The sequence below is a fragment of the Ursus americanus genome, chromosome 7, assembly GCF_024610735.1.
Source record: "Ursus americanus isolate L20-20 chromosome 7, mUrsAme1.1.p, whole genome shotgun sequence".
Lineage (NCBI taxonomy): Eukaryota > Metazoa > Chordata > Mammalia > Carnivora > Ursidae > Ursus > Ursus americanus.
In genome coordinates, this window is record NC_142133.1 from 72333449 (window position 1) to 72405537 (window position 72089).

At 39.5% G+C, this 72089-nt stretch overlaps 1 protein-coding gene and 1 non-coding gene across 8 annotated transcripts; both read left to right on the forward strand.

The window, feature by feature from the left end:
- Positions 1-21926: 21926 nt before the first annotated feature.
- Positions 21927-48687, forward strand: LOC123798631 (retinol dehydrogenase 14). Of its 7 annotated transcripts, XM_045807123.2 has the most exons (11): positions 21927-21959; positions 23940-24029; position 24287; positions 24389-24519; positions 25127-25264; positions 27115-27582; positions 27886-28053; positions 29203-29332; positions 32220-32342; positions 32765-32949; positions 40567-40899. In XM_045807123.2, exons 1-11 carry the CDS (start codon positions 21927-21929, stop codon positions 40897-40899), a joined length of 1800 nt encoding a protein of 599 aa, XP_045663079.1. The 7 variants fall into 7 exon arrangements, with proteins under 7 accessions (XP_045663079.1, XP_045663076.1, XP_045663077.1 ...); XM_045807120.2 differs by lacking the exon at position 24287 and having other exon boundaries at positions 24337-24570; XM_045807121.2 differs by lacking the exon at position 24287 and having other exon boundaries at positions 24337-24519; positions 25127-25268; positions 27113-27582.
- LOC123798641 (U6 spliceosomal RNA) lies at positions 28715-28817 on the forward strand. Its single transcript, XR_006781386.1, has one exon. It is a non-coding gene; the product is annotated as a U6 spliceosomal RNA (small nuclear RNA).
- Positions 48688-72089: the final 23402 nt, after the last annotated feature.

Sequence of the window (72089 nt, forward strand, 5' to 3'; positions counted from 1 at the left end):
TTCACTGGAAAATAGTTTAAAAGCCTATATATTGGCTCTAAAATTATTTTTAACAAGAACTAAGGGACTCTTTTTCCCAGCAACTGAATTCCCCAACTCATCCAAACCAGACCTTTGTAAAATCAGATCAAGGCGACACACAGGACCATACAACTTGCGTTCACCAGAGCTGGCCTGGCCCATTCTGGTGAATAATCCCAGCTGCACAATATGCAGCATGCCAAATGCCGGACTTAGAGGCCCCGCACTGCCAGACCTATGCAAAGGAAGCTGTACTGCCGTACATCAAGGCTACTGGGATGCAAAATCTCATTCTCCTCATGCTATTTTGCATTCTAAATGCCAGTCCCTCTAACTATGGCTCCATTATCCCTGGCAATGAGTTTTAACTTGTGAATAATTACAGCTCACTCCTCAGTTTCAGTTTCGGGACTAGTTGAGTGTCAAACATGGCTGTCAGAGCGATGAGGACCAAACACCAGATGTATTACTGAAAATAACTAGATAGGAGGAGGTGAATGAGATAGATCATCACAGTGAACTATCTAATATTTCCTCCAAACTTCAATTTACCCATAAGCAGAGTGGACAATTGTACACATGCCCAGCCAACCAAGTTGCCCTGGTAATCTGACCACACAGCAGAGATACTCTCTTTGCAGCTGGACACATCTGAAAGAAATTGAATCTAGGAGCAGTCACACCAAACTGCCTGCTTCCAAACTCACCCATTAGATAAACCATGTCTATTCCTATGGGAAGAAGTGAGTGGAGACAGGAGGGCAAAAAAAGCCCAGGAGGGTCCCTTTGGCCAGAACAATGGACACAGGGACTGGAGGCTTCCATCCTATGATATGGGCAACAAATATCTCCTGTCTAAAAAAATGTTTTGATCTTTATATCAAGCAACTCAGTGTTCAAAAATATATCAAAAGAAGATAATCAGTGATACAAAGAGTTATGTACCAATATCCTCATTTTAACATTAGAGCAGGACAAAAGTCAAAACAATAAGGAAAAAGAATAGTATGTCTCTATTAAAATGTTTTCTAAATGTTTTTAATAAAATGAAAGACATTCATGTTGTAATGGTGAATTTTTTTAAAGGCAACAAAAGCATACTGCAACATAATATCAAAACTTTTTTCAAAGTGTTTCCACAAAAAATGTAAAATGGATAAGAAACATTACATAGGTGTATTTTTCTTATATTATTACATATTTTTCAAATGTTCTACAAAGAGTAAATATTATTAGTATAATCAGAACAAGATTATTTTTTCAATGTGCCTAATATAGCCAATCCATGATGTTCACTATGTACATGAATTTCATAAAATAAAAAGGAATTTCATATTTAAGTATCACTCTTCAGTCATGGATTATAAAAAAAAGAAACCTAAACCTGTATAGCATATTACTATATAGACAACAAATATCAACAAAAAGGAAAAAAACACAACAAAACAACAAACAAAAAAACAAAAAAAATAGCACCTTACCATAAAGATATCAAATATTCATATCTGTATGGATATCCCCATATTTCTATAATATAAAATGGAAAACATATATTTTATCCTACTGTTATAATCTACCTAAAAAGATGAGGATAAATATCTAATATACTATTGACTCTAGCAAAACTAATCAATGATCAAATAAATTACTGTCTGCGAGCCAAAGCAGTATCAACATTTTTTTAAGGATTTTCTTTTCTTTTCTTTTCTTTATTTAGGGAGAGAGAGTGTGAATAGGAGGGGTAAAGAGAGAGGGAGGGAGAGAACCTCCAGCAGACTCTAGGCTGAGTGCAGCCTGATGTTGGGCTCAATCCCACAACCCCGAGATCATGACCTGAGCCTAAATCAAGAGTCAGATGCTCAACTGACTGAGCCACCCAGGTGCCCCTCAACATTTATTTATTTATTTATTTATTTATTTATTTATTTATTTATTTATTTAATTTACATTCAATTAATTGATATATAATGTATAATTAGTTTCAGAGGTAGCGTTCAGTGATTCATCAGTCTTATATAACACCTGGTGCTCATTACATCACATGCCCTCCTTAATGTCCATCACACAGTAACTCCATCCCCTTACACCCCTCCCCTCCAGCAACCCTCAGTTTATTTCCTATGATTAAGAGTCTCTTATGGTTTGTCTCCCTCTCTGATTTCGTCTTGTTTTATTTTTCCCTCAACATTTAATTATACACTATTAGGGTTGCCAGATAAAATAAAGTCAGTTCAATCAAATTTGAATTTCAAATAAATAACTTTTTTATTATAAGTATGTCCTTTGCAATATTTGAGAGTCCATGCAATATTTGGAACATACTTACACTAAGAAATTATTCATTATTTATCTAGAATAACAATTTAATTGGCCACCCTGAATTTTTATTTGCTCAATCTGGCAAAGCTGTTCATGAAGTCATTTCAGAAAGCCATGTTCCCTCCCCTAAATATCCATTACTCCAGTTCCAGCAGGGGCTAGAACAATTGAATTAACCAGAAAGCACTCATCAAATGAAAACTAGAGCTTCCTAATTCAGAGGGAAACACTCCCAGGAAGGACACCTGAACAGATCCCATGCTTGTAAAACTTGCTGTGTACACTGCACTATAACTGCCTTTGCAAACTTCTCCCTATCCTGATTCCTGTTGCAAGTCCCAGGTCAAACAAGAACAGCAGGGAATCCAAGAGCCCTCATTTCCCAGCTAAATACTAAATGGAATACGTAGGAGCCAACAATCCTCCCCCCACCTCAGAGCCACCCCGCTGCACTGCTGTACCATGCAACAGCTTCAGGAGGGTGGTCTGCACCAGCAGTGGTTCCTCTGCAAAGCATAGATGTCAGAGAAGCCAGGAATGGCTAGAGCGCTGTCATCACTGGAAGAAACAAGGAAGACGTTGTCTGGCTTCCTTCTTATTCCAGAGATGGTTATCACATATTGCGATCAGAGTAAAATGGAGGCTGAACAAGGGCAGGAAGGGCACTTGGACAAGTGATGTATTATTATCCTCTGGCTCTTATTCCATTGTATGAACAATAAATACAGATACAGAACAAAAGATGCAGCTATTCAAATCCTCTCTATCTCACATATACATAAGAACTCAATCTCCAAGAAGACTTTGGTAGCCAGGTGGCTCTCTGGATCCTTATCAAGTGCTGACCACAAACTCCAAAATATTTCTACCCATTGTTTGGTGCATTAGTTCCAGGAAAGTTGTTTTAAAGGAAGATCAGCAACAATACTGAACTCTGAGAACCGTAACAGCAGGAGTAGGAAGGAATCCAGCAGAGGACACGTTCTGCTGTCTGAGCTTTTAACCAGATGACCCACCATGCCAACAGGGACTCACAAGGGCAGCTGCAGGTTCCTCCCTGGGTAATCTGCCCTCTCCTCAATTCTCTGAGACCTGCCCCATCCCAGCAAGGAGGTTTTATAGCCTAGTGTAGAAAGTGACAAAGTAGACAAGTAGACAGCAGCATGGTTAACTCCTGCTATTCAATCACAAAAATGGCCTAAGACTCAAGCCAATAAATTATACATTTATCACCCCGCAATTATACATTTATTCATCCTGCAACTGCCCTGTTCACCTACAATTGTCCAGTACACACAAAGTGAGGATAACACCAATGTCCAACAGTTTGAAATCTATACTATTAGCCCAATGCTGATTGGATGCAAAACAAGAAAAAAAAAATCATGCTTTTTGTATTCTAATTCTTGTAACTTAAATATCATTTGCTTTCAAAACTATTTGTGTATATGCGTGTGAATTTTGCATTTTGCTGCAAAGCTAACGTTATCCTCATGTGTGCGTAGCATATTTTCTTTTAGCTCTTTCCTCTGTAATACTACATACTTTACTTATATGTCATTTGCCTTAAGACCCTGTGACAACCCTGTTTCCAGTCCTCTTCACCCAATCTGGCTTCTCAGTTGAAATAGTCTTACCTATCGAAGCTGATTGTCTCCAAATGTCCTGTGGCTGGAAGCTTCCATTCAGCCAGCCCAATAGCATACCCAAAAAAGCAGAATGCTGAAAGAAATCATTCTGTGCCATTAAGAATAAGTTCTATTCCCATCTCTCTGATCTATTTTTACTGACACTGATGAAGAAGAGGCATTATTCCAGCAGGCTTTGAAAATCCTTAAGACATTGAAAGGACATTGACATTGAAGACATTGACATAAGACACTGAAGTGTTCTCAACAGAACACTTTAATAAACATTTGCAAATCAGACCTGCTCTTAGAGAACCTAAATGTCTAAGCTTTCTATTGACACAGGCACCCACCAGATTGCTTCTTCTTCCCTGACTCCATGTGAGTATGAGGTGGCAAATACTCTTTAATTCATCTTGGTTATCACTCTGTAATATGAATGGACAGCATCTAAATGAAAATGACTCTTTCAGCCTGCTTTCCCTTCACAGAAATGAAAGTGGGGTTAATCTACTATATATTTGTATCAGGAAAATAAAACTCTATTGATGTGCATCGTGAAAGGAGTGAAAGGACCACCTCCCTCTTTCGGTACAGTGTTGGGGTGGGAAGCGGTCAAGAGAGAGAAAGGCTGGTTGAGTCCCTGGCTTCTACTTGCCAGAAGAACTGAAAGGGAATTTGCCTAGTGTGCGTGTCAGCTTTCTCATCTACGACACAGGAATGAAACCCTGCCTACCTCCTAGGCCCATTGTAGGAAATGAGTGAGATCATGTGAGCAAAAATATTCTACAAACTGTAATGACCCCAATAGCTGCAAGTTCACAACATTTGAGCTCTAGCTACAGAGGAGAGTCAGTCTCTAAAGATTCGCCTCGAAGCAAGGGCGGAAATGGTGACTTGAAAATAATGCTTTTATTTTAATCTGAGTGTGTTAAACAATGTATATCTGCACCAAGCAGATATGTTACTCTGGGGGAAAAAAATAGCTTGCTGGTATTTCAGTTTGTTTATTTTATGCCAATCCTACAGAATAACACAGCCCTTCTCTCCATAAAAGCCCTTCCCGATCAATAATGTGTTTAATCTCAACGTTAAAGAGGTATTTAAATTAGCACATGATTCTCAAGTTCCTTCTCCCAGAGAAGTTCCACAGAGTAACCTTCTAAATATTGCTTTTGTCTGGGCCAAATCAACTTGAGATGCCAGAAGTACATTACTACAAAGCTGCTTATAAGACAGTGCCATCATAACAAAATGGTGAAAACCAGAGCAGTTTTTATTAATAACAGCAGAACCTAATTTCATGGGTTTTAATTTACCATTTTTACATTTTACTATGACATTATCCAGATATAAATTGTTATGATGAGAAGCTATTCACTAGGGACAAAAAAAATTACAACTCTGCTTTCAAAAAAAGATTTTGCATATATCAGTGAAGGACACGCTAATAAAGATTGGTCTGGAACATTTCTCTTTATGACGATTGACTTATCAGCAATAGTTACTGCCGCAGAGTTGGAAATTACATAATTGCGAGAAACTGTAGATATTTGACTTGGCAAGAACCCTAGGTTTATCTGATTTATTTTTGTAAGAATTGGGCCCCGTGGATATTTAGAAATGTTTAATGAAAGAACAGTAGAATATAAATGAAACAAGCAAAAATCCTCTTTTCAAAGGCTTCATTTAACTCCATCGTCACTGTTGTGATAACACAAATAAACCAAAGACAAACCTCTGGTGATAGCATTGGGGAAAAGCACTGCTCTAAATTAAAACATTATGAGCTACTAACATCTGGACAGTTTCTCCCTCTTCGCAATCATTCTCGTCCATTCTCTGCCTACTATTTATCAGTGGGCACTGCATAACGTGACATTGAGCTTTGGAACACATCCACAGTAATGAGCACAAAACACGATGGGGCCATGTTCATGTGCAGGCATGTTCTGACCTCTGTACTCGGTAAAGAGGCCATCCCTTGGAGAGAGAGAGAGAGAGAGAGAGAGAAACTAAGAGACAGAGACAGACATGGAGAGACAAAGGCAAGTGTTTTGTTAAGCCCAGGCTGTTCTCCTGCCTTTGGATCTCCAGTGCCTGGTCAATGCTCGTTACAAAGCTAATTCTCACAGAGTGCTTTGTTGTAGAATTGAAGCAAACGGTTACATGGACTGACTAGCTGGATATAATAAGAAAAATCAGAACACAAAGACCTGAGTTTTTCTCTGGCTGTGTCATCAACACTGTGACTTTAGTTAAGTCATTTCTTCTTTCTAGGCCTTGGTTTCCTCATCCGTAAAATGAGTTCCTTTTGCTTGATGGTATCTGAAATATCTCAAATATCATCTACTCTATTAACCCAATTTTTTAGAAGCTTACTGTCCCACCAGAAATGTCATACTCCCTCCCCAATACAACAAATTGTTTACTGTATTTACTCATTCAATTGACTTATTTTGTCAATGCCCCCCAACAGAACTTCATCAGTAGCTAATTTTTCCGTTATGTTCTTCTTGATTTCCCCACCTAGCATAGTTCTGATAGTATCCAAGCAGTGGTGGGCAGAATCACATAGCCAAAAAAAAAAAAAAATTCACATTTTGGAGTCAGGCCAATAAGAGTTTAGATTTTGGTCCCTTCATTTTTCTCAGAAAGTTACTTAGCTCCCATGACACTTGAACCTACAAAGCGAGATTCCTACTTCCTTCATCACAGAGTTGTTGTAAGGCTAAAATAAGATAAACACATAAAGCAGTAATTTGGACCTAGCAGTTTCTCAATATTGTGTTTTTGCTTATAATCCACCTGCATCTTGCAGATCCATTTTAGAAATTTAGGTATGTCCCCTCTTTCCCATCCCACAGATTCACATTGTGAGATCAGGCCCAGAAGTGAATGGGTTAAGCAGACCCTAAAGGAAGGGAAACCTACCTATTTCAGAAATTAGTCATTTATCCTTCATTCCTTCGGAAACATTTATTGAGGACCATGATGAAGCACGATGGTATCATGAATCAGAATACAAAATATAATCAAAGTGTTGTAGGAAGACAACATATAAATGACAATTAAAATGTCATGTAATATGTTTGATAACAGAGGGATGTACATGAAGATATAGGAGCATCAAGGAGCATCTGAATCTGGTTACAGTTGCCACTGGCTTGGTAGTTTCAAAATTCTCTTGTTTCCATTAGTAAAAGGGGAAGATAGTGCTGGGTTAAATACTCTCCCCCTTGAGGACCTTTTTTTTAAAGCAGAGTACAAAATGATAGGAATGATAGGAATTGACTCCCTCCATAGGAATATAAGTAATGGGATTTTAGTTGAATACTTATTTCACAGATATCTATGAATGTAAAAGGATTATTAAGTAAGATCAATTTGTACATTAAAACATAACAAGCTTGTGGTTTTCTCATCACCATAAAAATGTTCATGCACACAAATACTTCAAATGTCTATAACAGCTTTATATACTCAAAGTCATAAGAGTAGCAAAGTTCCTCATTTTAGAATGTTATTCAGATTTAATAATGAATAACTATCATATAGAACAAGTCTTTTCAATGATCCAGTTGCTAACTGACTGGCAAAATGAGTAGAACTCTAATCTAATACTTACATAAACACAGTAAGTGTTGACTCTGTTTTCAAATTTTTTTTCAATAAAAATGACCCAAGTTCTTTTTAGATCCTTTGTATTCTATCTTTCATTGTCTCTTGAGCAGTAAAACAATGGTTGTAGCATGTCAAATATTTAAAATTTGGTCTGGAAGCTATGTGGAGGTAAGAAATTGGGGCAAGAAACACTACAGGCAGGGATACAAGGAAGAAGACTTTTAATTTATTTAACGAAACCATATTTACACAGTGTTATGAGTTAGCAATTCTAAAACTAAAAAACTCTAAACTCTAAAGTTGAGGAATAAATTATGCTGGGGGGAACTGAAAGAAGGAAGTTACAAATATGAAAGGAAGGTTAGAATGAACCCTGTAAAGCTGGATTGTGATTGGAGATCTCAGCATCAATTTATGGTTTTTAATATCATAGATAGGTAGGCAGACAAACAGATGTATAAATAAACATAGGTGTGCGCATGTGCCTGTGTGTGTGCGTGAGTGTACCACGTAGCCCATCCACAGGAAGGGCCTAGCAGCAATGACACACTAGAAGCAACAAGCCACTTAATGCCTTCATACTGGTTTCTATATACTATCGTTCACTAAAAGGAACTAGAACTCTAGAGAAATAGCTGATTCCAGGGATGGAAGAGAAAAAGTATAAGGTAAATGTAGAGAATTCTGTTATTCTCAAAAGTAAGAAAGTGCTGAAGAATCACGGAGACATTTCAAAGGTATAAAGGAAGCCACTTGGAAGGGTTCCAACTAGCCAAATCTGGGACAATATGAGCACCTAAAAAATATGATAACAATGAATACATCCATTGAATAAAATACAAATATGAGTCTACACATACAGAAATGAGTAAATGCATGAAAAGAAAAGGTACTTTATTAAAGTAGAATGCCATCTAATAAGTAAAGAAGGAATGGAGCTAGAAAATCATCAGTAAAGCTAAAACTAGAGGTGAAAGTTGGTGAGGATGGGATATTTGCACAGTCTCTCAATGTAGCTCCTCGCAATTATGCATTACACACAAAGGGGCAATCAACAACTTCATTATGGAGAAACCTGGAAGACACAAATTCAACCAAATCTTCAAATTAAAATCACCAATATTGGGACAAACTGAAATTGTGATCCTCCTGATGAGATGCACTGAGAAGGGCACAGTATCGCTTCAGGGGCATTATTCCAAAAATACCTGAATCTAATGAAAAGGAACAGACAGAAAAACCCAAACTGAGGAGCATTTTAAAGAATATTTTGCTAATAATTCTCAAAATGCAAGGTCAAAAACAAAACAAAAGGAAAGGCTGAAGAATTTTACCAGAGATAGAAGATTAAAAAGACATAAAAACTAATGTAACTTGTGATTCTGGATTAGATCCTGAATAAGAAAACCAATAACTATAAGAAATATTATATTGCGACAGTTGCCAGATGGGAATAGAAACTCAGGATGAGATAATAATATTAGATCAATGTTAACTTTCCTGATTTTAATAAGTACATTGTAGTTATGAAAGAGAACCTCCTATCTTAGTAAATGCACACTGAAGTATTTAAGGGCATAAGGGGCACAGTTTCTCCAACTCTCAAATTGTCAAAAAAAATTATCTATCTATCTATCTATCTATCTATCTAGAAAGAAAGAAAGAATGAGGAAGAAAGGCAGAAAGAATTAAATGGAATAAAATATAAACCATCGGTGAATCTGAATAAAGGGAATGCAACAGTTCCTTTTACTATTTACTTGTCTAAAAATTTTTAATTACATTGAAATCAACTAAATCATGCATTTATTCAATAAGCATAATTCTGGCTCTCAATCAGTTCACAGTATAGTAGGGAGAATTTAAACTACTACGTGAGACACCTTGTGCTGGTAAAGATATTTACTGGCACAGTGGTAACCCAAAATAAGAAGTGGTCGCCTCAGCTCGGGGAAATCAGTGAACCGAGTTCGGACGTTCCTATCAGAAGTGATGAGGTTTGCACCCAGAGGAGGGGGTCAAGAGTATTTAAGAGATGTCATGGGGGGCACCTGGGGGGCGCAGTCGTTGAGCGTCTGCCTTCGGCTCCGGGCATGATCCCAGTGATCTGGGATCGAGCCCCACATCAGGCTTCTCCTCTAGGCTTGGGAGAAGCCTGCTTCTTCCTCTCCCACTCCCCCTGCTTGTGTACCCTCTCTCGCTATCAAATAAATAAAAATCTTAAAAAAAAAAAAAAAAAAGAGAGAGAGATGTCATGGAGGTGGAATCAGTAGAACTCAGGGACCAGATGAATGGCAGGATGGCAGAGCGAGGAGAAGCTTTGCATGCCTCTTGTGTTCCTACTCAGGTAACAGAGCTCATGGGATAAGAAAAACAGAATGAAGAAAATATATTAGAGGGAGAGAATAAATCCAATTTTGGACATATTGAATCATCATCAGGCATGATCATCAGGCAGCAATGTCACCTCTATTTACTTAAAATAGTCTTTGTCAGATATCAAGTAGACTAATTAATCACTGAGGACACTTGGCCGAGAGTTGGAAAACCCCAAATAAGTACAATGTCATTCAAACCTCCCATTGGTGGAAATACAATCGGGGTCTAATTTTAGGGTCATAGAAAGCACCTCCTCAAACCCTAGTCTGGCCTCTGATACAGAAAGTCTTTCCAAGGGACACAATATCTTTACACTTGTTTTTTTTTTTTTTTTTTTTTTTTGTAATTCATCCAGGAAACATTTACTTCAAACACTGACAAGGCACTGGAGATACAGAGATGATTAATTCATAGGCCCTGTCCCCCAAGGCTTATCACAGACTAGTTGAAAAGAAAAATAATTATAAATTGGTGTGCTTAGGATAGAGGCTGCACAGGATGGTGTGGAAGGGACCAGAGTATGACAGTGAACATGGGATTAGGGGTGTGGCTCGTTTTGAAGATATTAAGGAAGTCAGGCTAAAAGATGCTAAGAAGTGACCTCACTAAATGTGACAGGGAGGAAAAGGGATCTAAGACAAATTCAGGATGGATTCTACCTGAGCTACCTGAAGGCCTTCCACAGGAATAAGAACACAGGAGTAGAAGGAAGCTTTTTTGTTTTAATGGGGAAGAGGAAGCAGCCGGCAGAGGGGACTCACTAGAAAAGAAAGGAGAGGCTATCAATCTCAAAGCCAAACTCCAAAAAAACGAAAAATGTCACGAACGCCAATTTTGTCCATATGCATTAGCAAAAATACCGAATGCAAGCTGCACTGGACTTGGGACTCTGCTCTGGGTTACGCAGCATAGACACATTCATCTCTGACCTTTATTTTGCAATAATAGCGAGGGGAAGCACCTCTGAAAACAAGCTGCTTGCTCCTTAAATAGCAAACACACATATTTTCTCACCAGGAAATCACACAGACCCCAAATCTAAAACAAGCCAAAGGAAAACAAAGAGAGAAGCCTACTAGTCTCCTGTTCATGGGGCCCTGAAGTTCAGGGCAAGGCCCTCTCTAGGTGGTCATGGGGTCCTGATAAAATCCTCCCAGAGCCCCTGAAATTTGTTTATGCAGGTGAATCAGGAGGCAGGGGCCCTGGGAAGAGGGTGGTTACTGAGTGTCTGCTCTGTGCCAGGCACTGAGCTTCACCCTTCATGTTCCTTGTTTCCTGTCTCTCCAGGAGGTCAGTATTATTATCATTCCTATTTCACAAATGAGGAAACAGGCTGTGAGGTTAAGCAACTTGCAGAGGCCCCTGGGGAGTGGCAACACTAATGTTCAAAGCTAAGGCTGCAGATGACAAAGCTGTTTCTTTTCTCAGCAGTGTGCTGCCTGTCTCAAGGAGGTAAGCGCGCTTGCTGGGCGCTCCTCTTGGCTGGAAGGGAAGCACCTAGAACTGCCACCTCTGATGTGGGAAACAAATGCAGAAGGAAATGGAGGTAACATTAAATGTCCTTACAACCTGCAGCCCGTTGACAAACACTTGAGGCAGGCAGAGTATAACGTTCCTCCAGAAATCTCCCAACTGTCTCAATTTTAATGCCTTGCTAGAGGGTAAAATATCCTTGGTTTGAGAACAGCAAGGTCTTCAGTATCCTGTGAGTCTTCTTTAGCTGTGAAAATCCTTTTGGAACTTCTCTTACCTTTACTTCCCCCAACCCCAAAGTTGCTCCTCACAATCTCCGGGCAGCGGCTCTTTCTGCCCATGGGTCCTATACCCATGCTTCAATAAAACCACCTTTTTGCACCAAAGATGTCTCAAGAATTCTTTCTTGATGGTCGGCTCTGGACCCCAACAGCACTACTCCAAAAACTACCTCACCTCCACACAGGAAATAACCCGAGGACAATGCAGGGGCAGTATGATTAACGTGTGTATGGGCAGGTGTCTCAACCATCCCTTTTTTGTCGTTTTCCTTTCCTTTCCTTTCCTTTCCTTTCCTTTCCTTTCCTTTATTTATTTATTTATTTATTTATTTATTTATTTATTTAAGATAACCTAATAGAGAAAGCCCCTTAGTCCCTATAGTTCCTCTCAGATTATGGGCTGTCTGAGCAAGCTGGTAATGTCTTGAAGGTCTAAGGCCAGGAGGCATTTCAAAACTTGCTCTGGAAAACAGAAGCATCAGAACATCACACGGAACCAGAGAGCTCAGAAGGCTGCTGTGAAACCCAGGACACGTCCTCCTTCCCACACGGCAGTTCCAGGTGCAGCGGTTATTATGTGCCATGAACATGAGGAGGGCACATACTGAAGTCCCATTTAGCACTTGGTTCATCTGACCGGCATGCAGCAGGAAACTGGATAATTTTTTTTTTTCCTCTTGGATGAGGCATAGCAAGCTGATTAATGATGTGAGGGAGAGTGGGCTAAGGAGGGGAGTTCTACAAATGTTTCCTTTCCGAGAGCCATAGCAGGCATGGGGAAAGAAAGGTGTGCATTGTAAGGGGGTGGCAGGCAGTATTGGGCTAATTAGGGTTTGGTTAATGCTGGTGAGTGTCGAACATTCCTGCTAATGGCTGTTACTAATGGGAGAAATGGGATCATTTGTTAACTTTACTTAGGAAAGTGAGTGTTGAAGGCAGGATGGAGAAAAAAGGTGAGCATGGCCCATTCTACCTAAGCCAAATGAAAAGTGGAAAAAACTCCTCATGATTTTCTTTAAAAAAGCAAGACCCCGATTTCACACGGTTACCAAGCTCCCTCGCCTTTGTAAGAAAGTGATCACCAATTTCTACCTCGCCTGCCTGTTTTTCAGGACCTTTGGCCATCTTCCAGTTGACCTTTTCTCCCTGTTCAACATGCAGATTTTTAAATGGAAGTTGTCTCGAAGGCATGTGTTATTAAGAACTTACTGTGAACTGTGCTCTGTGCTTTGACTTGCATGATTTCATGCAAGTTTTACAACACAATTGTGAGATGTATATATGCATCTAATTCCTATTTTACAGATGCAAAGATTAAAGCCCAAAGCCCTAATCTACACAACCAGGTGGCACTTTCATTCTTCAAGGCCTTATGTTTTGTAGAGCATCTTTACCTTTAAGACTCCCCAGGATAATCTTTACAACTTATTTTCTAAAGCACAAGAGTTTTCCTTTTCTTTTAATTCTTTCCCAATCCATCTGACACATTCCATTCCAGTGTCCCACAGAAAGAGTTCTCTGGCCCTTTGAATTCATAGTAACCCCTGAGTCATGTGGGTAACCAAGATGGACTGACCCAAGAAATATGAACTTGAAAAACAGCTTATTCTTCGCTAGTGAATTCTGAATGGCATACTCTCCTCTCTGGATAGCCTTCCCAGAACTTGTACATTGCAGACGTGACCTACATAGGTGGAAGGCTGACATAAAAGTCATCTGGGCAGGGCCTAGTGTATGTGCCCATTGGCCTTCAGTCAATATTTTGAACAAAGAAGTTCCACTTATCAGCTTTCAGCAAGAGTGCTCTGCATAGGCACTATGCACAGGGTCGATATGATGACCCCTCCTTAATCATGTTCCCAGACCTGTAAAGACATGGTCTCATCCAATAGGGTTTATATTTAGAAATATGAAGACTCATTCTTTAGACTTTTGAATTAACTGCACAGGGTTTCAGATTGACCTGTTGTTAACCTGGGTATTGGAGAAGTTCCCTCAAGAGGAAGTACAATTAAGCAGTCATTGAAGCTTTAAAAGCAGGTAGGACTGAGAATCTTGATTCTACCAATTGTCAGTTTTGTGACTTTGGACAAGTTACTTCACTCTGCTTGGTAGTTGAAAAGTAGTAAATAGTATAAAATGTGTAAAGTGTCTTTTAATTCCTAAAGATTTCAAACCATCCCTAGGGAGCGGCATCCAAAAAGGGGAAAGAAAAATTAGTCGCTGAAAACCTGTGAAGATCTGAACACTTACACAATGTTACTTCCCCAGAATTATACAAGATAAAGCAAGTCATGGGCAGGCCTGAATTCAAGGGGTGGGAAATAAACTCTGCTTCCTGTTGGGAATGGCTGCAAAATAATGTGCATGACTCAGTCAGCCACAGAACCAGGTACTCTGAGCCGAACATACTGCAGGTATTGCCCATGTAGTTCTCCCTTAAAAACTCTCAAAGTAGGCATTACACACCCATTTTATAGACATGAAAAACAAGGCTTAGAGACATTAAGAACTTATCTGAGATTAACCAAATAGTTACTAGCACATCTCGATTTTAACAGGTTTTACTCCAAAACCGACACTGATAACTTAGATACATACATTAAAGGCCAATCTCATGAGCAATGCCTCCATTTCTATAGGAAGGAGCTAAGAGAAATATATTACTTTATCTTTACATTTATTTTTTTAGGACTATTCCAAAGAAAACATCTTGAGTTTATACACTCTCTATTAGGTGTCAAGGTGCTTCCAGGTCTGTTCAATGCCAGCCTCAACAATCTATTGAGAGAGAAGTGTCAACCACTCCTCCAAAAATGTCCAAAGACACAAATCCAAGGAACTTAGAAAGAGGCTCAAACAACTCTTCATATATTACTTTTCCCAGCCCATACTCTCAAAAAATAGGAAATGTCTTTAAATCAAGTGCTAAGAGCAGCCCTAGTTAGCTCATGTTCCCAGAGATAGATGATGTCCGTTAAATGAGTGTTGTAAGCAAATTTTTAAGATGACTCCTCCACAAAAAAACACTCCCCTTTGAATAGCTCCCTCCCCTGTGAATACAATGGGACATTACTTCCATGATTATGTTATTGTACATGGCAAAAGGGATTTTGTAGCTATAGTTAAGGTTACTCATCAGTTGACTCTAAGTTAACTGAAAAGGAGATTATCCAGGTAAACTTCACCTAATAATGTGAGTTCTTTAAAAACAAAGAGTTTTCTCTGTCTGGTAACAGCAGAGAAAGGGAGTGAGATTCAAAACATGAGAGGAATTCAACCAAGGCAGGTTCTCCATTAATGAGATGAAGAATGTAGGGCAAGAATCTGAGAATGGCCTCCTCACGCTGAGAGTAACCCTTGACCAACATCCAACAATTTGGACTTCAGTCCTACAGTCACAAGATACTAGATTCTGCCAACAACATGAATGGGCTTGGAAGCAGATTTTTCCCCAGAGCTTCCAGATAGGAGCCCAGCCTGGCTGACACCTTGATTTCAGCCTTAGGAGACCTTGAGCAGAGAACCCAGATGAGCCTATCTAGATTTCTGTTTTACAGAACAGTGAGACAATAAACTGACATTGTTGTAAGCTGCTAAATGAGTGAGGATTTATCATACAGCAGTAGAAAATGAAAACAGCAAACTGATCCAAGTGGCAGATGGAGGCAATAGGACAACCTGAGTCTTTCCCTTTCTCCAGAACCCTCCTCTATCATCTCAGGCAAGGCATACCTGTTGACTAATCTTAGGCCTGATATTCCCCAAACTATTTACTCTGTGATATGGGCAGTGTCCATGGCTTACTATATTAAATTTTCTATGATAGTCTTGATTTGAAATATATCATTAGACCACATGTTTTCATTTTCAATACCTCGCCTTATTTAGGTAGTAAAGCATTAGTCATAGGATCACGGCAATGCTTTATGCAATATTCTGTTCACTCACCAAAACAAAATAATTAACACCCATTATTGCTAGGCACCTTATTATACTAACAGTCATCTTCACAACCTCTCTGACAGGTAGATATTATTCCAATTTGGAGGTCAACAGAACTAAAGTTTGAATGGAGTAAGTGGTCCAGAGATACTGACCAGCAGCAGTTGGATTTGAACCCAGCTCAGTCTTACTCCAAAGTTCAGAACACTATTGGAGAGTGATGCATAGATCTGTAAAATGGGCTGTGAAGAAAGCATATTAGTGACTACCTCATGCTGGAAAAGGGGCAGATGGGGGATGATATCTCAAGGGTGCTAGTTTATTTTTGAAATGATGACAATATTCTAACATCGATTGTAGTAATGGTTGTAAAACTCTGTGAATACACTAAAAACCAATGAATTACACAGTGTAAATGGATGAATTGTATAGTGTATTAATTATACCTCAATAAAGCAGTTTTCTAAGAAGAAAACTGAGAAGGATCTTGTAGAAGAAGTTGAGGTATATGAGGCAAGGGAAGCAGGTGAGGAATGGGTGTGGGCTAAGTTATGGAAAGCCTTGCATATCAGGCCAATCTGACTAAAATCTGTTCCTTCAAAAATAATGGGTCCCTACAAAGGGTTTTAAATAAGGGAGTGAAAAAATCCTATTAGTGTTTTAGAAAGATACCTCCAGTGGCTCTGCAAATGAATTTAAGAAGAGGGATGCAATACTGTAGACCTGGAGGTTGATAAAGAGACCCTTGCTTAACTCACTGAGAAGATGGACTTGACCTAAAGCTAATAGAATGGAAGAAGGCCTAGTGTTTGAGAATCAATGCAGACAGAAAAGAGATGTAACTTTTTGAAAGCCTGAGATAAGGAAGAAGGAGAAGCAAAAGAAAACTGGACTTTCTAGTCTGAGAGGCCAGCTTTGTAAGGACAATGCTGCCTGGCATTTTATAGAGCCTGGGGGAACTGGACCCATGGCAATTCTGGGCGGTGGAGGGAGAGGGAGTTGGGTACCTGTAAATTCTACTCAGATCCAAGGGCTCAGCCCTCTAGCCAAATATAAATGATACTGATATGTGGGTCCTATACCCAGAGATTCCGATTAAGCCTGCCTGTGATTATGGACTGGGCAGTGGAATTTTTAAGAGCTCCTAAGTCATTCTAACATGCAGCCAAGCATGTGAACCTCTGGCTTGGATGTTCCTTTCCAGCTGAGGCTGGCAGAAGAGGGCACAGCTATTCCTTGCCAAATGCGTATAGCCTAGCCAATAAAACATGGCTCTGCTGAACAGAGGTGTAGCCCCATCATCAGTTACTTGGGGTCTGACGGGACCATCCAAGAGGCAGTTCCACTGATGGTGGGTTTTACTAAAACAGATAAAATTTAAGGTAAGGAGAAGACTATTTGAACTGGTTAACATGGAATCAGTGGGCTAGCTAGAGCTGTACTGTAGAGTAAGAATTCCTAACTACTCTAGTGCAGTGATTCTCAAAGTGTGGTTCTCAGACCAGCAACATCAACTTCATCTAGGTACTCATTAGAAATTCAGATTCTTGGGCTCTAATCCCAACTTAATGATCACAAACCTTGGAAATGAGGCCCAACAATCTGCGTGTATTTTTTAAAGTAAGCTTCTTAAAAATTTTGAAATAATTATAGATTCATAGGCAATTGTAAGAAATAATACCAGGGGTGCCTGGGTGGCTCAGTTGTTAAGCACCTGCCTTTGGCTCAGGGTGTGATCCCAGAGTCCTGGGATCGAGCCCCACATCAGTCTCCTCCGCTGGAAGCCTGCTTCTTCCTCTCCCACTCCCCCTGCCTGTGCTCCCTCTCTCGCTGGCTGTCTCTCTCTCTGTCAAATAAATAAATAAAATATTAAAAGAAATAATACCAAACAATCCCATCACCCTTTGCCCAATATATCCCGATGGCATCTTGCCAAACTGTAATACAGTATCACAGCCAGGATATCAACATTGATACAAACAGGTTAAAAATATAGAATTCTTCCACCATCATAAGGTATCTCTCATGTTGCCCTTTTATAACCATATCTAATTTCTTCTTGCCCTCACCTACTTCTTAAACCCTGGCCACTATTTTCCCCATTTCTATAATTTTATCATTCAACGATGTTATATAAGTGGAATCAAACAGAATATAACGTTTGGGGATTGGCTTTTTTCACTCAGTATAATTCTCTGGAGAGTCATCCAGGTTATTGTGTGAATCGAGGGTTTGTTTCTTTGTATTGCCGAGTAGTGCGATGTTTGTGTAACCATTCACCTATGGCAATCTTGTTTCAACAAGCCGTCCAGGCAATTCTGATGCATGTTTGTTTTTGAGAACCACTGATCTCTAGACAAAGAACTTAAAAAGATAGGGAAGAAAAAAGGCATTTTTCTACTTCGACTTCCTACTCACTAAACTTACAGGTCTTCTCAGAGAGATGGGAAACCACTCCTTTTCATCTTCACCACTACTGTTAACACAGTACTCTGTATCCTGCTTATGGCTGCTATGCATTTCTTAAGGGATTGATGTATTTATTTAAGAAATATTTATTGCGGTGCCTCCTAGTAACTGTTTCAGGCACCAGGAAGACAGCAGTGGAAAAGGTATACCGGTCCCTGCTCATGAATAACTTTCAAGACAGTGAGGCCAGAGGAGACAATAAACAAATATAGTCAGGTCGAAATAAATGCCGTCAGCTTACAGCCCAACCAACCCGAGGTGGCCCTCTTGAACACAACTCCAACATGAGCACTTGGATTCTGATAGGCCCATCCAGCTACATGTTTGAATCTACTGGTCACTGTGGAAAGATTTTGTACGAGGAACTTTACTTTAGCTGAGAAAGAAGGTACTCAGGAAAATATTATTCATAAGAGCAAAATCTTGGATATACTCCAAATATTCAATAGTAGGGAAATACTTATGCAAATTGTAGCAGACCCACTCTAGAGCATATGGAGTCATTAAATTGATGGTTACTCGGAGCAGGTAATAGCATGAAAATACCTGTGTTTAATCTTATATAGAAAAAAATCAAGATACTGTGTTATGAATCCTATATAATTCTAATAATATTTTACAAAGGAAGAAAGATTAAATTTCAAACAAATGGATGAAAAAAACTTTGGAAGAATATAATTGTGATTATGACTATCAGGATACTGAGTTCACAGACGCTTTCTTTTTTTGAACTCTCTAATTTTCACTAAATTTTATTATCTTTGAACCTATCTATCTACATACATATAAACATTTTAAAATACTAATAAATGTTGACATTCTGACATGTTAGTGACTTTTGTGTCTTTACACTCAGAGAAGAAAAGCTATGAAAGCAACAGAGCCACTTTCCACAATATTAATTTCAATAGATCAGGGTGGACATGGTGAAGAAAAAGATTCTTCAGGTCTTTGCAGTATATTAGTGCCTAGTTGTATTACTCAATATGTATCCTATGTTATGAAAATCTCCTGGCTAAAGGAGAGTTTACTAGTGTCCTCAGAAATTTTGCATAATATCACAACCTCATAAGAAAATAAGAAATAGCAGGATAGCCAAGTAGGAGTCATGTCCCACAAATGACTCTGCAATGCTCTCTTAGCTCTGTCAAGGGAATGGGTATATTCCTCTCAGAAACCATGGCAAGAATCAAAACACATTTGCCAAAAATAGATGGAGAATGCCTATTTAGACATGTTTGTGGTATTCCACAATGTCTTTTAAGCCTTTTATTGAGCTCTTTTTTTAAAACAAAAACTAGAACTGACAATGAAAATTTCATTATAAAAACCAACTTTGGGTGATCTGGAAAGGGTGCATGACAATGTCAGAACATTGCAGCATCTTGGCTTTATTATTAAGGTTGAACTCACGGAGAAGCAAATCCAAGACAAACAGAAGATATGTTGCTGTGATGGTTTTTTTTTATGTAACAACTGGACTGGGCTAAGGGACGCTCAGATAGCTAGTTAAACATTATTTGGTGTGCGTACATGATTGTAATCTGGAAGAGATTAGATCTGAATCAGTAGACTGGGTAAAGAAGATCCACCCTTACCAATGTGGACAGATTTCATCCAACTCACTGAGGGTTCAAACAGAACAAAAAAAGGTGGAGGAAGGGTGAATTCTCTCTCTCTTCTTGAGGTAAAACATCCATCTTCTCCTCCTGCCCTCAGACATCAGAGCTCCTGATACTCAGACCTTCAGACCCTGGGGCTTAAACCAGTGGTCCCTTGGGTTTTCAGGCCTTTGACCGTGGATTGGGAGTTCACCATTGCCTCCCCTGGTCATTCAAACTGACGCATATCACTGGTTTTCCTGGTTCTCCAGCCAGCTGATGGCATACTGTGTGACTTCCCAGCCTTCACAGTCATATGAATCAGTTTCCATAGTAAACGACTTCTTATATATCTATGTATCTCCTATTGATTCTGTTTCTCTAGAGAGCCCTGACTAACACAGCTGCCTACACATATGTGTAGTTTTCAGTGCTCCACAATAAAGTTAATCATCAAAAGATAATAAAGAAAAACAAATCAGGAAATTTGAAAAAATACAAATAATTATTTAATATCAACCTCAGCACTCGGAACAAAATGATATATTTAAATCTCAGTACATAAAATAATTCAAAACATTCATGAGGCTCATATTCTATCCTAAGCTGTGTGTTATGGGAAAAGACCAATAATCAAGGAACTTATTGAATATATGGATGCTGATTTACATGGAAGAGTCATGGAAAGGACCAGAAGGAAAAGCCTATCTTGGCTGTAGACTAGAAGGACCAGACAGAAACCAGAGACTCTTTCATTCCCTCATCTCTGAAAAATCTTCCTCCTGTGTCTCAGAGCTCCCCAGCTTTTGTTCCTAATTGCTACTCTAACTGCCCCCTCCACCAGTAGGGCTAGAGAGTTTAGGGTATGGGAAGAATCACCAAACTGACATTCGATTGATTATACATGTATATGAACAACGAGTATTTAAACTTCTGTTCCTACAACCAGATTGCATTGGAGACCAGAGATTTCTATTTGAATTCTCTAGTATAGCTACAGCAGAATTATAAATAAAACAGTAATAGCTAACAATTTTTAATCACTTATAAATACCAGGCACTGTCTTAAGTACTTCATACTAGTTCAACCATCACAACTACCATTTGATGTTGATCATTTTCTCCATGTTATAAATATGGAAATTGAGATTTAGGAAGGTTAAACCACTTGTTCAGGGTCACCCCAAGATCCTGGCAGGGGCTGGGTTGCAGGAGGACAGTGGAGAAAGAATTCAAACCCAGATCCTCTAAACTTGAGCCTGCATGTTTCACTTCCTGGAACACCCCTTAGAGACCTTCGCTCAAAGTCAAAAACTTCTGATTTTGAAACAAAGTTATCAACTCCAATTACAAGAGGTGGAAATCTGCCTTTGTTCATGATGGTTCCACCAACTCAGGCTGGTACGTGAGTCTCTTATTTAAAGCTTGGGTGATGATAAAATCAGAGCCATAAAATGCATTATATTAGTAGACCCTGTAAACCAGAGTTGGGGGCTGGATTTACATATTTTCTGTGTATATACAAGAGGGACAAATGAGTGTTTAGAAGTTCAAGGATGGGGCAAATGGCAAGAAAGATGGTGCGAGTACCATTCTACTACACTGTGTCTGGTCATAGGGAGAATGCTTTGAATTTGTGACATAGAAATGGTCTTGGCACTGTGAAAGACCCAACACTAAGGCTAAAAACGAGTCTAAACTCCTTGTCTAGAACGAAATCTCAGCTATCAAAAACAGTCTGCAGATTGCAGAAAGTTCTCCAAAATCTGTCAGGATGAACAATAATAAATGATTGGGTCCACAAATGAGTTTACCATTCATTTTGGCACTGCCAGAAAATGTACAGCCACAGTGGGGTTTATATGATGAGTAAAATAGTAATGTTTAAAAAGAAAGAAGCAGTAATATTGATACTGTTTCATATTAAACATTTTAACATTGTTTAGACATCACTTCCTAAAAACTCTAAGAATGGTTATGAGTGGATGTACTCAAATATGAAGAAATACTATTGCTTTTTTTATAATCACATATTCAGATTCAGTTTGTTACTATGGAATCACATATGATGTCATAAATTTGACATTCTAAATGCAAACCTAGGCAGAGCAACAGAAACATCAGGAAATGGAGCTGGGGAGAGGAAAACCTGCATAACAACAAAAGAAATTCAGGACTTAAAAGCAATGAGTCAAACATCTCTGAAACAGAAAAAGAAGGTGAGTGAATTGAATGTACTAGCATCTCGCCAAAGAGCTAAGGAAATGTAGACATCAACAAATGTAGATATCATTACCTCTGGGAATGTTCTGCAACAATTAAATCACTTCAGATAACGACTACTTGTGGAGTACAGGGAAGGAAAATAAAGAATATGAAGAATGGAGAAAAATGAGATTAAAGCATTCAGAATCAGTCAATCTAATAATTCAGCATTATTAAGCATATGCTCATATGTTAGTGGCAAAAGGTGAAAACACTGTTGCTATCTTTGAAGAATGCACAGCCTAGTAGGAAAGAGAATACATAAACAAAGTACAATTCGGTGCTCAGTAAAAGTATGTACAAAAGACACAGGCAACACGAAGGAATGTTTAACTCTGGGAACTTTTCCCAGGTCATGCTGAGCTGGGTTTTGAAGAACATAAGGAGAAGAGGAGGTTACAAGGAGATAGGGTGATACATAGGCAAATACAAGTGATTTAGCACAAGCAAACATAGAGATAAAAGTGTACCGTGGAGGGCAAGTTGGAGGTAGACAGGATACACCATGAGGCTCCTGGTCTGTAAAACCAAGTGAATGAAGAGTGTACACAGAAATGAAGCATAATTAGATTAATCCTTTATAAATATCGCTTTAAATAGATAGGGTCAATGGATCTAGAAGTTGGGAGGAGTTGGGGTTATGAAATCTAATCAAAAGTCTATAATTCTAAGAATTCAGGCCCATAATGATCTGAGATCTGGAACAAGGCGATGATAATAGGGATGGAGAAAAGGGATTGAGTTTTAAATATCTTTTGCAGTTATAAGTGACAGGATGTGGGGAGTGGCTGGTGACGATGTGGGGAGTGGCTGGAAGGATTTTAGGATCAGTTCCAGGACCACACAGCTCTGCCATTCTCTGCAGTCACAGACTCAATCATCCAACTAACACTGATGCAAAAAGAGTATTATGCATCAAACTGAGGGCTTCACAGGGGAGGGGGGTGGGGGAATGGGACAGACTGGTGATGGGTAGTAAGGAGGGCACGTATTGCATGGTGCACTGGGTGTTATATGCAACTAATGAATCATCGAACCTTGCATCAGAAACCAGGGATGTACTGTATGGTGACTAACATAATATAATAAAAAAACATTTAAAAAAAAAAGAGTATTATGCAGACTGCTCCCGAGCACATTGGTCTAAGCTAGAAGATGAGCTCTTAAACACAGAAATAACACTAATCTCGATCGCAATACAGCTACCGAATTAGCATGAAACAATACAAATAATGCTCCAATACGATGGTATTTCCTGCAATTGAAAATGAACATATTTGAATAGTGTCCATGACACAAATCATCTCCCTGTGCTCTCCTACAGTCTTCCCTATTAGTTTGTTCACAAGAAACCTCTTTTTACTCTAGCTTGAAAATATGTACAGAAGGCAGGACTGTCAATAGATCTGCACAGGATTAAGAACCTTGATTTTAAAAAACAGGCTATTATGGGTGAGGTTTAGATCCACAGAAGATTAGAGTTAGGGTTTATTAAGGAAACAAACAAAAGAAGTTTCAATTCTACACAGCCAAAGGAAAAGTTCCTTAAGTAGCAACCTTCAGAGTAGTAGAGAAAATAAGTTATTCTGTGTGAGCATGCCACATTTAAATCAAAGTCCTGCTGAGCTCTGGAAAATTCTCCCATAGCCTTTTGCCTGATATCATTTGTTTAAATGATAAATGCCTCATGCCTCAAATCTATAAACCAACAAATTTCTATATTAAAGATTGTTTACATAGTTCTCTGATATGTGTTATTTTTATTAACGTCTGTTAGAACAGAGGGAAAAATGTCTAAAATTTATATATATCTATATATATTTTATACTGGCAATGAGACAAATTCTAATTTTTATTCATCCTTTTATTCCCAAACTCAAGGTTTCTAATGCTCCTGAGATTAATTAATAAACATTCTTTGTTTCCATATTAAGAATGAGACTGGATCGAGGAACTCAAAAGACAGCCTAGACACAGACAAAAGAAAGGATTCTGAGAAATCAGGAGTTCGTCTGAGCACTCAGGTGAGCTGACCTCTTTTAGAGTTGGAGAGAGAACTAAGGAGCAGAAAGCATAACGGAAATTTAAGGGAACAGGAAAGTTCTGGGAGAGAAGACTGAGCTGCCAAGATTTCTATTAAGGGATACCTAATGTCCTCATGAAGAGGTTAAGGACAAACTAGGAGAAGTTGGTCCCTGCCTTCCCCACCAGTAGACAACCCCACCGCCATCTTCTCTGCTCAGCCTATGGGAGGAGACTGATCTTTGCGCAGATCAGGGAGGGTAGGGGAGTCTGGCCATCGCATTGACCATTTTCTGCACAATCTTTCAGATGAGGCGTGCAGTCAATCCGAATCACTTGCTGAGATGTTGCCCCATGCGAGGTCACTCGTCGTGTAGACGCTGCCTTTGTGCAGCTGAGGGAACAGTACCTCTTGGCCCCTGCCGCACAATACGTATTTATATTCACATGTGCCTGTTGTGGGAGCAGGGCCGGCAGATCACCATGATCAGGGTGAGCAGAGATCAAACTACTGATTTTGGAGGGGAACCACAGGCAATCTGGGTGAGGGGAAGGATACGGGGAATAGAAACTTCCACTTGCCTCTCCATAGTGTCTTCCAGTCTGATTCCTCCCAAAGGAAATGCTAGAGTGCTCTACTCCCCCTTAGGCCGCTGCTTGGGAGCCCTGATGCAGCCTCACTTAGATGCTAGCCGCCCATGTCTTTGTAATGTGCTCAAAAATGGTAAATGTGTCTTCTTAGCTTCAGCTAACAGGCTTAACCTTAAGGGAAGAAGTGGGCAAAAGATCAGAAAAATGGTCAACTCTACCATGTTCCATATAAGAAGAGTCACAGGTGAAAAAATACGAGACCAGATTTGTTTCTTAGTTTTGGATTCTCCTCCAGGTGGATCTCCACTTTTTGCTCATCACAGAATTTAGGATTGGGCCAGAGCTAGAATAGTACCTAAGGGTCAATGTTGAATTAAGGTCATATAGGACAGGGACCTTCTCATCGGGTTCTACTATGTTTAGCTTGAAATGGTTGTTCTGTAGGCATGTGCATGGCAGGAGTGGGTGGTGGGGTATTACACCCCTGGGTCTCTTCTTTCCTCCAAAGGGATCGCAGGAACTATCACTGCCAAAGACTGATTCTCGAGGGTACCTTGTGCGAAATCAGTGGTCCCGAACTTCACGAAGCCCATCCACCAGAGGTCCATCAATAGACGAACCCCGAAGCAAGAGCACCAGTCTTAAGGTAGAGATGGGAGATGAAATGAAGGAGAACATGATATAATAATGATGATAACGATAATAATAGTTAACATTTATTGATGCTTTCTATGTCCCAGGCCCTGTTCTATATACTTCACATGTTTTAGTTAATTCAGTCATCATTACAACAAACAAAAAAAACAAATCCATAAGCCTCATTCCACAGTTGAGAAAATTGAAACACAGAGTAACTTGCCTAAGATCTCATATTAATAACACTAATAGAGGTAGATTAAGACCCAGGGTCACTAAGTCTATAAGCTGTACACTTATTTAATGATTAAGCCCTTTGACTTCTCCTTCCTTTCTTCATTCATTCAACAATTATTTAATGAGTAATCAAGCCTTAGAAGACGGAATGGATCAATGTTTATAGCAGCAATGTCCATAACAGCCAAACTATGGAAAGAGCCCAGATGTCCATTGACAGATGAATGGATAAAGAAGATGTGGTATACATATATATAATGGAACACTACTCAGCCATCAAAAAAATAAAAAAGAAACTTGCCATTTGCAACAACGTGGATGGAACTAGAGGGTACTATGCTAAGTGAACTAAGTCAATCAGAGAGAAACAATTATCATATGATCTCACTCATATGTGGAATTAAAGAAACAAAACAGAGGATCATAGGGGAAGGGAGGGAAAAATAAAACAAGATGAAATCCAAGAGGGAGACAAACCATAAGAGACTCTTAATCATAGGAAACAAACTGAGGGTTGCTGAAGGGGAAGAGGGTGGGGGGATGGAGTAACTGGATGATGGACATTAAGGAGGGCATGTGATGTAATGAGCAGACTGATGAATCACTGAACTCTACCTATGAAACTAATAATACACTATATGCTAATTAATTGGGTTTAAGCTAAAAAAAAGAAGAAGGGGTGGAAAAATCAACAAAGTAGATAAATTGTTGAAAAGTGTTAGATTGTGTGGTGCTTTGGTCCCTTAATTAGGCCTGGCCCCATGAGAAGAAAATGCTAGTTTTGAAATTAAGTTTTTGGATGCACAGAGAGTGATAGACCTCACCACTGGGAGAACATGTATCTCTGTGAAAAGTGGCTCAATAGTCTAACCAAGAATATGCCTTTTGAAACATGTGAAACAATCACAAAATCTGAAATAATACATAGATGCCTAATAATTTATTGCACACCTTACTAAAGGCATTTTTCTCTAGAATCCTTCCTTTTTATAAAGGAAGATTCTCTCTCCAAATAAGCTCCACTGACAGAGTTCTGAAGGCAATGGGAAGATACTTGGTTCTCCAGTCTACCAACCTTCCCAGCAATCACTGAACTAATCACAGGGCAAATGTAGAAAGAGATACCTCCAGGTACTTTGTAGAGTCTGCTGGTGGGAGCGTCTGGTCTAGTTGCTCATAGAGTTAACTGGAGGTCACAGATAAAGGCAGTGGTTAGCAATGACCTTTACTCAAGCCCTCCATCCTACCTGGAGGTCTCTGACTGAGCAAGCATAAGGGAAGCAAGCAACAGAACTTTGCAAACTACAGGCCAGCTGGGTTGGCTACGGGCAAGGAAGAAGATCTGTCAACTCCAGGGGGAAAAAAAAGTGCGAAGTGCTGATGGGGGAAGGTAGGGGAAAATAAAAGCAGTCTATCTCTGTGTTCATGTAACAGAAATATCCAATAACTGGGGCCCTGAAACATCCGAGCCCCTTCAAGCCCTGCTGAAAGGAGCTAGGATGAACCAGGATCCAACTAAGGGCTAAGAATGGAACAGAGGGAAGGGGAAGGCTTCTTGACTCCTGCCAAGCAGAGATGGGGACAGGTGAGCATCTAACTCAGACTTCCGCTTTCTTGCTCCAGCTCCCCAGTAGCTCCACGACCTCCCGGACTTCATCCACCTCCCCCAGCCAGCAAGATTCCCTGAAGCAGCTGCCAGAGGAGCCCTCGCCGCCCACGCCGCCTATGCCTCCCACTCCACCCATGCCTCTCGACTCGCGTCCTCCCACCCCGCCGGAGCCCCATAGCTCTTCCCGGCGCAGCACCAAGATGCATGAGAATCCCGAAGCCTGGGCTCACGGCATCGTGCGGGACATCAGGGACTCCCGGGACTCCACGCAGCTGCGGGATTATCCGCGCACGCCCCCCACCGAATGGAAGTCATACGCCCAGCGCAGATCCACCTACTCCTCCCAGCTAGACCGGGACTGTCTGTCGGAACTGCCCAGGCAGCATCATCAACGGGAGGAAGAGGAGGACGAGGACGAAGCCTACTGGGCCTCAGTGAAAACTCTCTATGAGAAGATCCCGAGCTGCTCCCGCCCCCGACCGGTGAGCAGGGCCCACCCATCTGGTACTGGAGACTCCCCTCCTGGCAACCCTCCAAACCTGAGTGTCCCCCAGCCTCCCCTCTCTACAGTGTGTAGGGAAGTCCTGCCCAGACCCCTGCTTCTCCCCTACCCCTGCAACCTCAGGAGTTGGGAGGGAATCCCAGCCCTTGGCTGTCTCCAGCATCCCAGCGCCCCAAAGCGAGGCCTAGCTGTTTTCTTCCCTCCTTGCCCTGGCATGAGCCCCTTTCCAGAGTCCTTCCCTCTGTGTGACTGACTTTCCTGCCATTGGCGCCCCTCTCTGCAGCCCAAACCCAAGAATGCCATCACCATCGCTGTGTCATCCCGGGCGCTTTTCAACATGGTGGACGGCAGGAAAATCTATGAGGAAGAGGGTCTAGAAAAGTACATGGAATATCAGCTCAACAACGAAAATGTCATCCTGACCCCAGGGCCCGCATTCCGCTTTGTTAAGGTACCCTGCAAAACTGTGTTTGGAAGGTCAGGACCCTGGATGGAGAGGGAAGGACCCAGGCAGGCCCCTGGGATCTCAACCAGTTTCCCTTATAATTCCTGGTCCCCCGTTGTAATTCTTGCCCTTTTCGAGTTGACCCCAGGTCAGCTTACACTTCCAAAAAGGCTCCTAGACTGGTGAGGAAGGGCCTCCAGTTCTAGATTTGGGATGTTGAGAAGGCCCTCAGTGGAGTTCTAATCAAGACACCTGTAAGAAAAAACCTTTGTTCCCTTCCTAGGAGTGGTAACCAGAAGCAATAATGAGTTTACAATCCCAGCAGTAGAAACAAAAGCCTCATTAAAATGAGATGAAATTCACTTTAGCTGCTTTTGCCTCAAACATAACATACTAAGAAAATCAAGATGATCTTGGTTGGCTCTTGGCGGGGGGAGGGGGGGCATGATTTTAATAGAATAAGTAAGGTTCTCTGAACTTACACTGAAATGTATAGCACTTGTAACACTGATCCCCTATATAACTTATACAAATGTTACACAATAACATCATAACCAGCCAGAAAAAATGACAACTACAAGTTGTGAGTAGAAAGTACTTATGGAGCATGGTAGAAGCATGGGAGGAAACCACTAACCTAAAGACTCATGTTTAAAAAATAGACAAAGTAAGTTGGTAGCACATATCCTAAAATTGGAACAATACAGAAACCATTAGCATGGCTCCTATGCAAGGATAACATGCTAACTTATGAAGCATTCTATAGTCTATATTTTCATAATAAGTAATAATCACCAGATGATCAAGAAAAGAAAAGCAGATTTCAGGAATTAAAAAAAAAAAATTGACAGGGCCTGAAAGGGTTAGCCTGATCCTTCTCTCTACCTACCCCAAAGAGAGAATTCTAGGAAACCAAATATTGTAACAATTTTCAACAAACGTTATTCAGCAAACACTAACTGAGGTCCTGTATATAAGAGGCTGAAAATAGAGAAATGAATGGCATAACCCTGCCTTAAAGGAGCCATAATCTCTTAGTGAAGAGTCTTCAGAGTTTGAATTTGACACCAATGATATCCTTTCTCTCCAGACTCCAGACTCCAATGGCCACCTTGCCTGGCCCTCTTTACATGCACTCATGTTTGTAACCTGCAGGCACTGCAGCATGTCAATGCTAGACTCCGTGAGCTGTATCCTAATGAACAGGACTTATTTGATATTGTACTGATGACTAATAACCATGCCCAAGTGGGAGTGCGGCTTATAAACAGCGTCAATCACTACGGTAAGTAAAATAAATACCATGTGGAAGAACAGCTTGCTGCTCTGAGAGAGAGAAGCCATGTTATTTTGCTAACTGTAGCCTAACTAATGCAGTGTCTTTGATACTGACACCCCCTTCTGCGTGAGGAATGTTTATTTGCCTATGTCAGAGAAAGAGAGGCCATGTTCATTTTTAACTTTAGCACAGAGTTGGGCCCAGAGCTCTGGACTTAACTTGTCAAGTGCGAATTTCAAAGTCTTAATCCCAGCTCCTGCAATATATTTCTCTGTTTTATGTTTTTCACTTCTGAACTTGACTTCAAGGAGCCATCAACCCAGAGGCTTTCTCTGTATGATCAAACTTCTTGCTCACCACAGATCTGGGTTTAAGGTTTATGGGTTTTCACCTTTCCTTTCCACTCTTACAATCTGATTCTCCCTGACTGTTCTCCCCACACATCAAATCCATACCCATGTCAGCAAAATTGTCTTTGTTCCTTTACATGGAAATTTTGACTAACTCTAGTCTCCTCATAGCATTTCCATCAGTGTGTTGGATTCTTTAAGAGAAAATCCCCAGTTTCCTGCTATGGAATTACCTGACTTGTTATTTAGGGACCTTTTGACTATTTTCTAAGTGACCTATCCAGGCTTATGGTTATGTCGAGTCAAAGTAAGGTTGAACTTTGGCATATTTAAATTCAAGGTTTAAAGTGGACGTAATTATAAATAATCAAGACGTATTACAACTTATGAGTTTTACATTATCCTAATTATAAGGCTGATATCTGAGGCGTGCCTGGTGGCTCAGTCAGTTAGGCACCTGCCTTTGGCTCAGGTCACGATCCCAGGGTCCTGGCTGAGTCCTGCATCAGGCTCCCTGCTCAGCGGGGAGCCTGCTTCTCCCTCTCCCTCTGCCACACCCTGTGCTTGTGCTCTCTCACTCTCTCTGTCAAATAAATAAATAAAATCTTTTAAAATTAAAAAAAGGCTGATGTCTGAGACATAGTTTAAAAAATGTTTGCCTTTCAAAAAAAGCAGCTTTCATAGTGTTATGACATGGAAAGAGAACACAGATAAAAGGTTTAGCATACGTGAGTAGCATAATCACTCAGTATACAGTAGTGATTATTTTTTACAACATACGATCTTGCACAATTTAGTAGGTGACTTAGGCCTATCTATCCCTCACCAAACTGAGCCCAACAAGGCTAGTAGCGTTAAGGAAGCAGAGTTATCTACCCATCAATACTGCTAATGAGTTGACTGAGCTCCTTCTTCTCATGCAGCCTTATTCATGAACTAACAGCCTTTCACCTGGAAGAGTTAGTTAGTTACTTCCCTTCTCTGGGTGTTGAAGGCAATTTGTATCTTCTGCTGCTATGGCCTGTTAAATTATCATTCTCTGTTTTACATGCCTGGCTGCTCAGTGAACTGTCATCTCCTTAAGGACAATGATGTTTTGTTTCTGAAGTCCCCAGTGCCACCAAGTAATTTCTGATCATTACATTAATGTTATTTAAGGATTTGTAGAATACACTTTTGTGCCATTTATGCCCAATTTTGGCTTAAGTGAAAAATGTCCAATTTTGGCTTAAGTGAAAAACTAAGAGTATTTCCCTAATATCATAACAAACACTTCCACCTCAATTGTTGAGGAACCCTATCTACTCTGTGGGTCCATACAGATGAAAAACAACTGATAAGCCTCAAAATTCTGCTTTATATCGTGTGCAGCTACCCAATTTATTATGTATCTAAAAACACTTCGAATGGGCAATACACTATCTTATATGCATAATGTTATACTTTATTTAACTGTTCTCAAATCGTTAAACAGTGTTCTGCTTTTATAAAAAATCCTGAACTGAGCCCTTTTCACATAAATCTTTATCAGAGTTTCAGATTATTCCCTTAGAATGAACTAAAAAAATTTCAAAAGGTATAAACCAATTAGATTTCTTGATACATGTTGTCAAATTACTTTCTAGATAGCTTGTACCAATTTATACTTTCATCTAAAGTGGAAATGGGTGCCTATTTTACAAACGTTTCACCAATATCTAGCACTTGTTTTTAATTGTAGATTTGGAAGACATTTAATGGTATTTTAATATTTAGTCTCCTAAATAATTACATTTAAAATTTCAAGTCAAGGGACAGCTGGTTGGCTTGGTCAGTCAGGCGCCCGGCTCTTGGTTTGGGCTCAGGTCATGATCTCAGGGTTCTGGGATCAAGCCCTGACTCAAGCAGGGAGTCTGCCTGAGAATTCTCTCTCCCTTCCCCTCTGCCCCTACAGCCCCCATTAATGGTTGCTTTCTCTCTCTTTCAAATAAATAAATCTTTAAAAACAAACAAATAAACAAATAAATAAAAATTCAAGTCAAGAAAGGGACAATTTCACACCTGTTTTTGGAAAACAGTTTACATCCTAGCACTGCTTGTCATTACTATTACATTGTTCCTGAAGAAATACAGAAATGGTACTTAAAATAGAGCCACACATTAACTATCTCTTTCAACAAGTGAAGAGCCTATGTTTGAAGAAAAAGTACTCTGTCTAGTCTAGACAAGAGTCAATGTGAATCAGTGGGATTAGACAAGTCTTTATGTCTCAGTTTCCTTTTCTGCAACGATGATAATAATGCTTATCACACAATTGTGAGAGCAAATTGGCAAGGTCTATATGGACATACTTAATAAATTATCATGCACCAAACACATCCACTATTATATACAATAGCTTTTTTTATATATAACATAACGATTTTCCAATATTAGTGCTACAAAGGTAATTCTAAAACCTCAATAGGCACTCAATTATTCTTAAGATAACTTTGATTTACATCTACAGTAAGTATATTGTCTTTAGTCTCTGACATAACAAAGTCTTTCTTGCCCAATAATAGGCTTACTAATTGACCGCTTCTGTCTGACTGGTGGAAAAAGCCCTATTGGCTATTTGAAGGCATATCTTACCAACTTGTATCTTTCTGCAGATTCCGAAAAAGTACAAGAAGCAATACAAGAAGGTATTCATTTGGTTTTATCCTTCAAGTTAATAAAGAGGTTTGCACTAATGTTGACTTTCATTGGACTTCGTATACGATTATGTGGCTTATGTCCTTGTTAAATTTTCTGCTAAGTTGTTTCCACAAGTAGCAGCCCCTAAATCTGTCTTTTAGAGCTCTGACCTTCGTGGAGGTGGACATTCTCAGTGACTGGCCTACAACCCATTTTACACTTTCCCATCCATTACAGAAATGGAGGCAGTTGTGTAAACAACTGTTTTGAGATATGTGGTTACAAAGAGCAATTGAGTCATGAAGTTAGCTAGAAAAAAAAAATCTTGCAAGGTCTGGGAGGACCTTTTTTTCCTTTTTTTAATCATTAAAATGGTAGAGGAAACTGATGCTCCTGAGAAGAGTATTAATATATCTCCATGGTCTGCCAGGGATCGCATCTGCAACAATGTTTGATGGCGCCAAAGACATGGCTTACTGTGACACACAGCTCCGCGTGGCCTTTGATGGGGATGCTGTCCTCTTCTCTGACGAATCTGAACATATTGCCAAGGAGCATGGGCTGGACAAATTCTTTCAGCATGAAACACTATTTGAGAATAAGCCTCTTGCTCAGGTAGGTTCAGTGAGTTCTAATTAATTTTTATCTACTTATTTTCCAACATATAGATATACATATTTTAAATTATTTTAAGCAGGTAACTCTTCATTTCTTATCCTTTATACTCTTCCCCCTTTTATGAACTCCTCCTTTTGAAACATCTGCTGCCCGCTTAGGTTTTTTGTTTGTTTGTTCTGTTTTGTTTTGTTTTAACATCCTTTTATCTATCCTTTTTGGAAGTGTTTCTATGCTCTTCTCATGATAATGAGTTCACCTCCAAATTACAAGTAACAGAGGCAATATGGCTTACCAGTAAGCTATTTCTATATAATAAGTACTCAGAGTAGTAGAGTGATTTCCAATTTTTCAGTAAACATTTGTGGACCTCTCTGCAAACTCACTAACGGCATTACTTAATTGAGAAAATCTGCACAAATGAGAGCTCAAATTGAATCAAAATAATGAGCCTCAAACAAGTGCAAGCTATGAACACCTAATCAAAATGAAACTGAATATTTAGGGTTTTTGGAATCAATCCATGAACTGAAGTGTTAAAGTCACAGTGTGAAATAAACAAAACTTACAACTTCTGAACCAAAGGAAATCTGAAACACCAAAATATTCTCCAAACTGAATCTGAACTGATTATTTAGTTTTAATCTAAGAACTTTATGGAAGAATTGGTCTTTTTTTCTCAGCTCCTCTTGAACTTAAGATAAACTTAAATGTTGTTATTTTTATTACACTCATAAGAGTATAAATAGACTAACTGAAAGCTGAAAAGTTTCACTAACTCACCTCATGTTACAGCAAATGATATTTAAGCTGTTTGTGTGTGTGTGTTTTAATCAGAACTGTTGAGGTATAATTTATATATAGTAAAATTAATTATTTTTAGTGGAAGCTTCTGAGTTTTGACAAATGTATACAGTTATGAAACCATGACCAAACTCAAAATACTCATTATCCTCACAAAATTCCCCCATGCCTCTTTGTAGCCATCCTACCCTGCTATCTCTAGGATCTATCCACTACTAATCTGATTTCTGTCCCTATAGTTTTGCCTTTTTCGGATGTCACATAAATGGAACCACACAGGATACAGTCTTTTGAATTTGACTTCTTTTATTTAGCATTTGAAATACATCCATGTCATTCCATGTAATAGTGGTGTCTGTTCCTTTTTATTGTTGAGTACTAGTCTCTTCTATGGATGTACCACATTTTCTTTATCCATTTACCTGTTGGAGGATATTTAGGTTGTTTCCAATTTTCAGCATTTATAAGTAAAGCCGCTTTAAGCATTTGCATACAGGGTTCTGTGTAAACTTAAGATCTGATTTCTCTTTATAAATACTTAGGAGTAGGATCACTAGGTCATATGGTATATGTCCCACTATGTCATATATTTAATTTTATTAGATACTTACAAAGTATTTTCCAAAGTGACCAGACTGCTTTGCATTCCCAATAGCACTATATGTGAGATTTTGTTGCTCTGTATTTTGTACTGGTAAGTTGTTTTTTGTTTGCTTCTTTTAAGTTGTTCTAGTGGTTATATAATGGTAATATTGTGGTTCAAATGTGCATTTCTCTAATGACAAATGATATTGAACATGTTATCAGTTATTTATCTGCCATCATTTGTACTCCTTGGCAAATATATCTGTTCAAATTTCTTGCTCATTTGTATTGGGTTTGTTTATTATTGAAGTTTGAGAGTTCTTAACATATTCTGGATAGAAGTCCTTTATCAGATGTGTTTTGCAAATATTTTCTCTCAGGCTCAAGATGAGCATGTCTTTTTATTCTTTTTATATCTTCAGTGTCTTTTGATGAACAGAAACATAATTTTGATGAAGTTCAATTTATCAGTTCTTTTATGAATTGTGTTTTTAATGTCATATCTAAAAACTGTCAAAGTCACATAAATTTCCTATGTTTTTGTACAAAATTTTATAATATCAGGGTTTTTTTAAGGATTATGACCTATTTTGAATTAATTTTTGTATTTTTGCAGAGTATTGGTCAAGTTCACTTTTACTGCTTACGGATATCCTAATTGTTCCAGTGTTATTTGTGGAAAAGACTGGCTTTCTATTCCTTTAATATGCTTTTACCAATATCACACTGTCTTGATTAGTGCAGTTCTATAATAAGTCTTGAGATCAGGGTAGTGTGAGTTCTTCAAATTTGTTATTTTTCAAAATTCTTTGGGATATTCTGATTCTTTTGCATTTTTATACAGATTTAACAACTAGCTATGCATTCCTCGAAAAAAAAAAAATCCTGCTGGAATTTTGATTATGATTGTGTTGAATTTTTAGCTTAATCTTGGGGAGGGGGACTTCTTAATATCAAGTCTTTCAGTCCATGGACATGATATATTCTCCATTTATTCAGGTCATCTTTGATTTTTTTCATCAGTGTTTCGAATGTTTTTGTCTACAGATATCACACATACTTTGTTAGATTTCTACCTAAGTATTTTATAATTTTTTGGTACTATTTTGAATGATATTTTAAAATTTTTATTTCCAATCTGTTTGTTGCAAATATACAGAAATACGGCTGGTTTTTGCATATTGACTTTGTATATTACAACTTTGTTAAATTCACTAGTTAGTATGGTAAAATTTTTGTAGATTATTTGAAATTTTCTCCAAAGACAATGCTATGAATAAAAACACTTTTATTTCTGTGTTTCCATTCTGTATGTCTTTTAATTATCTTTCTTGCCTTATTACCTTTGCTAGTACATCCAGTACAGTATTCAACAAGAGTGATAAGAGGGCACATCCTTGCCTTGTCCCTGATCTTCAGGGCAGATCATTCACTCTTTGACTCCTAAGTATACAGAGAGAATATATTTTGTATGATTTCAGTTCTTTAAATTTGTTGAGGAGTGTTTTATTCCCAGAATATGGCCTATCATGGTGAATGTTTCATGCGTACTTGAGAAGAATGTTGATTCTGTGTTGTTGAGTAGTCAAAAATGTCCATTAGCTTAAGTTGACAGTGTACTAGTCAGGTAATACTGCCCAGGTTTTCCACATTGTCAATGATTTTCTATCTATTTCTGTCCACTACTGAGGAGGCAGTGTTGAAGTCTTCAAGTATATTTTGAGGATTAATCTATTTCTCCTTTCAGTTATATGCATCTTGCTTCATGTATTTTTAATCTCTTTTGCTTACTGCCCGAAAATTTAGGATTGTTATATCTTCTTGGTGAAATAATCCCTTTTCATTATGTAATGTCTCTCTGATAGTCATATAACCACTCCAGCTTTTTGCTTTTTGTTTGTTTTGTGGACACGTGTTTGTATTGTATAACTTTTCTATAGTTTTTACTTTTAACCTATTATGTTTTTACATTTAGATTGTTTCTATATTTAAATTGGCTTTCTTGCAGATTATGTAGATTGAGATAGATAGATAGATAGATAGATAGATAGATAGATAGATATCATGTTTTTTGGTACAATCTGACAATCCTGTGTTTCATTGCTATTTTTAGACCATTTACATTTAATGTGATCATTACTCTGGTTGGATTGAAATCTATCATCCTTCTACTTTTTTCTATATGTTCCATCTGTTGTTTGTCTTTCCTTCTCTTTCTTTTTGCTTTTGTATTTATTGTATGTATTATATGTTTCCAGGATTCCATTTTATCTCCACTATTGACTTATGACTCATTTTAAATTTTTCTGTGATTATGCTAGGATTGACAACATACAACTTTAAGTAATCACAGTCTACTCTCAAACAATATAATGACACATCATGTATAGTGTAAGAATCTTACAACAGTATATTCTCAATCCCTTCCTCTCACGTTTTGTACTATTGTCACACATTTTATTTTCACCTATGCTATCAACTCATAATACTTTGTTATTATTTTTTATTTGATTAATCAATTATATATAGAATGAATATGGCTAAGATAAAAAATATGTCTTTTGTATTCATCTTCATTTTAACCATTTCCAGGAATCTTGATTTCTTTGTGTAAATCCAGCTTTCTCCCTGGTATCATAATCAGTTTGCCAGAAAGCCATTTTTTAACACTGCATGTACAACTGATATGCTATTACCAAAAGCTCTGCTTTTCTTTGCTTGAAAAACTCCTTATTCTCCATTTTTGAAAATATTTTGACTGGATATAGTTTTCTGCATTTACCATATTTTTCTTTCAGCACTTTGAAAATACCCATTCATTATTTTCTGACTTCCATAACAGTCTCCAATCCCACTTCCTGTGGTGGAGGGGTTTTTCTTTCCCTTTCCCCCATAGCGGTGGATCTTTACCTGTGCCCTAGGGGTAACAGTGTTTGAAGCCCTTCTTCCGGCAGTGTGAGACTTTTGTTACTTAGGAAACATGAAGCAAGGTGGAGTTTTAGGCTTTTCTCAAAGTGGTAACTGCCCTTGTCCTCCAAACCTGCACTACCAAGGACTGCTTTCTCTCATTACCCATCCTGCCTACAGTCTTTCTCATAAGCAACTAGTAAAGTCCATGAAAAAAAGCATGTAAGAGAGCATTTCCTGGGTCTGTGACTTTCAGGGCTTCTTTGTTCTCTCATTAGTCCACATTTGTCCTTTAGCAATATTGTTTTTTTTTAATTATCTCAATTTTTCATACTTGCTTATATATGGTGTCTGGTATGTTGTCCTCCATTGCTTTGCCAAAGATGTGCCAGTTCTTGAATTCCCTATGTTGTTAAAGAGAACCTTAGATTTTTCCCTTAGACTTTTTTTCTTTACATTTCATGTTAGTCTGTTGTCCTGTTACCTCAGCTCTCTAATGGGTTCAATAAATGTTATCATTTTTTTTTTAGATTATCTGGGTTTTTCTTGTTGTTAAGATAGGAATATCATCTGTCTTTCCAACTTTCTACATCCTAGGCAGATTCTTAATGTTTTAAGTCATACAGCTTCTCAGGAAAGTATTTTTTTAGTAACTTTACCTCAAATTTCTATATTTTTATTGACAAATTATATACCTGTACTACTGTACAAATGTCTAAATTATAAAACAAACCCAAAAATAGGAATACGGAAGGATGATGTGGATACCTGTTTTGAATATGGTGACATAAACGGACTGGTCCCTATTTATTCCCTCTGGAAACTACTCAAAAGCAGTAAGGAGAACTGTATTCCTCTGTGTTTCAAAGCCAAACTAGTCATGAGTTGGGTGACTCCTGCCAACAGTCACTATCCCCACTTTGCTATTGTTGCCAAAAAAAAAAAAAAGTTAATGGTTTTTTCACACATATATAGATAGATATAGAGATCTTTCACCATTAGAAAGTGAATTTTACTTGTTTTTTTTCCCCAATATACGCTGCCTCAGAGAAACCGTGATCTAAATAATGTACAGACCTAAACAGACAAATGATTATCTAAATAAGCCATGTTTATTAAAAAACAGTTTGTTTCCAGGACAGCAGAGAAGAAGGGATCTTTTGAATTATGAAATCAAATCAGCCTTAGAATATTAACCTTGACCTTTGCCATAAAACCTCTAATTGTTCCAAGGAAAACCAATCTGTTTCAGTGATGAGTAACAAAAACAGAACCAGCACAGAATATAAGCAAAGATACTGAGAAAAAGACAAAGAAGGGTAAAATCTAATAAGAGACACGGATCTTTCACTAGAAATAATAGCCAAAGTATAGGTAAAAATTGTGCCTAAACTTGAACTTTTAAAAACTTAATAAAGCAAGTCAGGGTCATAAAGTAGAAATGTAAGAATCAGGGGACAGATAGTAAAAAGTTAAATGGTAGAACTCTGGAAATTAGTAGAATTGAAAAATAAGATCTTAGAGAGAAAATGACAGAAAATAGATCAGAGGTAAAGAAAATCCAACATACATATAACTGAAATCCCTGAAGAAAAATACTGACATTATGTTCTGAGTGGAGAAGGAGAGGGTTATGTGTGGTAAATACAAAGATGCAAATGTATATAAAAATATAAACCAGAAAACATCTTAAATTATCAAAGATTTTAATGCATACATTAAAGTATTAAAATAAATCGAACAAAATGATCATCATCAAGATGTGCCCTAATAAAATTTTTTGACATCAAAGATGAAGTAGCAATTCTTTGGGCAGCCTGCACATATGAGTGGGGTAAAAATCAAGCTGTCCTCAGTCTTTTCCATAGCAGCACTCAATAGCAAAAGACAGTGGAGCACAACATATAAAAAATCTAAGAAAATGGAAAGAAAATAATCACAGATTCTGTATCTAGCTAAAACTTCATTCAGGTAAAAAGAAAACAGATCAGTTGAGAATATCAAGGATTGTTATTTCCATAAGATTTTCTTGAGAAAACTAGAAGATAACATTTTGGCCAACATGTAGATGACTAGAAACACAAAGGGACAAATAAGCACAGAATATATTTAATCACAGATCTAAAACTAAAACAATTGTAGAGAATAGGGTGGTAGAAAAGAAAGCACACATTATGTGTCCTAACAATGTAGAAATTATATAACTAATGAAAACTGGAAAATGTGGAGGAAAAAGACCTAAGGAAGAGTAAGTATGTTGATATCTTCAGTTATAATAGGTGATCAAAGGATAAGATGTAAATCTAATAAACAGAAATAAAAGAATCTTTAATAATGAAAATTTAAACATTTAGAAAGAGGAAACAAGTAAAATTGGATGGTTGCAGAAGAAATCGAGGATAAGAGAGAGGTGAAAAAGTACTGTAATTTCATTTTTCTCACTGTAAAAAAATAATAGATCCTGGATTTTTAAAAAAAAAAGAACCAACAGTACTATAAAAAGTTATACTCACACAGGTAACCAATAGAAAGAAATAATACAAACCTTCCTAAATCTTAAACGAAGCACACATACAGACATGCACAAAGGAAAAAAAAAAAAAAACACCCAATGAACAATCTTTTAAAATCTTTAAACAAGGAAAATGCAATAAAAATCATAAGAAAGAACCATTATCACATATATTTGTAATACCAATAAATACAAGTGGCCTAAAACTCAACTTTGTTTAAAAATTAAGACTTCCAGGTTGGAACACATAGCAGAATCCAAATCTTGCTCTATTCCAGAGAAACAGCTAAAACTAAGTGTTCAGAAAGGTTGACGATAAAAGTAAGTGTGAAGATACACACAGGTAATTGTAAATATAAGACAAGGTTAGAGTCAAGCCATGAAGGCAGCAAACTAGATAAAGGAGTATACTTCATAATATTAAAATGTGCAATTCACAAAAAGAAAACTAAAATAGTTCTTTTGGTGATTAACCAAACTTTCTTCAGAGTATTCCATTTTGCCATGGACAATTTATGTCTGTTGCCCTTTTACTTTTTATAGAAACTTTCACTCTTAAAACATCAATGTTTAAGTAATAAATTATATGATCATCTTACATTTATTCTGGGAATGGCAAGGATAGTTCCATACAAGGAAATAGGCTCACATAAATGCAAGGAGTTTCAGGACTGTTCCATTGGCCTTAGAATACCGCAGGTCTAATGCAGTACTATAACCTTTTATAAGCTCTTATAAGCCTCTGTTTTTTCAGCATTCACCTCCTTCAGCTCACTCGATCACAGCTGTGACATATGTTCCTTTTACAGGGTCCCTTAAAAGGCTTTCTGGAAGATTTAGGCAGACTGCAAAAGAAGTTTTATGCCAAAGACGAACGGTTACTTTGCCCTATCAGGACCTACCTGGTTACAGCCAGGAGTGCAGCCAGTTCAGGCGCCCGCGTGCTGAAAACACTTCGCCGCTGGGGTCTAGAGATAGACGAAGCTCTTTTCCTTGCTGGAGCCCCCAAAGGTCCCATTTTGGTGAAGATAAGGCCTCACATTTTCTTTGATGATCACATGTTCCACATTGAAGGCGCGCAGAAGCTCGGCACCATCACAGCTCATGTACCTTATGGCATTAATCAAAAAATGAACAATTAGGGATGGGGAGGAGAAATAAAGCAGTAAGTCCGGTATTACAGAAGCCACTTCTTGTGGATCTCTAGGGTAATTAGATAGGTATTTCAGAAGATTGGACCAGAACTTAGTTCATTTGGAAAGGTTTCCTCTTGATTTTTTTGAAAATATTTTGAACCCTCAAGTTAATTTCAAGCTACTTCTCTTTGAGCTATCAGTGCTGTTGAACACCACTGCACCTACCCTTGTGTGTAACTCATACTGATGACTCTTTAGGATAAGCTTAGAACTTGAATGCTTGAACGCTGAAGGGGCTATAGCCTAGTTAGTTTTGCAAAGCATTGCTCATTTTTGGATGTTAGTAGATAAAATGAATTGATAACCATCATCATTGTAGAATATTGGTCTTCAAACAAGGACAGAGTAGGGTTAAACACTCTTCGAAATTACAGCTTTTTATTCTGTTGCATCTGTGACCAGCTTTTTAATCAATGCAAAATTAAAAGGTCACTCCACCTACATGAGTATACCAATTCTGACATCACTCATTCAGAAATAAATCAGCAGGTTATTCAGATAGGGCACTTTCCTTCTAAGATGAGCTCCAGACAGAAGCTCCTGGCAAAGCTTCTTCGAAGCTTACCTGGTGGGGGCATTGCCTCTGGACCACAAGGCTTCATATTTGAAGTCTCTGGCTCTGGGCCTGGAAGGTAGATCCAATGTTTACATGGAAAAAATGTCTTGGCTACCACTTCAAAATGTAACATGAAGTGTAGTATCCTAGCCTTTCACTGTTACCATTCTTTTGTTATTTTTATTTGTTTTCAAGAAACACTGACTGGTTTTTAACGATAATCTACTGCATAATAGGCACAGTGAGCTGGTTATTTTCATGCCACCTCATTTTCTTACAAACCAAGTGTTTGTAACAGAATAATATTATTACCCTCATTTTTATCAATGAAGAAAGATTCACAAAGAAAAAGTAGCTTGTCCAGTAATGTGCAGCTAATAAATGGTAGAACTAAAATTCAAAATCAGATCTTACTTCAAAAGCTATATTCTGTCTATTTTCTCTGTGTTATATAGCCTTCCACATCAAGCTGTTTTTATTAATTCCATGGCCATAGGACCCATCCTGAATAGATTAGTCATTCCATTAAGTTCTAGGCTTAAAGTACACAGCAGTTACATAGCAGATCTGGGGATTTCCCTCCTCCTCCCCTCTTCATGCCCTCTCTTGTTCCTTCTACCCCCACCTCTTTCTCTAGTGCACCCATATACATACTCCACCCCACCTCTAGTTAAAGAAGACTGCTGCTGACATATAGCTTTCGCTCTGCTGCTTAATTTGATGTAAGCTAGTCCAAAATATATCCGTCAAGACACTCATTAAGTACCTACTGTTTTCTATACATTCTCTAGTATGAGGACCACAAAAGAAACTCAGACATAATCCCATCCTTTAGGAAATTTAAAACCTCGAACAATCCAGTAGAGTAAGTCAGTCAAGGATGCAAACTGATATAGTCAACACTAGATGGCCGTTTGTCCTCTGTGCCAAGCGAGGGTCACACAGGAAGTTGAGGCAGAGATCTACATGGGCTGGAAGTGGTCAGACAAGAGAACTGAGGTGAATTTTGAAGGATGGAGAAAATACGGATAGATTGTAAAAGAAAGAGGAAACAGATATGCTCCGGGATCAGTGAGTTTGAGAGGCAGCTTCAAATTACAGAAAGGGTGGAATAAAGCCCCATCCCTAGTGATTTCTGCTCTGGTGCCTTGTGGAACCCCCAGGGACAGCTCTCCTTCCCACCTGTGAGCTCCATCTCCAACACTCACATGAAACCTTCTTCTGGCATTCTAACCCTCTTCTATTTGTAATGTGACTGTTCACTGCATGTTACATCCTTCCCAAGAGAGTTTATCAAAATAATCTAGGGAGTTTATTTCAAACTATACAGGTTGTGTGTCTCTTCTCTTGTCCTGATTATTCTAGAATGGGGGCTGTGGCAGGGGATGTCTCTATCTCTGTACCAGACAATAAGCACCTTGAGGGCAGAAATGGTGTCCTATTCCTCTGTGACTCTCACAGGGCATCAGGCCTCACACATATCAGATGGGTGAGTAGATGAATGAATGAGGACTTGAGAAGAGCTTGGTCTAAAGCTATGAAGTTTGCAGCTTTAAGATGGGTCCCTGTGGCAATAAACCCTGATATTTTTCAATCACTTATAGTGTACAAAGCACTTCCCCTTCCATTATTACATTTAATCGTCTCCTGGAGAAGAGGTGGAAGCACTTGTGAATGGGCCTACTCAGAAGTCTGTGTCTAGAGTAAGTCCAGGCTTTCCCACTGTATTTCTACCAGTATCAAATAAGACCACTGGAGGATGACTTTTGCTTTAGAGAGCAAGGCCACAATGGTTTTCAGTTCTCAGACTGAAATCACCTGGGAGCTTCTTAGAAATGCAGTCTCAGGTCCCATCTGGAACCTATTGAGTTCTAAACTCTGGTACTGGGCCCTTCAATTCGGGGGGGGGGGGGGAGTTGTGTTGTTTTTACGAGCTCTGCGGGGGATTCTGATACTATGGTAACGTCTGAGAACCACTGGTCCATTTTGTTTCCGACTGGTTCATGTTGCTAAGTTCTTCGCCTCATCATACTAAAAAAGAGCTCTTCCTCAGACTCCATAAGGGTAGGAACCACTCATTCTCCTGAGTGGAGTAAAGTAAATTGCATGGAGGAGTAACAAGTCCCAGGAATACTTAAAGGAAAACACACTAAGCAAGCCCTGATATGTGGGATTTGTAAATTCAAAATATTCCTAAGGCATTCCCACCGGGTCGACCACCACCACTCTGGGGTATGTGCTCACCCTCCACGCTCAGGCTCGGGGCCGGTTCCACCGAGTCCACGCGACTCAAGGCGCTGCACTCCCCTAACCAATCCCGTGCCCTCGGAAGGAAAACTACAAGTCCCAGCATGCCCTACGCCGCCCCGTCAGGCCGCAACAGGCCCCGCCCCAGAGTTCTTCGCGTGCAGGTGGCAGCTCCAGCCCCGCGCGTGCGGCGACTCCGGAAGTCCCGCGCGGGGTCCGGTGGGCCATCGGCCCCGGCGGCTATGGCCGTGGCTACCGTAGCGGCGCTCTTGGCCGCACTGGGCGGGGCCCTGTGGCTGGCGGTCCGGCGGTTCGTGGGGCCCAGGGTCCAGCGGCTGCACGGAGGCAGAAACTCGGGCCTCATGCACGGAAAGACCGTGCTGATCACGGGGGCGAACAGCGGCCTGGGCCGCGCCACGGCGGCCGAGCTGCTGCGCTTGGGGGCGAGGGTCATCATGGGCTGCCGCGATCGAGCGCGCGCCGAGGAGGCGGCGGGTCAGCTCCGCCGCGAGCTCCGCCAGGCCGGGGGCCCCGAGCCGGGCTCTGACGCCGGCGAGGCCGGCGAGCTCGTCGTCAAGGAGTTGGACCTCGCCTCGCTGCGCTCGGTGCGCGCCTTCTGTCAAGAGATGCTCCAGGTGTGGGGCTCCGGGAGCCAGCTGGAGATCGGGGACCGGCGCGGGCCTTGGCGGACGGGCGAGGCGGGGCCGGGGCTTAGCGGGGGGGCCGGGGGGGGGAGGTGGTACCGCCCAGAGTCCAGGGGGTGTGACCTTGGAAAGACTGAGCATAAGACTCAGTCAAAGAGTAAGAGAGAACTTGGGAGTGCAAGGCTGGGGAAATTGGTAGGAAAGGCCTCTGTTTTCCAAAGATGCTGAGAAAACAATGGCCCCAAGAGGAAAATAAACCAGCATCTGAATATTTCCTTTATTATGTGAGGGTGGCCCAGGGGGAGATCCGCCAGATCTTCAGATTGTTTTTTTGGGGGTCTGAAGTCAGTGCACCAAGCCATATTTCAGAGAGCCTGAGAGCCAGGGACCTTGAAGCATCCGCCCCGCCCCCCCCCCCCGCTGGGGTGCCACCAGTGGACTCATTAGCACCAGCTCCTTAAACAGTCTCTGGCCTGATTTCTAAATAGATTGGAGCTCAGAATCCCAGTAGCCATGTGCTCTAAACGGTTACAGAAATATAATACTTAGTTATTTATTGAAGGTTTCCTATGTGCCAGAAGCTGTACCAAGAATTTCAGATACTTAAAAAATTTTTCTTTTAATGAAATTAAAGTGCCTTTCGCTATTATTGTCATCGAATCCTCAGTAACCCTGGTAGATATTATTATCCCCATTTTACAACATTAGGCAACAAAGGCATAGGTAGGCCAAATAATTTGCCCAGGCTGTCTCCAAAGCCCTTGTTTTTAACTTCTCTAGTCCTGCTGCCTGCTGTGAGGTGTTGGAATCTTTGTTTAGGTGATAAATATTCCACTGAAGTGGATGTCCTCTGTTGAAATTGAGGTCTAAGAGTTTCCTGCAGAGGTGACTTGCAAAAGGGCATATAGAAGAGTGAAATTTAAAATTAGCTGGTGTGGGAAAGGTGCCCATGAGAAACCGAGCCTCTTGAGTCTACAGCAGAGGTTCCCAAACTTTCTAATTTTTTCATGATGCCAGTAGGCCAGAGGAAATATCTATCCGTTTATTAAGTAATTAGGTCCAAACAACCTAATAAGTATTTATGTCCTAACAACTTAGTAGCTGTTTGAGAAAATAATACACGTAATTGAAAGAAAAAAGATATTTCATTCTTCAATAACCATAATTACTAATGGGAAATGTACACCTGTTGTTCACTCCATCAACTTCTCAGTCTTTGGAATCAGATTGGAAATGTCCACCACCATTTCTTGTTCTAAACTGATACTTAACATTGTACTTGCATTTTACTAAAACCTCAGCTTTACAAAGATAGGACACCATTGAAAGGAATTTAGCACAATTTAATGTTAAAGGTGTGGACCATTTGCAGCTAGTAGTTTTTGAGATGTTGAGCAAAGTATCACTTTGTTTCCCTGGAAAATTTAAAATCCATAGCACCCTGTGGAGTTCCTTGTGAGGCTCTGGGGCATCTTGGTGCACAGTTTGGAAACTATTGCAGATCTAGAGAGGTTTTCTGTTTGTTTGTCTTAATGGCTAGTATTTCATTGTCAGGTAAAACAGGTTAAGAAATAAGTACTAGTGTATAAAAGATGTTGAAGCATTAAAAGTGGGTCTTCCTATTGTTCCTTAAAAATGTAAATGTGTCTGGGTATGCTTCTCACTTCTGATACTTGAGGCATTTTATTACTTTGGCCACTTGAGACAGAACCAATTAAAAGTTAAGGAGATAAACTTTATTAAGTTTCTTTTTGGCTCTGAAGTCCAGTGACTATAACCAGATTTTTTTTTTTTAATGGACGTATAAATTTCCCACAGGTTGGTATTCATGGTATTTATGTCATTTATCTCCTAGAATTTAAAAAACAGTGAATGATAAAGTCTTAAAATAACACAAGCCCAGCAAAGAATGATGGCTCAGAAATGATTAATACAGGAAACTCTTCCAAAGGATTAGTGAAAAAAGAACACTCCTTTCTTTCCCCCACGGGTGAACTTTTGCCTTCTTTTTGAAGTTGACTGTCGGAAAAGCCAAAGGTGCTTAGGCAGACAGAATGATAAATAGTTAATCCTCTGACAGGTAGGCTGTGATAACAGTTGTGAAATTTAACACATTTTTCTTTTTTCTTACACTTGGCAAAAGGGCCAGTGAAATTTGAAATTTGACCTCAAATTAATTTAATTGTAGGTCATCACTGTGTCTTTACACCTGGAACATGTTGTACATTTCTTTTTCTCTGCCCATCAAAAGAGACAGAGAGGAGCCAAGAAAGGGTTAGGGAAAACCAACTTATATGAATTAAGGAATGAAAAGACTTCCTTTTGAGGACAGTCTAAATTTTAGCATTTTACTCTGGAGAGATGCAGGAGGGTACAAAGTGTAAAATCCTGACTATCTAGATCCCGTAAGCTGGGGGCCTTTCAGAGTTTGAAAGAGGTAGATTTTATATAGGGAAAAAACTGAATTCTAAATTTATAATAGAGGTTAAAGGTGTTTGTTGGTCCTAACTCCTCTCTAAATGTCCTTTGCTTTTACTGTGAGACTTAGTATTTATGATTCATTGCTTTGTTTCTGATACTTTTATATTACCTATTTAATTTTTTTCTTAACATTTCTTTGATTTAGTCGTGATGTTCTCTCCAGTTTTGATTTGCATCCCTGACCCTTTCTATTGCATGTCCCAGTTTTAAGGAAACCACTTGGAGGTGCTCCATCCCCCTGGTACCGTTTGCCCTTAGAAAAGTACAGAATGAAGCAATCCTAGTTTGCCCCTGGTGTTGTTAATAGCAGCTCTGGGAATAAACAATGCTGACCTACCTTCTGCCGGATTTCCACTTCCTAGCTCACATCAACTCTCTAGCTATGATGTGAAACTCCCAATTAGAAAAGCAAGCTAGCTTACTAATTAAAAACAGGGCCATTGGTGTCAGAAGATTTCATCTTCCAGTTTTTGTCTGCCACCCAAGAGCCCTGTGATTCCGCACAAATCACCTAACTTGGGTGCTTAGTTTGCTCACTGAGTTGGTGAGGGTAGATGAGAGAATATGTGAAAAGCACAAGGCCAGGCCCCCATTAAACACACAAGTCTTTCCACTCTTCACCCCTCAATTGTTGAAAACCCACAGAGGCACTTTATAGAATTTTCGTAGTTCGCAAAAACTTTTAAAAATTTCATTTTAGGCCTGTGTTCATAATTGCCCCATTCTCTTTTTGACATTTAAAGGAAGAACCTAGACTGGACGTCTTAATCAACAACGCAGGGATCTTCCAGTGCCCTTATATGAAGACGGAAGATGGGTTTGAGATGCAGTTTGGAGTGAACCATCTGGGGCACTTCCTACTCACCAATCTTCTCCTTGGACTCCTCAAAAGTTCAGCTCCCAGCAGGATTGTGGTAGTTTCTTCCAAACTTTATAAATATGGAGACATCAACTTTGAAGACTTGAACAGTGAAGAGAGTTATAATAAAAGCTTTTGTTATAGTCGGAGCAAACTGGCTAACATTCTTTTTACCAGAGAACTAGCCCGCCGCTTAGAAGGCACAAACGTGACTGTCAACGTATTACACCCTGGCATTGTGCGGACAAATCTTGGCAGGCACATACACATTCCACTGTTGGTCAAACCACTTTTCAATTTGGTGTCATGGGCTTTTTTCAAAACCCCATTAGAAGGTGCCCAGACTTCGGTTTATTTAGCCTCTTCACCTGAGGTAGAAGGTGTGTCGGGAAAGTACTTTGGAGATTGTAAAGAGGAAGAACTATTGCCCAAAGCTATGGATGAGTCTGTTGCAAGAAAACTCTGGGATATCAGTGAAGTAATGGTTGGCATATTACAATAGGCACAAGGAGTGAAAGAGAGCTATTTATAAAACTGGCTGCCAGTTATTTCTATAATCAGAAATGGTGTGGCTTGAGTACTTGCTACTTGAAAACAGTTTTGGTTTTACAGTAGTATTGCTGAGATACATATGGATGTTTTGAAGTTACTAAGAAGTTATTTTTTGGAGAACATAAAATTTCAGAAAAGTCTTAAATATATAATAAACATAATAGCAAAATGAGCAATATAATTATACTTCAGAAATTATAATTGAGCAAGCATGAATTGCAAATATTAAAGAATCCAGTGACTTAAACACCTTGAGAAGTTTTTCATATATCTTTTGAGTTTCATGGCCAAAGTGTTAAGTATTTTTATTGCAGTGCCGGGTTTTGTGTGAAAATAACATGCCTGTTATGTGCACAATTCTTACTTGGAATAAATTTAATGATGCAAGTTCTTAATTGTGTATTTTTTTTTTTACAAGTTTCACTGAAGTGAGTCCTTTATCATCTTATTAGCCTCCACTGATCTTGGTATGCACAGTGTCCTTTCTTCCCACATATCTTGCATGCTGCATTAAGAAGTAATATTTCTAAAGCCCAAATCTGTGTCATGGTGTCATGTGCCTGCTTAAAAATATGTGGTGGTTTCCAGTTGCCTCTGACTGTGGGTTTCTAGCCTTTTCTTAAGCTGCAGAATTCGTTCTTCAAAAGAAGTCTCAAATACAGAATCCGGATGGGTGAAACAGGTCATAACAATATTGCAGGGGTAGAGTCTCCTTACAAATATGTTCCTTTTGCCGGTTCCTGAAAGGACTTTGCAGCATATGGTAATTTACAAATCATTTTCATTTAAAGATTAAGCTCCTTAATATGCATATGAGACTGTCCATGAGCTGGCCACAGGCTTACCTTGTCCTCTTAGTCCTGTCCAATAGAACTTTCTGCAATGATAGAAATAATTGTGTCCACACTGTCCTATGTGGTACACTCTAGATACTTGTGGTTATTGAGTGCTTGAAATAGGACAACTGAAGTTCTAATCTTATGTTAATTTAAATTTAAATAGGCACATGTGCCTAGTGACTACTGTCTTTGACAGCACATCTCTGTTCGTTCTGTTGAATAACCCTGTCCTCAGTATAGACCACACTCACTTGTCTCTTGGCCTTTCCTTATATTGTTCTTTCAATCCCTGTAGGCAGAACCAGTCCTTTTTTTACTTTGTTTTAATTGATCTTGGCAGCTTTACTAATTACTTGTTCAAAAATCCAGTTGGATAATAAGAATTTTCCAAAGAAAGATTTTATTCTTTTATTATATTCTTATTAGTTTTCCTTCTTCAAATACCAAGCATCGTACCTGATACACAGTAAACATTGAATAATGATGTCTGAATGAATAATTAAGTAATGAATCAGTGGTGTGCATAAAAATAACAGTCTGAATAGGGATATTTTAGGTATCTGTTGAAGCATCAAAAATAATTGGTAATTCTTTGTCTTAACCATCTGTTATTAGAAAAAGGAATTATGACAGTAAATGATAGACTGTACTATACTGAATGGCCATTTTGGTCAGGAGTAATCCTTGATTGATTATTATTTTTAAGACTATTTATATTATCTGGTTACCAGTATCAGTTCCTTTGGAGAATGGCAGGATCTTGGCAGATCATACAGAAAATCTGTTTTCCGTTAGAGCATTGGGTTGTGAATATGAGAAACAGTTAGTGTTTGTACTGTCACAGGTGTGTCTTTGCAGGTGTAGTGGGTATATCTGCATCATGTTCTTTGAAATTTATTTTTTTAAAATAATCCTACAAAGAGACTTGCTGAACTTAGAAATATGGGCAGGAAATACACTAGAATGCAACTTGGAAAAATGGAAGCTAATAAATCTGTCCTACACCTTGACTTCATTAAAAAGAGCACTTTTTTTTTCCTTTTTTTCTTTTTTATTCAGTTAATACCATCTCTTCTGGCTGCATTTTGATACCTGATGCTTTTCAGGGGAGTTGGGCCTTTCGTAAGAGTTGAGCCTTGCAGAGTTCTTGTTTGTGGCACCATAATAAAATGGGATATATTAATTTATCATGATGGGAAACTAGAAACTCATCTGGAAACACCAACTATTTAGGTAAAATGAGCTGCCATTTGGAAGATGTCCTTCCCACCCTGTGTTAGATGGAATCGAGGACTAATAGCTATAGTACGACTAGTTGGATTTTGAAGATTATTAAACCCTTCTGTTCTGCTGACTTTTGTTACATTGATACTTACTCTCACCCTTAGCAAAATAGTCTTAGAAGGATGCAATGTGCCAGATAATGGACTAATTGAGCTGAAAACCCATTTTCATGTTGGTTTCTGGCTTTATCTTTTGAAATGTTGATTTCAAGCAACTTGTTCTGAAAAGAAGTGAGATTATAACTCCTCTGTCTCAACTCTACTCAGAGTAACTATTTTTAATAGGAGGTCCCCAGCAGCATCTCTCTGGGAGAGGGATCTCAGGGCGTGAACACACCACCACTCTGGGTTCCATTAACAGCTCTACCGCTCAGCTCTCCTGCCACATTGGCAAGATACTTCACCACCCCCACCCCCATCCCCCCCTCAGCTTCTGTTTTCTTGGCTTTGCCATTGGGATAATCCCTTAAAGGATTGCTCAGTGAAGAGATTAGCAGAGTATATAAAGTGTTTAGCAAAGTGCCTGGCACATAATGGGTACTCATCTGTTTCCCCTTCCCCAATGCACCTGATCATTACTATTAATAGTAATATAATTAGTAATAGTAATGTTTACAGGTGTACATATGATGGAAACAAAACTAAACCAAGGGTCAGCAAACTTTTTATAAAAGGCCAGACTGTAAATATTGGTTACTAAGCCATATACAATCTGTTACATGTCTTTTTTTTTCTTTTACAATCCTTTAAAAATGTAAAAACCATTTTTAGCTTATGCAGGCCATACCATTACACTGATGCAACAGTCTCATGGACTGACTTTTCTCTCTCTCTCTCTTTTTTTTTTTTAATCTTTCAGACACTGTGCATGATAGCAGTTCTTGAATGTTCTGTAATTCCAGTTCCTTAATATGGCTCCTGTTGTTTCTCCGTATCATTTTTAATCTTGTATGACGATTTGTTTGCAGACCCAGGAAGTCTAGAGAATGTATTTTTTAAATCTCTCTCCAGCTATCGATTCTGGTGTGAGGAAATCACAGTGATCCGCCGTCAACTCTCTCCCCTCCCAAACCTGCTGGGCCTGGCCCGAGATCTGAGAGAACCTCTATTTGAATATTTAATTGATTCCAAATGTCCTAAGGAACACTGAAGAGAGAACATGTTACTGATCACCCTTCAGGAGCTGGGCCCCCAGAGATAGCTTCAGATGTTTCACAAAGCTTCTCCGGACAATAGGGAGTTAAATTAGTTACAGGTTAACATGGAGGAAGGTAGTTTATTCCTAAAGGAAAGTTAGGTGGAGTGCCCCTTTTTACTCAGTAAGAGTTTTTTGCTAAATTAGGTGTTTAACCGAAGTACAGAGAAGCACCTTTAACCAACCATTGTCTAACAGACTTACTGTAATAATTCCATTCTTTTTGGAAAACATGCTGCCTGATGCCCACATCATGCAACTGTTCCAAACTGGCAAGCTCCCCTCCAGCCACCCCCCGCACTGCTGTTCCCACCTGCTGCATCATATTTTTAGGGAGAGACTTGTGTAGCTTTCAGTTATTCACTTAACAAATATTTATTGAATGTCTATTGTGTGCCAGTCATTATTCTGGGCTTTGGGACGCAAGAGGCAACAAGGAAAACCCAACCAAACTTGTGTGGGTGTTAGTTGTACTTGTTATTAATCATAATAGAAGTTATTCATCGTAACGCAAACCAATGAAATACGAGTACAAAGAGAAAGAATTTCTATGAAAATTAAGTTGAGTGCTTTCTAAAAACTAAATGAAGGCAAATCACTAGAAACACTCTTGAATGAAGTTTCATAACAACCATGAAATACTAAAAATAGATACTATAAAATCTAAAAGGTGGCTATATTTAGTGCTTTGCAAGTGACTTTAAACTTTGACTCCATTTTAAAGACACAAAAGCTGGAAATCATAGACTGTACCATTTAAGGGAGTATAATGCAAGAGGATGGAGTTCCCAGTGAACGCACACTCAGAAAAACAACAAAGAAAAGCCCTGAGCCTTGTGTCAGAAGACAGGCAAATGAATGAATGCACTGTATGTTTCAAGTTCGGATAATAAATCCCGGGTGCATATGATTCATCTTTATGATTTCCTTCTTTAATCAACTTGTTCAGGTAACCAGCCGATTCCAAATAAAAGGGCTAGTACCGTATAAAATAGAGCTATCACTGACATCAGAAAAGTTGCAGTTTGGAGGAACTGACAATAACTGTGCTCTGCATAGTGAGTCATATTTTCCCAAAGACTCCTCATCTAAGTTTGAGATACACATATTTTTAGTGCCCCAATTTACCTAATTGACTATTGGATTTATTGGGTCCTGTTTTTGCAGCCTAAGATTTATTTTCATCCTCAACCCTGTGTTTGTTTCTCTTCTTCATTCAAAGCTCCTACTAATTGTGTTAAATAGGTTAAGTTCCTGAATATTTAAGTGATTTTTTTCAGTATGTCATTTTCCCTTTAGAAATTGCCATGTTACGTATGATGTATGACAGCCTGGTCTGTCCTCAGTTGCAAGTTTTAAAGTCTATTCAAAAAACAGCAACAAAAAAGAAGATGCTAACTTCCCTTGTAAATTCTGACTTAAAAAAATACTTGTACCTTTTTTTTTTTCCCTTTGGGGGTCTACCCCATAGTCTAGATAGTTATCCAGTTACTAGCAGAATGGTTTCAAATCCTAATGGCACCTTTTCTGCTACTATGAGAGCAGTGAGATGAATGAGTAAATAGGAATTTAAGTTGTAAATATATTCAAAAGGTCTTTGTACAGACCTACATACAGTGTCGGCATTTTAGGAATGTCTTGAAGTTGTACACATGGTTTGAGGAAATGCTGAGCTCGGAGAAATACATAATCATTATTAGTTTGTGAAAAAAGCAAAGCAAGTTTCTGCCACCAACCCATGAAAGCACAGGAAATGGCTTCATGTAGTAGGTGTCGGAGTCTGAGCATTCTGTTGACAGAAGCGGGTTCTACCCAGGGGTTTTGTGTTAATGTAATCAAACACTTCAGAGCTGCAGCCTAGCAAGCTCAAGTCCGCCCACCTCAGAGTTTATCTTTAGCTCATCTGGAAGAGTTTATTTTAAACATTGAACATTGTTTGCTGCTGTTGAAATGAAAGTGAGAGAGTTACAAGCTTTCTTCCACTGCCATCTGGCAGATTTACTGATGGATCGGGTTCTTTAATCCATGTAGCCCCGTGTGTGGGAGCTATTGTCTTTGGGTTGATCATGCAGCTGGCTTGGCTGAACTTTAAAAAGCTCACACAAAGCTATCAAGAGCCATCCTATAGATAAATGAAGTTGGGGGGGGGGTGTTGCAAAAGTCAATGGAGCCTTTTGCAGGAGAGTGGAGAAGGCTTGGATGTATACTTTTCATTCTGAACGTACATTTTCAAATCTATAGTTCTCTTTGTGACCCGGAAAAGAGGAAGATAACCATATTGGAATATTTTAAAAGAAATAGTTGAAGCTACAAAGAAGTGACTATAGCTAAATTAGAAAAGCATGAAGCAGAGTAGAATAGAAAGGAACAGTAGATTTGGGGGGTTATATCTCATTAAAGGTGAGATTGCAAGAAGTCAAATGAGTGTACGCTTCTTTTCAGTGGGGATGTCCTGTTATTTATTTATTTATTTATTTATTTATTTATTTGCACTTTGTGTCGTATGGGGACATTCAAAGATACACACGTCACGTACCTAATCCTTAGTTGTAGCCTTTGGGAGTATGGAATGATGCGGGATCTCACTCAGTACATTACACTGAGTATAATTCATGACTCATTTCAGTGCATAATTCTTATCATAACCACAAATGCATACACATGCATTAAGAGATTGCATGTGAACGATGGGCTATGTGCAAAGCAGGATACCTTCAATATACCCTGTGTTCCTATAAACACAGAAGACAAATAGAACCAGAAATATCTCGGATATGTTCGATTGGCATTCAGATTTCTTTCCTAAAACTGAAAACAAAGAACTACATGGTGCACATTCTGGATGAAGACAAATTGGTGTCCTAGTGTGAGATTTTGAAGGGAGGATTAAAAGGAGGTCTTCTTCTTACTGTTTTGTTTTGTTTTGTTTTTGGCTATTTTCTGGTAGTCCTGGAAACAGAGTTGCTTCTTTTTATTCAGTTTTGTTTTTCTTCAGTTTTGGTTTTTCTTCAGTTTTGGTTTTTGTTTTGATGACAAGAGGCAATTGAGGTAGACCCCATAGCTCAGTGCCCACTCACTTCTCGCTGGGTGTTGAGGGGGGTTGCTGTGGTAACAGCATCCTGATTCCGGTTTCCTGATACCAGAATCAGAGCAGTGTCTCCTAACTAAGTATTTCTGTCAGAATCCTCCAGGTTCCCACCTTCCTGACCGTGGCAGAAGGAGCAACTTCCTCTTTCAGGTCAGCTCTGTAGTCTTTCAGGATTTATTCCTCTTACTGTCACCTAACCCTCTCTTTCAGCCCTTCCCATTATTTTGTAGGCACCTCCTGAACTACTTTACTATATTCTATCTCTTTGTCCTTAAAATATCTGGGAGGATTCAGTTTCCTATTTAAACAATAACAACAACAACAACAGCAAAGCAAATTAATCAGATGACTGACCAGAGAGAAGCAGCATAAAGTTTCAAATAAAAACTACCCTGCTGATGATCAAGTGATGGCATAGACAGAAGACACAAAGAAATTGAGCATTACAGCTTGAGAGGGAGGGGACTGATGAAGGAGAGGCAGCCATGATGGCATTTCTTTGGTGAAAGCACTGATGTCAGAACGTCAGTTTCCAATGTGAAACTACCAAAGGAACTGGAAACCTACCAAAGGAATTTGGGTAGCACATAATATCCTGGTGAGGAGATCCATTTGGGGAACTAAATTATAACCAGAAATTTGATTATAGGATCAGAAGGAAGGACGTGAATTCTGTCGGAGGTTGAACGTGGTGACATGAGCAGTGATACCCGTATTAGGTGAATTCATAAGCAAGTGCTTTATGCTCCGGATGGCCAAGGCTCTTGAAGTGGGCCTTGTGAGGATGTGTTCTGTTATTGCTGACTACACCACCTTCTGAGTGACATTTTCTCCGTTCTTTTTTTAAATATGTGCTTATCACCTAAATATTGCTAGTCTGCCCCAGGAAATATTTCACCTCTATTACACCCCACAGAGAAGTAAAAGGGGCCAAGTGAATTAGCCATACTCAAAGACCCAGGTAGGGGTAGAGGTATATATTATTCATAGTTGGAAAAGCTGACCTGTGAGAGAGTATCTGCGAATCTTTCCTAATATGAGATTTCTGGTGAACAGATTAATTTATCACAGCTGTTTTCCATTTAGAAAAAATGTAATAAGTACTAGGCTTCCTTCAGCAGGCAATTTGATGAAGACTATAGAATGACGTGTGATGGATAATCCTGTATGTGTTTGGGGCAGTGTGAATAGATTAGAAAGACATTCATAACCGAAACCCCGGCTACCCTAGGAATATTTATTTCTATTTATCTGCTGCAAGTCACATCAGAGAAGTAAAGGTAAGAGGGGATTCAAAGTCTAGATGTGAGTTTTTAAGAACCAGATTGCAGTGCATTGAAGGCAAGGACATGTTTGAGTATTTTCTGCTTCCTGCTAACATCTGCCGAGGGGCTCTAAGATATCAGTGACTCACAGGATACTCGGGTGATTATTTGATTAATTATTTAACGACCAAAAACTAAGGTGTCTACCACCCTATCGATGGCCAGGGTAGATGGAGCTGATTTAAGTGGCCTGACAGATGGTCTCTTCCTACACCCTGGAAAATAAGTTCAACCTTCACAGCGAGTAGAGGGTTCTTTTGGCTTCTGACAGAAATGCTGGATTCTCCCGTACACTCTTACTCAAAACATGGAATGAGCCATATGACAGAGCCTTGAGTAAGTGTGTTATCGTTTTTGACAGCTATAGTCAATAGTAAATTGGAACTTCATAGGAGGGAAACTAGAATGTCAACAAAGAAAGCTCACAGGCTAAAAAGAATTTACCTTGCCACAAATTCCCCTGGAAATATCTATATAGTTCATTCAAATTATTGACTAGTGCCTCCCAGTTCTTTCTGCAGATACCTGTGGATTCTAGTAAGTAGTCTGCCTTCCGTCCTTGAAAGAGGATTTACCAAAATCAACACAGTTAATTCTGCCACACCCAGTATGTATTTACTCTGGCTAATAATTAATTTTCAAATAAGTATATATGCACGAAAAAAAATAAAGAGGCCTTCTTTTCTTTTTAAAATAATGCCACCATTCTTGCAAATCCCTGAGATCATCAATTCATAGGACAAATTAGAAAACGTGATTAAACTCACTAGAGAAAGTTCTTTCTAGAATAATTACTATTTATGTGAGATATTTCACATATATTATCTCTAGTACTAAGTGACATGCCTGGAAACCGATGGGCCCATAATTTGAACCAAAGTTTTTCAGGTTTTAGAAGTTTTGGCTCCTTCCTATACTAGTGCATTTCTTTTAGTGAACTAAAATAAGGCCCATAGAAAAAGTTAAAATTTTCTCTAAAACCAAAGCAATAGTAGATTTTTCATTTTCATATTTATAATCATTGTTTTTCTCAGTCTATCCCTTTAATATATTCATTTTCTAGAGTAGATGATATTTTAAGTAAGGTTATGTCTGCCTGATAGGTCAAGAATGTGTTAAATTTTTTTCATTGACTACTATATTTAGTTTCTGTCAACACAAGTTAATTGAAAAGGTTTCTGTATAATATCCCTAAGTGTAAATTATTTATCAAGGTGGTTAAAAAATCCAGTGCCCCATCCAGAGTGTTGGTTTCCTGCCAAAGGGATATATATCATCTTTCATGGGTTTGCAGAAATTGCACAAACAATGAAATGTCTGAGTTAAATCATAATACAATGATCAAAAGAGCTGTATTACTGTACTTTATAGTAAATGCATCCATTTCTTTTGAAATAAAGCAGTTTTCACTCTCCAACATCTGCTGAAAACTCAGAAATTATACATATCCTATTATTGAAAACCCTCTAAAGAGTCCAAATTCTTAGAATAGTTTTCCCACTTTGCAATTGATAACACATTTGGCATATCAATATTATTTCATGTAAAATTTTCTGAATAAAGTAAGAGGTGACAAGGAAAATACTTTTTGTGTTTCATTTTCAAAAAAATTATTTGAGGGAGCTTTGGCTTCTGGAAATGACAGGCTAGGTTACTTAGACCAATACTTATTTAAGGACAATGGACAATTCTGGATAAAAATAGAAAAAAATAGGCAAACAAGGTGGTGGGAAATTTTTAGGTCAAAATCAGGCAAACATGAAGTAAGAATCCTAGAAGTTAAGAAAGAAGGCAAATTACCTTTGTCCAGATGACATTTGTCTCCTTAGCAGAAACAATGATGAATGTAAAGTTTTGTTTTGACTCCCCAGAACCTGAAGGAGGATAGAAAAGAAATCTTCCATAAAATCTGGGATTCAATACAAACTCTCACAAATTTAAATTAAGCTGGGATTCCGAAGGACTCCACACTCATGGTAAGTAGGAGAAAGAATTAACTTTGAATTATACTCCTGACTGGCCCATGGAATAGGGACATTGTCTTCACACTGAGCGGAAGAGGGAGCATATAATAGAAGAGAAAACCCATACCTGCAAGTAGGGCTAAGCCATGGTCCCCAGGCAGAAGTACATATGGTTTCACCACAGCGATCCAAAATCAGCTCAAACCATCAATTTGGTCTAAAGTCATTTAGGACTGGCAGTACCCTAGGTGACCAGCAGAAAGAAAGCCAAATCCTCCTCTGAGGAAAGGACCTTCATAAAAGGGCTTGGACAGCCTCCATAATTAATTTTTTTTCAAAGTCAATGAGTAGCTAAGGTCCACGCACAGGTACCGTGAGTAAGAATCAGCAGCACTGATCCAAGAATTTCAGAGACGGGAATTATCAGACATAGATGATATAATAACTATGTTTACTCTGCTCAGAAAAGTAAAAATGAGCTTGAAAAGTTCATCAGAGAGAAACTACAAAAGTGACAACTTTTACAACTATGTAACACTTCTAGAAATGAGTTCATTTAATTTGTAGCAAATTATAACAAATATAATTTATAATGAAATTCTAACAAATGAAAAATTCAGAAGATGGATTTGGCTGCTGATTGAACACAGCAGAGGAGAGAAGTAATAAACTAAAGAGACGGATCAGAAGAAATAATGCAGAAAGCTGCAAAGGGACACATAAGGATGGACATTTTAGGGGAAAGATCAGGAAATGTGGTTGCTAGAAAATAATATAGTTTTAGGGGTGTGTGGGTGACTGAGTTGATTAAGCATCTGACTCTGTTTCAGCTCAGGTCAGGTTTTCGTATTAGGCTCTGTGCTGAGCATGGAGCCTGCTTGAGATTCTCTCTCTCCTCTTCCTCTGCCTCTCCCCCCACTTGCTCACTCTCTCTCAAAAAAGAGTATATATATTTTATTGGAGTTATAGAAAGAACAGGAAGAGAGAATAGGGACAGAGGCAATATTTGAAGAGATAGTGACAGAGAATTTTCCAGAACTGATGAAAAACAATAATCCTCAACTTCAACAAGCCTAATTGTAAAAGCAGCATTCAAAAGGCACACACTGAAAACTTACGTCCACACAACAAACTGCACAACAGATATTTAGAGGAGCCGCACTCCTCAGTGCCAAACCTTTGAAGCAACCAAGATGTACGTCAGTAGGTAAATGGTTAAGTAAACTGTGGTACATCCAAACAACGTAATGTGTGTTTTTTTTAATTTTATTTATTAATTTGACAGAGAGAGAGACAGCCAGCGAGAGAGGGAACACGAGCAGGGGGAGTGGGAGAGGAAGAAGCAGGCTCCCAGCGGAGGAGCCTGATGTGGGGCTCGATCCCAGAATACCGGGATCACGCCCTGAGCCGAAGGCAGACGCTTAACAACTGAGCCACCCAGGCGCCCCCAAACAACGTAATGTTACTCAGCACTAAAAAGAAATGAGACCTCAAGCCATGAGAAGACACAGAGGGACCTTCGGTGCATATTGTTAAGTGAAAAAAGTCAATCTGAAAAGGCCACATCCGAAATATATACACATGTGAAAGGTAGTAATGGACTGAATGAAACTAACTGCCAACCTAGAATTCCATACTCAATCAAAGTATAGATCCAGGATGGGTGTAAAATAAAAATGTGAACAAACATAAACATACCAAAATGGAGAGAACGGCCACAGCTGAACCCCATCAGAGGACATTCTAAACAATTCACTTCAGGCATAAGGAAAGTAATTCCAGATGGAAGTCCTGAGGAGATAAGACCGAAGAAAACATTAAGTATAAAATAGATAATTATATTAGAAAATAAGAATTCTATGAACATTTATTGTATAAAGATAATAATGTGAAAGAATAGACATAATATACCTGATAAGATTTAGGTAGAAATCGGGTGAGTAAAAGTGTTCTAAAGGTTTTCCATTATCCAGGAGTAAGATTAAAAAGTCAAGATTGGTATTATAAAGGGTGCATGGTGTACTAGAGAGTAACCACCAAAATAACTTTTAAAAGGTATAATCTTCAAACTAATACAGCAGAAAAAAAAAAAAAAAAACCCAGAACAGAATAAAAATCGTCTTTCTAGCAGCGCCTGGCTGGCTCAGTTAGAAGAACACGTGACTCTCGATCTCGGGGTTGTGAGTCTGAGCCCCATGTTGCGTGCAGAGATTATTTAAATAAATAGAAAGTTTAAAAAGTAATCTCTTTAAAAGAAAATTAAAGATAAGAAGAAGAGTAAAAAAAGTGAGACAAATACAGGACACAAAATAATATAGATTTAACCCAAAATGTGTAGTTATAATAAATGTAAGTGATTAAATACTCCTGTAACAAAATCAAAGATTTTTAGACTGTTTTTTTAAATGCAGTTATGCACTGTTTCAAGAGATACATCTTACATATAAGTATGAAGATACTGAAAGCAAAAGAAAGGAAAAAGATGCATCAAAAATTTAAAAAAAGGGTCACCCAATGAAAACTGATGTAACTCTACTGTAAAACTTATGCCAGAAAACATTATTATAGGTAAAGAAGGTCACTTCATAATGATAAAAGTTTTAATTCTCCAGGAAGATATGACAGTTTTTTTCAAACATTGCATGAGCCTAATTGTATGAAAATTTAAAACGATAGAGCCTCCAAATATATAAAACAAAAAAGCATATCTACTGTCATAGTGTTTTGTTTTGTTTTGTTTTGTTTTGTTTTGTTTTGTTTTAAACACAGATTGCTCGGTAGTTGATACAGAAAGCTGACCAAATGTCAGTGAGCCTGCAGGAGATCTGAACAATAATTTGATTAACAAAGTTGATTTAATGGACAGCTACAGAACACGGCACTCAATAGCTGGAGAATATATGAGTTTTCAAGCGTATGCAGAAGAATTTCAATGTGCTTTTATATTGGGGTATAAAGCAAGTTTCAATATATCTCATGAATTTGAGATCATATAGAATGTATTCCCCAATCACAATGCAGTTAAGATAAACCTCAGGAACTAAATAATAATCAGAAATTATCTTACCTTTCCAAATAAAGAAATATCCTTCTAAATTATCAATGGATCGAATGAGAAATCAATATAGAAATTTTTAAATGTTTTGAAAAAATAATGAAACAATAGCCTTGAATGAATATATTAAAAATAGAGAATAATTGGGAATCAATCAGCTGTGCATTCATTTCTAGAGGCTAAAGTACAGCAAATATTAGCTCAAGAAAAGTGAAAAAAAATTAAAGAGCAGATATTAATGAAATAGGAAACAAATTTATAATAGAGAAAATCAACAATGTTGGTTCTTTGAAAAGATTTATAAAATTGGCCTACATTTCGCAGAGGAGGCACAAATAATTTTTTTTTTTTTAATGTCACTTACAGCCCTCCAAGCCCTCACTGGCAGAATCTTCTTTAAGATCTTTCCTGCTTTCATTAATGATCTCTGTGAGGCTCTTGCAAGTTCTGCCTGTTATCTAGTCCCAAAACTACATCACCTTTATATTTATTTATTTTACGCCATTCTCCTTTAGATACCAAAATTTCTGCTGCTTCTCCATTGCTGTGAAACAAGTACTCTAGAACTTAGTTGCTTAAAATAATAGCAACCATGCATTTTGCTCATGAGTCGGTAATTTGAAACTGGGCTCTGCAAGGGGGAGCTCATCTCTTTTCCTCCTGGCATTAGCTGGGACCCAAGCTGGTTTTGGGGTATGCGATACATGTAGGTGCAGAGGGCCTCATGCTCATAAGTGGGCTCATGGTTGGGTTTTAATGCTCTGTAGTCTCTTTCTTCAACTTCTTAATAATTTTATCTTTGAATTTGTGTTTTGTAAGTGAAATCCGATGGGACAATGAAACATGCAGGAAAGGCTTGGAGCCTAAGGTTGTAGGTAGGTTAGCCTCTGCTACCTCCCAGCATCCCAAGGAGGGTTTCTAGCTGCCTGGCTGCTGCCTCCATCAGGCACCCACCTGAACCATCCCTATTCTTGCAGGGTGCCCAGATACCTTTGGGGGTCTGCACTCGCTTGGCATCTATCCCTGTACCAAAGGGCACATGATATTAAATAGCAAACAACAACAACAACAATAAAAATCCATAATGGGTTAACCAAGGGACCATAAATAAAAGGGAAAAAAAGCTTTTCTCCTAATTTAAGAACTGAATTTTCAGTTGCACTGGGCCCCACAAAGTGTATAGCTAGACCGAAATGGGCAACTTGTCTGAAATGGAAGACCCAGTTCCAAGAGAACTCATTCACATGGCTGGATAGTTGGTGCTGGCTGTCAGCTGGTTGCTCGGCCAGGACTGTGGTAGGGAAGGGGTGTGGTTCCTCTCCTTGTGGACCTCTCCATTTGATGGCTTCACTGCTTAGAGCATGGCATCTGGATTTCAAGTGGCAGCTGCTGTTTCCTAAGGCCTGGGCCCGGAAGTCTGCATAGCATAGCATCGCTTCTGTACCCAGATGGTAGATCCCACCAGACTTGAGCGGAGAGAGCATAAAACCCACCTTTCAGAGGAAGGAGTTTCAAATCACTTGTGATCATCTGTGATCTGAGATACATAGGTGAGTGGCAAAACGATATAGCAAACTAAGAAAATGAACTTCTCAGAAGGCAGGATAGTGAGTAACTAACTATAGGACAGAGGCATAAAACTGTGATCCGGTGTCTGGGGTGCTGGGAGGGTTCTGTCTCTTGAGTGGTTGGGCACTTTAAGCTATTTGCATACGTGTTATGCTTTATGGGGGGTATATATGTTATTTTTAAAATAAAAAATAAAAAAGGAAAGTAATTGAATTTAGAGCTAAGGTTAGTTTTCAGAAGCTTACAGGATAGCTGTAAAATTATTAAAACTATTGCTAAGTCACATTTGTATCCTAGAAAAGCACCATTTTTCCTAAAGAAATTGTAAATTAAATAAAATCTCATTATTTAGACTTAATTGAGATTCGGAAATAGCATATTTGAAGATGAAACGAGTTGCCTTCACATGCTCTGAGGACAAAGCATATCAAGCAAATGGACGTGCAATGTAGTGTTTCACCTGATCAAGAGAAATTGTTTTCAAACATATAAATAATTGACATATCTAAAGATTATCACATTTCATTTAAATTTTGTCTTCTATGGACATGTATATATTTGAAACATAATTTCTAGTTTATAAATAATGATCCATATTAGCCCTCCTGACAAATCTGAATCATTTTTTCCTATGATAATCTACTACCCTGCCTAGAAGAGCCTAAATTATAGTATTCTGAAGAGTAAAACTCTGATTATTTTTATTTATCAATACTCAGAATGATCGCAAGTACTACAGGCTCTGTCTCTAGAATTTATACTCCATCTATGTTACCATTCCTCATTTCTGACTACCCCAAAATACCACTTTATATGTCTTTTGCACATTGCTAGAAAGTTTCCCCGGGAGGCAGATTCTGAAGTGGAGATATGCATGCAAGGGGCTTATGATAGAGCGCTTGCTTCATATAAAGAGATAAGGAAAACAAGGTTGGGTTTTGGAAGAAGTTTGAGAACTTACTTGGATATGGACTGCATTCTATCAATATTCGTTACAAAATTGCTCGACATCTTTTTTGAAAGGGAAGTAATAAATCAACATAAATCTCAGAATACGAACACCTTTGAGATTAAATTTCCAAGTAGTGGATATTCATTTATTTGTTGGTGTTTTGTTGAATGAATGAACAAAATGAGTGCTGAAAGCAAACAACTTCTACCTTCAATCATATGTTCATCGGGTTTGAGCTCATTATCTCTGAATTCAGTTATAAATTTTAAAATATATATACATATATATAGGGATATATATAGATAGATATATATATCTATAGATATAGATATAGATATAGATAGGACATACATATAGAGATAGAAACAAAATACTTAAGGGGCGCCTGGGTGGCACAGTGGTTAAGCGTCTGCCTTCAGCTCAGGGCGTGATCCCGGCGTTATGGGATCGAGCCCCACATCAGGCTCCTCCGCTATGAGCCTGCTTCTTCCTCTCCCAGTCCCCCTGCTTGTGTTCCCTCTCTCGCTGGCTGTCTCTATCTCTGTCGAATAAATAAATAAAATCTTTAAAAAAAAAAAGAAACAAAATACTTAAAATATTACTTTTAAGATCATACCAAAACAGGTCCAGTTATGGATTTTGTCATTTATGATTATCTGGGATCAACTATTTCGTATAATATATCTATATTGGTTGTTCAGCCTAAATAGAGCTGACTTTCATACACCTCCAAGAAACATATCATGTACGGAAACAGCCACGACTTTGCTTTTGTCTTTTGATCTTCACGAGACTTTGTGAGGCCAGTACCATTAGCCCCTTCTAGAGATGAAGAAACTGAGTCTTGGAGGTGTGCAGCGGTAGCTGATAAACAGCACGGTGGGCACTCTCCGGCTCCCCCCACCTGCCGCCATCCTTCAACCTCACACGCATTTAGGCCTTTCCTTCAGCAGATCCATGAATCCCTGACAGTGTGAGCCAATCAATCTTAAGGTGAGACTCCCCTCTCTCTGGGTTAGTTTGACTTTCTAAAAAAGGCTCTGAAAGACCCAGTGGAATGATTATGATGTCCTGGTAGATCTTCAAAAACAGTAGATTAAACTAGGAGAGGCGGGTGGCTACTTCCAAATCCCAGCCTTCGATGCATTAATCCCAGTGACCAGGGGAGGAAAAAAAAAAAAAAAGCTTCTCTGGGAGAAAAAGGCTGTGGCCTCTTCTGAATAGTGGGAAACCTTTTCAACTGATCACCATCATCTTAAAGGGCTTCCAGAACTGCATAATACCCCCAGAATTAAATAAATTACACGTGTGGTTATGAGCAAGTTAAGTACTTATTTATCCACATCATTAGTCATCGAAATTCTTGTAGGGAGTAACAGCCAGCCCCACAGGTCAGCCACTTCATGTTTCCTTAACACTTCCACTGTTTTTTAAACACCCGCTCCTTGATTGATGGCTGTACTGTGGCCTCCGCCTGGGCCTAATAACACAGCACGTACCACCCCTGATCGGAGTGACACACACATTCCCTCGCACCCATGTAAGTCATCCCATATGTGGGCCCTTGCCGTTTACTCTGCTCTCTGGAAGTTCATGCAAACAGGTGACCGGCGTGGCAAGCCAAGGACCTTCACTTCAGCATGAAGACTTTCAGCGAACGATACTTACTCCTTGGCTAACGTCAGCCACTCAGTATTCTTGAAGCTTTTTTGGCTGCTTCTTCTTTTCCTCCAACGGGACCACTCACTTCTGCTGGGAATGCTTCCCCTTGTTTTCACCCTCCATGGGCAAGGGATTGTTTTTCACTTCCTTCAGAAAATCACTAGCCGTGTGATGAACCCCAGATCACATGCCACCTCGACAGGAAGTCTTTCCCACCCCCACGTCCTTTCGGGCCCTGAGCACACTACCGTAAGTCACGTCTGTGTCTAGGTCAGAGCCACGTACCTCTCTCTATGCCTGGCACATAAGAGGCAACCCCCAAAATTATACTTTTTCTGAGTCTCTATTATATTCTAGGTACTGTGCTGGGTGCTGGCAATACATTGATGAGTAAGACCAATTTTTGCCCATGAAGATACTCCCGGTCTCGCAGGTATAGATAAATACATGCTTAAGAAGGAGCTAAACCCTAGGTGATTGGATCTGTGATAAAGAGCTCACAGGACCGACTAACAGCAGCAAGGGGGAAAGCTTTGGTTAAGCATGTGGTTTTGCCTTGGCCTGGGAAGCATGGGTTCCTCGGGGAAGAAGGGACAGAAGAGGATCACAGCAGTGGGAGAAGCACGGGCTAAGGCACAGGGACTCACCTACGGAGTGGCAAGAGGGTGGACACTAAGGGAGACGCAGGAGAGACGGATGAGGCAAGGGTCAAGGGTCAAGGGCCTTCACTTGTGTGAAGGGCAAGTGAGGGACAAAAAGGTAACCCAGGCTTTTACCGTGGGACGTCACTGGAGTCTTGTTAGGAGACCAATGGCGCAGCTAGCTCTGTGTTTCAGATAGACTGTGATCACAAGGGCAAAGTAATTGAAGTGGGGGTCGTGGGGCAGAAAGACCAGTTACAAGGTTGAAGCTCTTAGTCCAAGCCAGAGCTAGTCAGAAGGGATAGCTACTTTGGAAGGAGAACTGACCTCTCAGGGAGATTTATTGGGTGTTGGAAGAGAGCAAGAGAGTGGAGGCGAGGAAGACTTTAAATAGATTGAAATAATTTATCTGATTCTTGAGCATTTGAAGACAAGCATCCTGACGGCACTGTCCTCCCCTGAAACTGGGCTGGAGGAGCTGATTACCTCAGGTAGAATCCTCTCTTTGGTAGACTTCAGTGAAGTCATGAGGATCTTCTCAGACCCACCAGAGGAGGAGAGACCAGGGGGGTGGCCATTGCCCATGAGTGAAGGGTCTGTTTGCCCTGGGGAGTACAATGTTTTCCACTCACTCACTCATTCATTCTTTCATTCCATTGTTCACCAAACGTTTACACAGCAGCTTCAATGAACTTGGAAGAAATAGGCAGATAAATGGATGTTTGGCCTGAATTTTGTCCCCCTCACCCACCCAAACTCATATGTTGAAGTCCTAACCCCCAGTACTTAGAATGTGACTGTATTCCGAGACAGGGCCCTTAACGAGGTCATTAAAGTAATACGAGATTAATGGGTGTTTCCTAATCCAATATGATTGGTGTCCCCACAAAAAGAGGAGGTCAGGACACAGACACCAAAGACAGAGGGATGGCCATGAGGACGCTGCCAGAAGGCAACCATCTGCAAGCCAAGGAGAAAGCCCTCCGAAGAAACCAAGCCCTCTGACACCTTGATCTTAGACTTCCAGCCTCCAGAACTGTGAGAAAATAAGTTTCTGTTGTTCAAGCCCCCCAGTCTGTGGTATTTTGTTACGCCGCTCCAGCAGACTCATACCACGGACAACTGTAATTTGTAGTGGTAAGAGTGTGATAAAGTCTAAGCCTGGTGCCATGGGGCACAAGGGAATCATGATCAATTCAGCCTGGACGAGCTAGGGGATGAACAAAATCTCCAATGAGGTTTTGAAGGCTGAGTAGGAGTTTGCCAAGCTAAAATTGAAGGATGACGTCCCGGACAGAGAAATTCCTTCTCTCTGGCTCCTCAGTCCCTGTCTCCATGCTAGTCTTCTGGTCCGTTATAAAGGTTTTGTTTGCTTCTGCTGACCCTCAGCCAGTCATTACTAACAGAGAGAACACAAAGCCCGATCTTTCTCGAGGCCCCAGGCTCTGCTCTCCCTGCCTCTGCTTGGCTTCATCCTCAGGCAAGCTGCCCACGCATTTGCAGGGTGGCTGCTGACAGCCCTCAGCCCACATAGCCCTGCCAGCCTGGGTTCCTCCAAACTGCCCCTCAACCGAGAGCACTGATTTAATCTCACAGACTGTCCCTGCTTGAAACACACGCCCACCATAGCCAGGGAAGTGGTGTTCCCCAATGAGCCAGGCTAGCCTGGGTGACAATACCAGCCCTGTGGTCCATGCCATCTAACCCACGAGGAATGGCTTTCACACAGGAAGGAGGAGCTGCGTTACTCACCTAGAAGGAATACCATGTAGACAAAAGCGGGAGCTGCTCTTTGCAGTGTTATTGTCATTCCTATTCGGAGAAGAGAAAGCAGATTTGGAGAGGTTAAGTGGCTTACATGCACTATTTATTCACTCATTATATTTTTCAACTATAATTTCTGACTATACGCTCAGCACTGTGCTAGGAACTTGGAATCGATTAATGAACAAAACAAAGACTCTACCCTAATGAAGCTTGAATTCTACTTGAGAAGGACATCAATAAAGAATCAAATTATATGAATAATATAACGGAATCAGTTATATAGTAAGAAGGTGGTAGGAAAAACCTGAGGAGGATAAAGGGATTCCTGCAGAAATGGTAGTAATTATAAATAAAGTTCACAGGGCATGTTTCATCAAGAGGGTGACATTTACATGATCCCAGGGTCCTGGGATTGAGCCCCATCTCAGGCTTCCCACTCAGAGGGAAGTCTGCTTGTCTCTCTGCCCCTCCCTCCGCTTGTGTGCTCTCTCTCTCTCTCCCTCTCTCTCCCTCTCAAATAAATACATAAAATCTTAAAAAAAAATTATCCTCTTTTTCCTCAGGCCTAGGTCTCTACCCTCAGTGGGCTAACTGTTCCCCCAGAGCTGGGCCAGCACCTGCAGATGGCCTGGTCCGAGGGATAGGGAGGTAGCTGGGGGCAGAAGTGAGGAGTGACAGTGGGGGACCCCACTCAATGACAACTGGTCGTTAGGGTCACCTCAGCCTAGAGGGCCTGAGGTGAGTGTCCTCCTATCTTTTGATGGAAGCTGCTGGGTGTGCAGGTAAAAGCAGTGGTTCTAGAACTAGCCTCAGCTCTGCTGTCACAAACTGTGTGCTGGGGCCGAGTCCCGTCATCTCTCCAAACTCACCTCATGGGCATGCAAAATGAGAATAAGCAGGACGTAAGTAACATACTCAGTGTGGGGCATGGCACACAGGAAGAACTGAATATTAGCTATCTATATAAGGACTTAGATTTAAAAGCCCTGAATTCAAGCCCTGTTCTGTCCCTTCTCCATTTTATGGATCCGAGCAAGTAACCTCCTCTGAGTCGTCTGTAGCATGGGGTTAACGATCCCTGACCATCTTCAAGCATTATTTTGGAGACTGTGTGACATCAGAGAGGGAAGTACCTTGTCCATTGTCAATGTACTCAACAAATATATGAGATTCTTATTATTTCAAAGCAAATAATCTCATGGCGGCCTTGTACTTTCAGAAGATTTTGATTTGGATAAACTGACGAAGGAAAAAATATGCTTCATAAAGTTGGCACAGTTGGAGTTGCAGCCAAGAACTGAGCTGTTCTTAGGCTGGGGCCCCCAAGCTAGAAAATATTTCACATGGAGGCAGCAGGCAGTGGGACCGCCATCTTGGTTTTACTATGAAATGGGTTGCACTGCCCAAATTTTAGGACACGCTGACACATTGCCTGCGGTCCCGGGGCAAGAATACGAGGAACCAAACAGCAAATGAGCAGGAGGTAATGGAGAGAAAGTGAACATTTGTACATACATAAGAGGACTCCACGGTGTCAAGACCAACCTAGTTGTGTGGAATTCCCTTCAGGACCTAGTTTACACAAGCATGGAAGGAAACACAAAGTCACTATAATAATGGAAATGACAAAGATTTTTTGAGTGATTATTAAATCAAGCATTCTGCTAAAGGGGTAAAGGCATTAATTTCCACAATGTTTCTATGACGCTGGTATTGCTCTTTTCACTGTACAGCTGAGGAAACAATGCCAAGAGGTCATGTGGCTTGTTCAAGATCACATACTGGTAAAGGCAGAGCCCGTATGTCTGACCTGTCTACTTCCAAGGTCTGCAGCACTCCACTGATGGCAGGGGGGACAGTTCTAGACTGTACCAAGCACAGCAGACACTGAAAATAGCAGAGGTAGGTTTTGAGAGGCAGGAGAGGTCTTTGTGGATGAGATCTGTCTGGAAAGCCTTCTGGAGTAAGTCAGAAATGATCTTGGCTGGAGTGTTGGGAAAAGATTATAGGAGAGCAGCAGAAAGAAACTAAAACCTAAAACCATCACTATTTGTTCCTTGCTTAGGATGAAAGGGTGAGAGCACTCTTGGGCTTTCGACGTAGCCTGTTTGAGGAAGTCACCCTTGACATTTGAAACTGCAAGGGCTGCTCCCGCAGGTCAAGTTTGTGGTCTAATGGGCTCGAAAACCTAGTTGAGAAATAGACCAGAGATGGGAATAGGCATTTCCAGAAAAGGCAACCTGAAATGTGATGAACTTGAGAATGCCGCTAATAATCAAAATAAGAAGATACAAATCCATTTCTGTTTGATGAGCAAAGATTAAATGGTCTCATTAGTCAAACATTACGAAAGCTAGTGGTCATGGATTATACACACACTCATGCACTGCTGGGGAAAATGTAAAGTGGCTCGTCTACTTTGGAAAGAGAATTGGCAATAATAAGCAATGAAATTAAAAATGAGCATCCTATTTGGCTCTGCAATTCCATTTCCAGATGTTTATTCTAAAGGGATTCTCAGAGATGTGCACAAGAAAACACGTGCAAGAATATTCATTGCAGCCATGTTCTTCACAGAGAAAAATTGGAAAACACCCCAACGTCCATCTATAAATAAATAAACACAATGTACTATATATGTAAATTCTATTCATCTGTTAAAAAGAATGACCCAGAACTATATATACAAATCTCAAAAACATGTGTTAACTTCCACTTCTGGTTATGATGCAGTAGTGGAGCAAACCCTTCTTCTGGGGGGAGGGGGAGAAGAAAAGTAGATAAAGTAAAAAGGCAGCAGAGAGCTACTGAAGCAGCCAAGACTTTCTGGGCTGAGTTGTACACACAATTTTTTAAACGCTGTTTTGATACGGTGTGTTTGCCAATTCTTGGTGCAAGGAGAGGGGCGGGGAAGCCTGGTGGAAGGTAGCGGCTGAGAGGCAATCGGAACAGCCAGGCAGATAAACACTGGAGGTTAGAACTGCCACAGAAGCCAGGGCCACCTGGGGCCACAATTCTGGAGACAGCAGATACTCAAGGAAGGGACAAAAGTACTCTGTGGGCACCCGGCCATAAGGATACTGACATCATGGTATTGTCATAAGAACAGAATAAAACGAGTGTGCCTGTTACAGTGCTTTCTCCACAGTGATTTTCCCCACATAGGCAACGGGGCGTGCCAAATGTGCTAGGAATGGCACATTACTAGAGGATATGTTGCTGGGTAAATCATATATGAAATTTTAATCCTGATTCTAGTCTTTTTTCCCCATTCCCTTCTCCGAACTTCCACATTAGTTTGTATATTGTATGGTATGCTAGAAAGTCAGATGAATGTAAACATAGGTACATGAGGGGTGCCTGGGTGCCTCGGTTGGTTAAACATCTACCTTCGGCTCAGGTCATCATCCGGGGTCTTGGGTCCCTGTGTCAGGCTCCCTGCTCAGCCAGAAGTCTGCTTCTCCCTCTGCTTCTGTACACGCCTCACCCAGCTCGTGCTCTCTCTCTCTCTTTCTCTCAAATACCTAAATAAAATCTTTAAAAAAATGATAAACAGACTACATGAAACAATCAAAATTCAAAATAACTCAAATCTCCAAAACTGAGAAAAACTGAGAATTGCATAACGAGCAGGAGTGCTGACCTAGTTGTAAACCCAGCTCCGGATTGCCCACGGCAATGCTATTGTTGTTGGCACACACAAGTCCCTCCCCTGTCCATTCTACCTTTTACCCAAAGAGGCGGGGGGACGGAGCTCTTACTGTCATTTCTTTTGCTACTCTGTGTTCTCATCATTTAATTTTTTTTCTATCTCTTGCATCAATGTCATCCAAGGGTGCAGTAAGCGATGGGGATAGTGCTGTTGCTGGGAAACATTCCTGAGAATAAGAACCTTAGAAAATAGATTGAGATGTGACAGAACACCACAAAGATGACCAACTACGTGCCAGGACAACCCAAGCAGTTGATTTAGAGTTGATTTAAGAAAACACTAGGGCTAACCCCAGGAAAATAAAAAGCAGCATTCAACAAACATCCCCAAGTGTCCTGGAAATCTTTATTTATATATTACTTATTATTTCAAAAGTAAATTCAAACCATTAAAAAAAGGCACCGTTTTTACGATAATTATAAATCTGTAAATCTCAAAAATACATCCTTCTTTCCTTATGCCTATAAGAAAATGAGTTTGGGATTATGCAAATTTGTAATTATGGGAAGTCTCCAGTAATAAATCACTCGCATAGAAGGGGTTCGCCCTGTACTGACCTCTCCGTTGCTTCTTGTAACCCAGGCCCTAGCCCTGTGCTGGTGGCCTCTCTTCCCTCCTGGGGTAGTTTCCAGCACGGAGAGTTTTCCCAGAGCCCCTCTCCCTGCTCAGTCTTCCGAGGGCCATGGAACCTTGGAGCTCCCATACCTCCCAGAATCCTCACCCCGGGCCTGGGGGACAAGCCCAA

Coding starts and splice junctions, on each gene's coding strand:
- LOC123798631 (XM_087863845.1), top strand. CDS start 21,927: ATGAGTCAAACATCTCTGAAACAGAAAAAGAAG. Junction 24,030..25,126: donor GAGTTCGTCTGAGCACTCAG/GTGAGCTGACCT, acceptor TTTCCTCCAAAG/GGATCGCAGGAACTATCACT. Junction 28,054..29,202: donor CCGCATTCCGCTTTGTTAAG/GTACCCTGCAAA, acceptor TGTAACCTGCAG/GCACTGCAGCATGTCAATGC.